General features: G+C 41.6%; 1 long non-coding RNA gene, 1 other non-coding gene and 1 pseudogene across 2 annotated transcripts; 2 read left to right on the top strand and 1 right to left on the bottom strand.

Annotated features, from left to right (window-relative positions):
* Positions 1 to 23,189: 23,189 nt before the first annotated feature.
* Positions 23,190 to 43,473, top strand: LOC128928798 (uncharacterized). Its single transcript, XR_008474381.2, has 3 exons — positions 23,190 to 25,081; positions 37,061 to 37,167; positions 43,239 to 43,473. It is a non-coding gene; the product is annotated as an uncharacterized LOC128928798 (long non-coding RNA).
* On the bottom strand, positions 32,804 to 32,910 carry LOC118145221 (U6 spliceosomal RNA). Its single transcript, XR_004730349.1, has one exon. It is a non-coding gene; the product is annotated as a U6 spliceosomal RNA (small nuclear RNA).
* A 7,371-nt stretch (positions 43,474 to 50,844) lies between the features above and the next one.
* LOC100390179 (large ribosomal subunit protein P1 pseudogene) lies at positions 50,845 to 54,229 on the top strand (annotated as a pseudogene).
* The last annotated feature ends 3,761 nt before the right edge of the window (positions 54,230 to 57,990 follow it).

Here is a 57,990-nt window from a genome sequence, read left to right as displayed (position 1 = left end):
AAGTGTCATTATGGACATATGTTTAAAATCACCACCTCCTCTTCTTCATTTCTGCTTCTGTAATCCTCATTCAGGCCCCCATCATTTCTTACCAGTATTCGTTCTTAACATAAAGACCAAGATCCTTAATGTGGTCTACAAGGTTCATGTCATGTCAGTTTCTGTATTGCCACTGTATTCTATTTATCCATCAGTGTGTTTTTCTCTATTTCTGAGTCTTTTTCTCCCTCTCTGTCTCATGTTCAAACTCCCCGAGAGAGGCATTGATTGGTTCTGGCAATAACTATCTGGTGTCACTTGAGGTCACCTCATGGTGACCTGGCTGAGGTCTAAAGGAGCCTGTCTTTTGGTCAGGTCTTGGTATCTGGCTCAATCAGTGTGGCCAAGGTGGTGGGTAATTTAACTCTGCCTAACACTTTCTTATCTCAAACCACAATCTCCCAGGCCCCTGGTTCCACCCCTACTAGCATTTTTCTAGAAGGTCTAGAATGTCATTTCCCTTCCTGCCATGGAGCCCATGCTCATCCTGTTCTGCCCAGCAAGCTCTTCTCTCCAAGTCCACTCAGCCCACTCCTGCATAGCTTTACATCTCAGCCAGGTGTCATCTCTTCAGCCTGACTTCCTCACCCCTCCAGCTACATTAGGTTTCTTATGAACTCTCAGAACACTCTGCACTTTTCCTTTATAACTCTTATTTGTTCAGTTATTCAACATCTCCTTCCTCCTCTAAACTGAAGCTTCCACGAGGGCTTCCTTTTTGCTCCCGATGTCTGGCACTTGCTGTGAACACAGTGATTACTGAAAACACAGGGAATAATTAGTTTTTCTCCAACATTCATGCTTCTCCCTGGCTCCAACACTCTTGGAGGTCCTCTAGTGCCTGCAGGACAGAGCCACGACTCTTTGGCTTGGTATTCTTGGCCCTCTGGGTAATCTGGGCCCATCTTGCCTTTCCGGTTTTGTTTCTCAGCACTCCTTTTAAAAGACCCAAAAGTCCTAACTGTTGTGGATTAGTTGCTATTCCCAGAGCGCTCTTTATGCTTTACTTTCTAAATCTTTGCTCATATTTGTGCCCTGGATCCTGGAATGAATTCTCCCCACTGGGATTATGTCAAAATCTCTTTCTAGAAAAACTTTTACTATGTATTATATATATTGCTTGTTTTTTTTAAAATACAAAGTATTAATTTTAAGAACTTTTCCTATATTAGTTCACTTAATGATTACGACAACCTACAAGATAAATCCACTTAGTATTCACAGAAAGCTCAACTAACTGGTACAGATAAACACCTAGTATGTGTCGTACCTGGAATCTGAACCCAGGTGGTCTGGTCCAGAGTGCAGCTATGGAATCTGCATACTCTCTCTGTTCCTAAACATTTACTCTTTGAGGGCAGTGGGATGTCTTATCATTCATCCTTTTATCTCCCCTCGGGGCTCACTCCCAGCAGTTTCTAACTAATGTTTAATAAATTAATCACTAGAAACCAGGGCCTTTGGCAGAAAATGATGGAGGCAAGCTCCCTCTGTTCACAAAGAACAACCTCATGTTTTTACTGCTTTGGTTACAAACCCTTAATCCTTCCTCCCTGGCTTGAAGTATCTAGTTTAATAGCTGATGGTATTTTTTTCCTTTTTTATGTTCTAAACTTTTTATTATGAGTATTTCAAAACAATATAAAAAGAAATAGTATAATAAATTTCCATGTACATATCACCTAGCAGAACAATTAGTAACATTTTGCCATGTCTCCTGTACATGCTGCTGAATTAATTTGAATCATAGATACCATGACATTTCACTCCTAAATACTCAGAAAAATGATGAACTTTTCTTAATTACAATACCATTTTAACCTACAAATTAACAATACTTTATTTATTTCATCTTTACTTCATCTGAATCCTATTTCCTCAATGTCCCAAGCATGCCTACCTAAAGTTGGTTTATTTAAATGATTCAAGCCAGGTCCACACACTGTATTCTGTGTTAATGCTCCTCATTGACTGTACATCACTTATGTTTGGAGCAGTGTTTTTATGTTGTTGTTTTTTATTTTTATTTTTTGAAATGAAGTCTCGATCTTGTTGCCCAGTCTGGAGTGCAATGGCACGATCTTTGCTCACTGCAAGTTCCACCTCCTGGGTTCAAGCGACTCTCCTGCCTTTGACTTCCGAGTAGTTGGGATTACAGGTGCCTGCCACCACCCTCAGCTATTTTTTGTATTTTTAGTAGAGATGGGGTTTCGCTATATTGGTCAGGTTGATCTCAAACTCTTGACCTCAGGTGATTCTGCCAACTCGGCCTCCCAAAGTGCAGGGATTACAGGCATGAGCCACCGTGCCCAGCAAAGCAGTGTTGTTTAGCCAGGTCCCAGGGAGGCGGGTCTGGGAGGGTTCAGGACACAGCCAGGTTGAGGCCCCCAAGAGGGCCACAGGTTTAGAATTTTGACTGCTCTGGGGACAAGCTGCGATGACCCAACTCTTCTTAAGCCCTTCCAAGGGTGCGGTTTGGCCTGATCTTCCACTTCCCTACCCCATTTTGCCATGCTCTGGCCACATTGACCTTCTGGTTCTTGGCTGTCCTGAGGACCTTTGAGCAGTGGATTCACTGGGCCAGATGAATACTGTAGGGTCTTTGTAAGTCTGCATAGTCAGGTCTGGAGAATGGTCAGAGATAGAGATTGCTTTTGGATGAGAGAGGTAAAAGGAAGGTTGTAAGGAAATTTGAGGAATCTGTCCCATGGTATCAACTTGGCCAAGGGGAGTCTCCACTTTCTGCACATTCACCACTGAAATGTAAAACATGTCTCAAATCCACTCATCCTTGATGACAAATCACAAGGAAATTTGAAAGTCCCTAAGATTTCTGTTTCCCAAAATGTCTTCTTTTTAGATGCAACTCAGAGACTGGTGTTAAAAAACAAAAACCGCAAAGCCTTAGAGTCCACACTGAAACTTGTAGACTCAACACAACAAAAAGTCTGTTACAAGGCAACATTAATCTTCTGTAGAATCTCACTGAATAATTTCCTACAGAGATCGCAGCAGTTCCTTCCATAATTTTCTGAGCAAATGTGTTGGAGCCACTTAAGCACAGTACTTTCCTCATGGTGGCAGAGCCCACAGACACCATTTATATGCAGCAGTGCCATTTAGACCTTAACTATAAATTACTGCATAGGACTGAGCTGAGCTTTAGGAAAGACCTTATGTTACGAAATTGCCTCATATATTGGTGGTTGATACAGAAGTAAACAGTGGAAAGAACAAGAGGTGTGGCAGGGATAAAAAAGCAAAGTTCTTTGAATGTCAGGGAAATCTCTATCAATGGAATAGGCAGAGATGCTAACTCCTAGGGCTTTCTTTTTGTCAGCAGCAGAAAATTCATTTTAAGGTCATTTGTTTCCTACTGCTCATTTGGCCTTCAGTTGATAACACAGTCCATTTAAAATGCCTGCCAGGCCTGGGTGAGGTGGCTCACACCTGTAACCCCAGCACTTTGGGAGGGTAAGGAAGGCAGATCACTGAGGTCCAGCATTTGAGACCAACCTGGGCAACGTGGTGAAACCCTGTCTGTACTAAAAAATACGAAAACTAGCTGGGCATGGTGGCTTGTGCCTGTAATTCCAGCTACCAGGGAGACTGAGGCATGAGAATCACTTGAACCTGGGAGGTGGAGGCTACCGTGAGCTGAGATCATACCACTGAACTCCCAGCTGGTTGACAGAGCAAAAATCCATCTTAAAAAGATAGGATAAAATAAAATAAGTACTGAACTACCTCCAAGGTTTTCCTTCCTGCAAGAGTGACAGTCAATAATTCTGGTTCAAAGAAGCCCTCCACTTCCCAAATTTTATCAACGTCCAGTGACAAATCTAAGTGAAAGAGCCAGCCCCACCTTATATAATGGTCACGTCATGGTTAAAATGGCTTTATTTTAGCAGTCTATGTGTGTCAGTTTTAATTCCTATCTGCTTCTGAAAAACTCTTGGGAACCTAAAACATTTTTAAGTCCATTGTTCTAAAAGGAAACAAAACAGGTACATAGTTGGCTTTAAAAATGAATTGCAGCTGATTTTGTAGTCACCGTGACCATTTCCATGGGAAAGCAAATGGATGAGATTGGTAGGTTAATTTCTCCTTTTTTTTTTTTTTTCCGAGTCTTGTCAGACTATGGATCATATGGGAACTATATCCAGTTCCCAAACCTTACTGGTTTAAAGACCCAACTGAACTCATAGGCTTTTAGGAGATTATCACATGTCAGCCCAGGAGACTCCAAGGGTGAGTAATGCTGAGCAATTGGCCTCTGGGTATCGTCTCATAACTGTGAAAACAGTTGCAGTAATGCCCCCACCAATGCTTCCTTCCTCAGCGCCCAAGTGTCCCGCTTCGTGGGCTGGCAGGGTCCGTTTTCTCCTGCAACACATCCAAACCAAGCCTATATATTCCATCTGTGCAAAAGTGGGTTGTGCCCAAGATGCAAAAACCAGCCAGGCCTGGCACGTTCCACAGGCGTCACTTCACCTCCTGCTATTTTATAGCATCCTGAAGAGTAGAATGCTGTTCAGTAGCTCAGAGAAAGGCACTCCAGGAGGAAGCAGAAAGTATAGTCTGAGGGGGAAGAATTTCTGTAGAAGAGCAATTACGTGGCCATGGAGCAAGAGAACAACTGTGTGACTAACGCCCCCACAGTTAAGAATCTCTGAGCTGGTCAAGACCTCAGGTTTCAATTTCATCCCTAGAAAAGCACATGAGGACCTTTCTTGTTTGCTTTTTTTTTTTTAGATCAGAAAAACAGGCACATTATAAGTTGGAGGCAGAGGAACACTTAAGCCAACTTTGTTATTTTCCAAGGAATCCTCGAAGCAGAGATAAGAACAAAAATGGCCATGCAGTGTCAGCTCTAAGTCGCTCAAAGCTGGGCCTGTCTCTGACAGGATTTAGTGTCTTAGGCCAGGGGAGAGCAAAGGATTGATTTTTGCCCCAGACATTTTGGTTTCCCAGAACTCATTTTGGATCTGGCATCCCTATGTTTATCTCAAAAGTTTAAAGCTTTTAATATTTTCAACTTCTGTTTAAGGATAAAAGGGTGTTATATTGCATACAGTAATTCCTTCCTTTCTTCCTTCTTTCTCTCTCTCTTTGATTTTCCTCTCCTTGCTTCCTTCCTTCCACTCTCTCACTCCTTTCCTCTGTCCATCCTAAAGCTCCCTCTTTTAAGTTTCAGGGAGGTGCTTCCTGATTCTGATAATCCAGGGTTTAGGAAAAGAAAAATCTCTGCTCCGTTTATGATTTTGTGGATTTAATACATATCCCTTCCCACATTTGTCCTATAAGCAGTGAAAACAACAGTCTCAAACCCCACTCACTCTGTCATTTTCTCTAACTATAGTCAGCATTGCTCTCTTTCTGCTTCCTTATTTTCTCATACTACTCAATTTAGGATTTTATTATATGTTGTATTAGTTTTTTATTGCTGCTTTAACAGAGTATCACGAATGTTGTGGCTTGAAACAACACCAATTTATTATCTTGCAGTTCTGCAGGTCAGAAGTTGAACAGGTCTAAAATCCAGGTGGCAGGCCTTCATTCCCTCTGGAAGCACTAAAGAAGAATCTGTTTCCTTTCTTTCGCCGCCTTTTGGAGGTGACCTGCACTTCTGTGCTGAGGTCCCCTTCCTCCGCCTTCCAAGCCAGCAACAAAAGCTCTCTCCCCCACTTCCATTGCCATATCTCTTTCTCTAACTCTTCCTCTGCCTCCCTCTTCCACCTTTAAGGATTCTTGTGATTAGAGTGGGCTCACTGGATAATCCAGGATAATCTCCTCATGTAAAGGTCAATAAATTAGCAATTTTAACTGCATTTGCAACTTTAATTCCCCTTTGCCATGTAACCTAACATATTCACAGGTCCTGGAATTAGGATGTGGGCACCTTTGGGGGAGGGCATTATTCTGCCTATCACACATATACATACTTCTTTATATAAAGTTTTGCGCATTGTGATGTATGAAAATTTTGATCCAAATAGACTATTGACTTCTTAAAGGCAAATCTGTGATAAAATGTTTTGTTTTTTTGTATTTTTGTTTTTTTTTTTTGAGATGGACTCTCGCTCTGTCTCCCAGGCTGGAGTCCAGTGGCGTGATCTAGGCTCACTGCAACCTCTGCCTCCCAGGTTCAAGCAATTCTCCTGCCTCAGCCTCCTGAGTAGCTGGGATTATCGGCACCCACCACCACGCCTGGCTAATTTTTGTATTTTCAGAAGAGACAAGGTTTCACCATCTTGGCCAGGCTGGTCTTGAACTCCTGTCCGCATGATCCACCTGCCTCAGCCTCCCAAAGTGCTGGGATTACAAGCATGAGCCATCGTGCCCAGCCCTATTTTTTCTTTTCTTTTCTTTTTTTTTTTGAGACGGAGTTTTGCTCTTGTTACCCAGGCTGGAGTGTGATGGTGCGATCTCAGCTGCAACCTCTGCCTCCTGGGTTCAGGCAATTCTTTTGCCTCAGCCTCCCGAGTAGCTGGGATTACAGGTGCACACCACCATGCCCAGCTAATTTTTTGTATTTTTAGTAGAGACGGGTTTCACCATGTTGACCAGGATGGTCTCGATCTCTTGACCTCGTGATCTACCTGCCTCGGCCTCCCAAGTGCTGGGACCCCATGGGATCTTCAAAAATGCCAGGACTTAGTAGTATCCTGGTAAATACCTGTCAGTGGCTCCCGATGGCTTTGATTACTTTAATCATCATTCCTCTATTTTATTTTGTCTTTCCTGGCAGTTTGTAAATATAGAACATTCAGGTGCCGATGCACTGCATTTTATACATGTGATAGCTAACGTTCACTGGAAGGAGCTACTGGCAATGTCATCAGAATAGTTTGCATTTAGCTCCTTCACAACTCAACTTGGATTTTCTGGTGGATAAAAATATCAAATTAGAAGCTGTAGATATATGCAGTGAGAAGAGGACAGGAGAAATCGGGATAAGTACAGAAGCGTCTTTGTGATTCCTCCACCAGCTCCTGGAGACAGTTTCTTTCATCTGACAGTAGAAGCCAGATGACAGACTCAGCTGGATGCTGACAACCCTTCCTCCCTGGAAAGTCCCAGAACCTCTTTTAGTAGAAAACAACCACAATATTTCCAGCAGATTCCAAAGAAAACCCTGCCACTGGTTTGGAATTGACCAAAAATGTCACAGTCTGTCTATAAAACCAAAGGCTTTCTTCCAATGAAGAGTTCAAAGATGAAAGGGAGGCTTTTATTCTTGCTAATCTGCTCTGTCCTCTTGTTTTGGCTTGCACATAAACATAGGCTTAACTGCAGGCACCACAGTTAATTAATTCATTTAACTAAAAACCAACTATTTTCTAGGTACTGTATTGGTCCAACAGTCAAAAAGCATTAACAAACATATTTATAGGAATTACTATTTGCCAAGTATTATTCCAAGCAACTAAACAATGCTAACCGGTGCAGTCCTCATTAACAACACCAAGAAGAAGGTACTGTCACGATGCCTGTTTTACAGATGGGGAAACTGAGGTTCAGAGCAATTAATTCATTTGGCCAAGTGATAAGGGCCAGGATTCTAACGAAGGCTCTGGCTTGGAGCTGTTGCTCAGGAGTACTTCACCGTGCTGCCTCCCCTGCAGCCAGTGCCTGCTTACAAAGAAGTTCTAGATTCATGGGGAAGACAATGAAGAAGCAAGCAACGAATTGGAATTGAATGGTTTTGTACACTGCTGTATCCCTAGCACCTAAAACAGTGCCCAGTGCATACGTAGGGATTGCATAATTATCTGTGGAATGTTGTTGAAAGATCTTGCAATAAATGCTATGAAGTGATCAGATGAGAGGATAGACTCTCACAGGAACCTACATAATTCCTATGCAGTGGTGAGGGGGGAGCTCTCTGACAGATAATATTTAAGCTAAGACCTAAAGGATGAAAACCAGGAGACCATGAAAAGAGCATGGAAGAGCATTCAGGCAGAGGGACTGGCATGGTCAGAGGCCCTGAGATTGGGGAATCCTGGCAGATGTGAGGAATGGAAGGAGCCAGTGTGTGGGAGCAGGGTGTGCACAGGAAGCTGTGGAATGAGATGAAGCGAGTTGTGAGCACCAGCTGGATTATGCAGGGCCTTAGGTTATTAGAATTCACTCTCAGGCTGGGCACAGTGGCTCATGCTTGTAATCCCAGCACTTTGGGAGGCCGAGGTGGGCAGATCACCTGAGGTTGTGAATTTGAGACCAGCCAGACCAACATGGAGAAACCCCATCTCTACTAAAAATAATAAAAAAAAAAATTATGGTGGCACACATCTGTAATCCCAGCTACTCGGGAGGCTGAGGGAGGAGAATCCCTTGAACCCAGGAGGCAGAGGTTGCAGTGAGCCAAGGTCATGCCATTGCATTCCAGACTGGGTAACTAGATCAAAACTCCATTAAAAAAAAAAAAAAAAAGAAAGAAATCACTCTCACAGGGCTGTATAAATGCCATGGAAGACCTCAAAAGGGGGCCCATGGGCCCTGACCATCAGGAGCATTCATTCCTTTTAGAAAGACAAGGCAAGCAGGAAAGAAGAAGAAGAAGAAGAAGAATACATTTGAGCCACTTTGGTGAACTTGTTTTTTTAGTGAACATCTTCCTTTGTCTTTCCTTCTCTCCTTGTATCCTCTTATGATCTTTAGACTTTAACTCAAGTCAGGGACTGGCATTTGATCCATTTGATGGATCTCGTACCTATAGTAATTTTAACTACATTGCAATAGCCCATGAGGTCCTAAAGCTAACATTTCTCATTTGTGGTATTTTTCTTTTAACAAGGCCTAAGTTTGGTTTGCTCTATTGGTCTATCATCTGGGTTTTGTTTTAAAGCCCTGACTTACAGCTGAACATTGCACTGAAAGACCACACACTATTTCTGTAGTGGTATCTTGGTACAACAGGCTTGATGTCAGCCAGAGAAATTTAGGAAGCTGAAATGGACTTGTGAAAGCATTATTTTCTCTCTTGTTTTAAAAAATCTTTATTGAAATATAATTTACATACCACAAAATTAACCCATCTAGGATATACAATGCAACAGGTAAGAGTTGTGTAATTATTACCACAGTTAATTTTAGAACATTTCATTATCCCCAAAAGAAATCTTGTACCTACTAGCAGTCAATCCCATTTCTCCTCCTCTACTTTCCCAGCCCATTAATCTACTTTCTATCTCTATAAATTTGCCCATTATGGGCATTTCATATGGATGAAATCATACAATATGAGTTTTTTGTGAATGACTTTTTTCACTTAGCATAATGTTTTCAAGGTTCATCCATATTACAGCCTGTGTCAATACTTCATTCTTTTTTGTTGCTTAATATTTCTCTGTTTGAATTACATTTTTGTTTATCTGTTTATCAGCTGATGAACATTTGGATTATTTCTACTGTTTGGCTATATGAATAATGCTACTATGAACATTTGTGTACATGCTTTTGTATAGATGTAAGCTTTCATTCTTTGGGGCATGTACCTAGGAATGGAGTTGTCAGGCCATATGATAACCCCATGTTTAACACTTTGAGGAACTGCCAAAGTATTTTCTAGAGTGGTTGCACCATTTTACATTCCCACCAGCAGTGTATGGAGGTTCCAGTTTCTCAACATCTTCACCAACATTTGTTATTGTGACTCTGACCCTTCATCTGTGACCTCTCCATTGGAATCCTCATGCATCTCCATTTCTTCTCTTTTCAGCCACTTCCCTTGATCTGGCAGATCCTCTGTAACACCAGCAATTTGTATCATTTTCACAATACGCTGGATATAAGTCTTGGTGATTAAATGCAAACTGCTTTTCTTATTAAAAAATAAACTCTCCAATGGATAAAAGTGAAGGAAGCTATATGATATAGGAAGTTCCATAACTCAATTATCTTCCTCTCATTCTGCAATGAGGACCTAATAGGAGATTAAATAATGGACTTTTTTGATTTCAGTGTATCTGCTGCTGAATGTGTCAATTCATCCTTTCTCAGATAGTCAGACACAACTAGCTAAGTGGAATCCTAAATAAAAGTGGTAACATGAATAATTCTGCCGGGAAATAAGGTCAACCTTTTCAGCCTTTTCTCATGAGATCTGGACTGTGAGCAAGGAGCAAAGAGCTACATAAACCTTGAACTTCAAACAACTCTGGAGCTCTGTCCTCCTTGTTTCCTCTAATGCCTAAACACCCAAGAAATGAAATATAGGACTAGAGATTTGTTTTAATAACCTGGATTTTGTAGAAAGACCATAATACATTAAGTAAAATATAGTTTCCATATAAAATTATTCATTCAAAAACTAGGAAATATATAAATACATGAAATCAGGATATATGCAAAGGAGTTAGTAGTGATTTTTATTCCTTAACTGGTGGTTGAATAAGTGAGTTGTCAAATTTTTTGCTTTCTTCACCTATGTTTAATTTTTGTACAGTGAATGTATGTAAGAAAAATTCATAAGTTGTATTTCTGATGTTTAAATTGAATTACAAGATACAGTTTTTTCCTACCTTGCAATAAATTATTAGTATGAAGAGTAAATTTGGCTGGGAAACTAGACAATTATTTCAAGGTTTGTTCCAGCTCCCAAGGCTTTATGAGGTTACCATTCAAATTTGGTCAGCAAAATAGATAGCAAACCATGACACAGCATCAATCATTTTCTTTAGGACTCTTAAAATTTTATCAGAAACCATTAAAACTAGCTTAGCAACATTTCTTTTTTCTTTTCTTTTTTTTTTTTTTTGAGACGAAGTCTTGCTCTGTCGCCCAGGCTGGAGTGCAGAACTGCGATCTCGGCTCCTCCCAGGTTCAAGCAATTATCTACCTCAGCCTCCCAAGTAGCTGAGGTTACAGGTGACTGCCACCACACCTGGCTAATTTTTGTATTTTTAGTAGAGACAAGGTTTCACCATCTTGGCCAGGCTGGTCTTGAACTCCTGACCTTGTGATCTACCTGCCTTGGCCTCCCAAAGTGCTGGGATTACAGGCGTGAGCCACTGTGCTCGGCCTGCAACATTTCTTATAAGAATACAGACAGGGCTGATAGTTGGCTGGTTGCACTTGCATGGGGAGACTGGTTATGTTGTAAAATACCTCTGTTCCTATTACTCTGACACCCCTAAATGCCTCCTCTCTACCTCATAAGTTGGGGATTTCTCAGGAGTCTCTGTACTTCACAGAAAAAGAGGGAATGTGTGGAATGGCAGTGGACTTCTAGAACCATGTCCCAGGTGTCTGTCTGGCACTGTCTGTTTTATTTCTTTTCCCCAGTTTCATATTAACTATTTTGAATATCACCTTGAGGATGCATGGGTATTTCATGGAATCCAAGGGCAAAGATTTAGCTGGGACTCAGGAAGGGACTAGACTCAGACTCTCAGAGGCTGTCAGGCTTCTCCCTGTTTCTCATTTCTGCATCTGCTCCATCCTCCCTTACTGCCTTGAAGTTCACATGACAGAAATATAACCTACAGCTCGCAGAATTGTCATTTGACAGGTCCAGCCACTTGGAGAGAGAATCATCTCTCACTCTTCTTCCCTCCCTCCCTTCCTATTTCAAATATCAGGGGAAAAAACTGAATGGCCAGTGATGTGCCCACTCCTGTACCAAACCTCTATGGCCCTATGGGAAGAGGGGATCACACTGCCCAACCATGGCTTTTCCAATTGTAATCACATGGATAGAAGGTATGAATAATTCCAGATAAAATGAGGGAACTTTTTCAGAAGTTATGGAGTGGAGCACAAATATAATTATGTCCCTGCCTAGCACATAGCTGTCTCTCAGTCTTCCCTTAATTGGGGTTTCTTTATCCAACCATCTTAACTCTCCATGAAAGAGTCTCTGAAGAGCCATATACCAAAGCTTATAATTTTGCATATAAAAAAAGTACCTAGCACAAGGCTGGGTCCAGTGGCTCATGCCTATAATCCCAGCACTTTGGGAGGCTGAGGCGGGTGGATTTTCTGAACTCAGAAGTTCGAGGCCAGCCTGAGGAACACGGTAAAACCCTGTCTCTACTAAAAATACAAAAAATTAGCTAGGCATGGCCGCGTGTGCCTGTAATCCCAGCTATTTGGGTGGTTGAGACAGGAGAATAGCTTGAAGCTGGGAGGTGGAGGTTGCAGTGAGCCAAGATCATGCCATTGCACTCCAGCCTGGGTGACAAAGTAAGACTCTGTCTAAAAAAAAAAGAAAAAAGAAAAGAAAAATACCTAGCACAAAAGTTTTAAACTCTTATTTTACACAACTTGCTTGTTAGGCTCTATGTTCTCAGCGAATCAGAAGTAGAATTAAGGAGGAGTGGTAAGAAAGGCAGGCTCGCTGAACCCGGATGACATATGAGTGTGTGTGTGTGTGCGCGCGCGCGTGCACGCGCTCTTGTGTGTACACATCTTCAGTCTTGTGCCCACTCCTGCACCAAATATTTATGGTCCAATGTGGGGAGCAGATCATATTTCCCAATGATGGCTTTTTCCATTATGACCACATGGATGGAGTCGGTGTATAGTTTCATATACACACACCCACACATCACACCACACACACACACGCCCTGATAAATAAATCCAGGAATAATGATTCAGCAATGCAAAAGGCAAAAATCATATCTGAGGCCATTTTTCCATACCAATAATTAGAAATTTAAGTAACCTATGAAGTCATAAATTACATCAGTATATAATTATTGATACTTATTTCAATAACTAGAACCCTCCCTTTTAAAAGCAAAATTATGTTCAATATATCCTGTTTAAGAAGGCAGAGAAAATGTTAATTCATTGATGAAAGAGAGTAATGCTAAATGTAGAAGTACAGGGATACTTGATATCCAAGAACATAAGCTTTAGTTAGCTGGAAAATTATTATTCAGTAATGCTAGATCTTAGACAGGTCTTTGCCAATTTCTCCTCTGTAAAATGGGACTGATAATTATACCCAATTGTCAGGGTAGAAAAGCTCATTATGTGTGAAAATACTTTGAGATCTTTGAAAAGTCAAGATGTTTTAAAGTAGTAGTGATATTAAAATCTGGTTGGTTTTTGCAAGAACCACTGCATTGGAAACAAATTTACTTTTAATGAAAGAAACATGAGGGGAAATGAATTATTCTGTCTTAGGTCTTTTTGAGTCCATTTAAAAGCACCACTTACTTAGGTTGGACCTCTTTATTGGTCGCTTTTCTATAGTTTTTATTAATTATTTCACATTTTAGCAATTTGCAACTTGAGATTGTCCATCTTTTAGGAAGGTGGATTGATGGCTTTATTTCATAAACTACAATTGTTTAAATCGTATTTTCTTCTGCTTCTATCATGATTATCAAATAATGTAATAATGCTGCACAAAATTCAAACTATAGAGAAAATAGTCACTCATAATCCCATTTGCAATGATTATAATTTTCCATATAATATATATTTTTATGAAATTTCAGTCACAGCTATGTTCTCCTTTTTTCCATTTTGCTACTTGTTATTCTTGTTAATCATAATTGTCCCCTCTAGAATGTGCATAAATTCTATTGAGTGAATGTGCTAAAATAATGGAATAACCATGTTACTATTTTCAGATATTTAGATTCCTTTCCTTTTTTTTTTTTTTTTTTTTTACAATAAAAAGTACACCCTTTCCCCTCTTCCCAAATTCTGTAGTTCGGGTAGTCCCTAAATTCTAAGAGCCTGCCATGCCCGTAGCTGCCTGCCTTTGAGGAAAGAAGCCAAGACAAGTCTTTCTTCGTATTCATTCTGCCCCATGCTTGTGACTCCACCATTCCTGTGACTACTACTGAGTCAGGGGATCTGTACCTGGGCCAAAGGGCAGCCGTGTCTATGGGAAAGGCCCACGCAGAGGCTCTGCAGGAGACTGCCCAATAGTAGGGTACCATATTGGATGGTGTCAGACTGATCCAGTTTCCTCCTCTCTCGGTGAGAATAAATGTGAAATACACACAGAAGTCAGGATCCTCTGTGTACCCTTTTGGAGAGAGAGAAAGATGACCAGGACACCAAAGCTGTTGGCTCACCAGAGCTGCTACTACATTCTGAATAACAATGGACCGTGCCTCTAGTTTGGCACAAGCATGATATCCTTGCCAGTGGTAGAGAGCTAGGACTCAGGGTCATAGTCCAGCTTCTGAGACTGCTGTCCATGCCCATCTCACTTCCCCGTGAAAGTAAGCCACCATCCCATAATATAATTATTTTCTTTTCTCCTCTTAGATGACTTCCTTGGAATGAATTACCCAAAACAGGATAAAGGAATATAAATATTTTTATGCTTCAGATATATATTATCAAATTACTTGGTAATTATTCTAAAGATTTTCCTCTGGATCTTCTGCTCCGCTTGTTCTGTGTTCTGTCTTTCAATCATCTCACCCATCTCCACAGCTACAAAAACCATCAAGTTTGAGACACCATTCAGTTGTAAAATGCACCATTACTTTATGAATGACAAAAGAAAATATATTGTTAATTAGGTTGATATAATGCTTTCTTATCACTTAAAATGTTTATTTCATAATTATTGAAAAATTTCTTTTAGACCTTTGTGCATATAAAAAAGGAAATATAAACAAAACACTATATCTATATCTGACATTTTTTAGAATCTAACTTGTCAGAGCTACCTTTTAACTCAAATTATCTTTATCTTTGTTTTTATCACAATATTGTGTCTTCTTCCATCTAAAGTATTGATAAATCAACATTGCTTAAAAGAATTCTTGGCCAGGCGAGGTGACTCACACCTGTAATCTCAGCACTTTGGGAGGCTGAGATGGGCGGATCACACGGTCAGGAAATCGAGACCATCCTGGTAACATGGTGAAACCCTATCTCTATTAAAAAATATATATATATTGGCTGGGTCTGGGGCTCACATCTGTAATCCCAACACTTTAGGAAGCCGAGGTGGGAGGATTGCTTCAGCCCAGGAGCTCAAAACCAGCCTGAGCAACATAGCGAGACCTTCTCTTTACAAGAAACAAAAAAGTAAAAATTAGCCAGGCGTTGTGATGTGCACCTGTAGTCCCAGTTCCTTGGGAGGCTGAGGTGAGAGGATCCCTTGAGCCCAGGAGTCCAGGTCGCAGTGAGCTATGATCTTGCCACTGCACTCTAGGCTGGGCAACAGAGCAAGACCTCTACTAATGTCTCCCAGGTTTTCTTCCAAGTCATTGACACCCACTCTGAAAGTTCTGATATTGGCTCTTGTTTGATCTTTCTAAAACTTACTAATAGAAAGTCTTCAGATGATAGCCAGGACTCATGTGCCTTTCTCAAATAGTGCTTAAGTGTTTTGTTGACTGAAATGTCCAGGGTGTTACATTTGTCCAGTACAGACACTTGGACATAGCACAGCTGTGTGTTTGTTGCCTGCAATGATTATAATCCTTGTCAGTTGCAAGATACATTCCCAGCCCTCTACCACTGGCAAGGACATCATACTTGTGCTCATCTAGAGACATGGTCCATCAGAATGTAGTAGCAGCTCTGGCGAGCCAACAGCTTTGGTGTCCTGTTCATCTTTTTCTGTCTCCAAAAGAGTATCCTGACTTCTCTCTCTCTCTCTCTCTCTCTTTCTCTCTCTGAAATTAGAATGTGTCTTTCAACACACACATATATATAGCATGTGCCAACAACTCCAAAATTCATAATTCTATCCCAGACTGCTATGTAAACTGTCCTCCAGATCTCTATTTGGGCAATGCCCACATACCTCAAATAGCTTCTTGTTGCTGTTAGAAACATTTCCACCAACTTAGTGGCTTAAAACAATGCAAATGTATTGTCTGAAAGTTTTGGAGGTTAGGAGTTCCATATAGGTTTCACGGGGCTAAAATCAAGGGATCAACAGGGCTACATTCCTTCTGGAAGCTCTAGGGTAGAATCCATTTTCTTGTCTTTTCCAGCTTGTCGGGGCTGCCAGCACTTCTTGGCTTGTGGCTTCTTCCATCTTCGAAGCCAGCAATGGCCCCTCTTTGTCACATCACATGACTCTGAATCTTACTCTCCTGCCTCCCCATTTTACTTATGATGTATGTGGTTACAGTGTGCCCACTTGGACAGTCCAGAATAATCTCCTCATCTCAAAATTCTTAATGTGATCATGTCTGCAGAGTCCCTTTTTACTGTAAGGAACATATTTACAAGTTCTGGGAATTAGGGTGTGAATAACTTTGGGAGGGGACATTATTCTGCCTACCACAATGTCCAAAACTAAATTTCTGATATTCCTCCCTGTTCAAATTCGCTCTTTCTCCAGTCTTTCCTGTCTCAAAGATTTAACCACAATCCACCAGTTGCCCACACCAGAAGCCTGGACATCATCCTAGAACCTCCCCCTTACACATTTCCCACATCCAATTAATTATTAAAGTCTGTAAAATCTACTTAGCCTTACTTAATGTGGTCACTGCTCTGGGCTAGACTCTCCTCATGTTCTCTTATCTACTTTACTGCTACCAGTCTACCTGCTGTCGGAAGAGACACAGCTCAAAACATACTGGCGTGAAATTTACGATCAGGAGGTTTATGTTTTTAATAGCAACTCAGTAGCATATGCAACTGGGGATGAGATACACACACAGTAGAATACCGAAGGCTTGCATTTCTGTAGCGTATTACAAAACATCTTTACATTCTTACTATAGTTAATCAGCTCCATAGCCATGTGAACTGGGTACTATTATCCTACTTAGTGAGGTTAGACAACTTAGACTCAGGAGAGTTTTGCTTTTAGAGACAGGTCTACTCTGTTGCGGGCTGGAGTGCAATGCTGTAATCAGAGCTCACTTCGGCCTTGAACTGCAGACTCGTTTTGAAAAAAGGTCTCATTACTCCTTAAATTGGTCTCCTGCGGCATTACCTCCTATAATGCTCATTGTCTTTTCAAATTCCATAGAGACAGATCTTCCTACAACTTCCCTGGTCCTGTCATCAATCTCCTCTCCACCCCCTTCACCCACCTTCAAATTCACTGTTGATTTACTCTATCCTTATCCTCACATCTAACCAGACACCAAGACTGGTTGAATTTTCTTTTGGCCTCCTAGCTCTTGCCGCTGTCCCCACAGTTGCCTCCATAGCCAAAATGTCCTGTTTTACCTCACTGCCAGGTCAGTTCAGCTGCCCTGTCCCGCATCTTGCTTCATCCTGTGTATCACCACCCAAAATGGAGTGTGAAAACCACTTTTGTAACATCACTCCCGAGGTCGAAATCCTTTAGTGGCTCCTTATTTTCCATTATGTTAACCTTGAGCCTCTCTATGGCTTTAAAGGCTCTCCATAATTTGACCCTTCCTATGAAGTTTACCTATTCCCAGTTTTCCAATCTGCTCTGGGTGGGCTGGCTGCCTCATTGACCAGCACTCTGGTTATTCCTTCCAGGGCTTCATCCCTGTAGCTGCCTTGCTGGGAATGCTTGCCATCTCACATCTGCCTTTCCAAACCTCGTTCTCCTTTAACCTAGTTCAGTTCTATCATCCCTGAAGCCTTCAACCAATCCTCAGGGTTCCTATTCCTCTCTGAAATTACAGAGCACGGTTAGGACCTTGTAATAAAATGCTGACGTTGTACGTGTTGTCTCATGCACCTTAGTCTTGTCTACTCCAATTAAACCGCAACCAACTTGAGAGCAAAGCCCAAGTTTTCTGTTTTTTTCTTACAATAAGTAAATGATAGATTCTTCTTGACCGATTTCTTGAACTATTCCCAAATCATGTTTTTTTTTTTTTTTTGAATTGGTATATATTATGGCAAGTTTGCATATACAGATTTAAAAGGCAAATGCAGCCAGGTGCAGTGGCTCACGCCTATAATCCCAGCACCTTGGGAAGCCAAGGCAGGTGGATCACTTGAGGTCACGCGTTCAAGACAAGCCTGGCCAACATGGCAAAACCCCATCTCTACTAAAAATACAAATATTATCTGGTATGGTGGAACATGCCTGTAATCCCAGCTACTCAGGTGGCTGAGGCATGAGGATCACTTGAACCCAGGAGGCGGAGGATTTAACAGAGTGAGACTCGGTCTCAAATTAAATAAATAAATAAGGCAAATGCAAGCGTACTCTCTTAAAGATGAACTACTTTCTTTCAGTGAATGGATGTGTTTGACAGAGAAACACCGTTGGAAGCAAACATTGAGATGTTACTACATCATGTCTCTTTGCACTGTTGCTTATTATGCCAAGTTTACATCAAAAAAAAAAAAAAAAAAACAGTCTGAACTCTGGCCTGGGAGTAATTTACTGGTTCAATTACCTTTAATTATTTCAAACTACTAAAATATTGAGGTCTGCTTGACAAATCAGGGATTTATATTGATTGATGGATAGCTGGTAGCTGAAAACTCCAGTTGAACCATACCCAGTTTTTGAAGAGAGACAGTGTAAATAGCTAATATAAACAAAACACAACCATTATGATAGTCAATTCACACACATTTAGTGAGGACTTCTTTGTGAATCAAGTGCTGGATGAGACTGCCAATTTGGAGAAGATGGAAGAGGGCCTGAACCACAGCCTCAATGTCAGGGAACTTGGTAAGTGTCAGAAGGGTGATGTGCCCTACAGAGTCAAACCATCAAACCAAAACAAGACACAAAAGAAGATTACATGAGGGCAGCGTGAAAGTAAAATCTTTTGATCAAAATAAAAAGGGCTGTGCACGGTGGCTCTGGCCTGTAATACCAGCACTATGGGAGGCCGAGGAGGGCAGATCACGAGGTCAGGAGTTCGAGACCATCCTGGCCAACATGGTGAAACCCCGTCTCAACTAAAAATGCAAAAATTAGCTGGGCATGGTGGTGTGTGCCTGTAGTCCCAGCTACTCGGGAGACTGAGGCAGGAGAATTGCTTGAACCTGGGAGGCAGAGGTTGTAGTGAGCTGAGATTGCACCACTGCACTCCAGCCTGGGTAACAGAGCAAGACTCCATCTCCAAAAAAAAAAAAGGAAGAAAGAAATGGTTAGTTCACAAGCTGGCTAATTGCAGGTCTGAAGACAGTAGTCACAGCACTGTTTTGCAAACATATAACAGCATCACCAGAACCAACATGAAGGTAGGCAGTTCTGCAACCAGAGTTCCTGGGTGCAAGAACAACTAAGACGCCTTTCCTGTAACTGTTCCTCTCTCCAAACACATTCCAACACTTTGTGAATTTGCCAGTTTGGCACCTCAGTGTTACAATCTGATTAGATGAGATTTTCAGATCTTAGAATATGAGGAAGAGACACATTTCTTATCCACACAGTGATTCTTAAGTAATTGCCTTTCCACCCCTTGGAAACATTCTCTCTCTCTCTCTCTCTCTCTCTCTCTCACTCACTCACACACACACAGACACACACACTACGTGTCTAAGTCATTAGTTGTTTGTGCCCTAAATGTGGAACAAGGAATTCCCCAGATGATTTTTAAATTCCAGGGCAATTACTACGTACAGTTTCAAGAGCCAGAAGGAGGAATCAATCTGCCAAGCAACGATTAGGGATGGAATTGCTTCTGCTTCAAAGTATATGCTGGATTAACTTCTAAAGTAGTTAATTACTTTCCAGATCATGCTGTGGTGTCACGTGGCCTAAAGAGAAAACTGCAGCCATCCAGACCTAAGGAGGTGGAAGTAAAGGAAGGTCACGATTTCTATCTTTTAGGCTGTGTCTAATGGGACTGGCTTAAAAGCAAAAGAATCAAAAAGCATTTTTTTTTTTTTAGCGAAAACAATATTAAATAACAGGGTTTTAAACCTTTAAATATATTAAGTTGTTAAGTGAATCCACTGATGGTTGTTTTGAACATTATAGAGTTATAACCTAAATTGAAGCTGCTCGTCAAAGATGCAATAGCTAAATCTTTGCTGAACTACATTCAGATCCAATACCACTTTGACAATGAATTCAATTTTCCTGGTGGACAGTAGCCAGAATACAGAACCCCCCAGATTCCTTTCAGTTCCAAAGTACCTAACAGGAGATAAAGGAAATATTGATCTAAATGGAAGGGTTGGCAACAGGGATGTAGGTACAGGGCACACATACTGTTTTTCCCTCTTTCCAGACCCAAGACAATAACCACGTATTAATCATGGCACTCTTAACTCCCATCAAGCTTGGTCCTGGCTTCAGAAACCTCAGCCTCCCTTTGGGAGGCCACTACCTGAAAATGAAACTTACTTGCAACCTCTGATCTAGAAGGAATATAAACTCAGAAAAAGATAGTCTAGAAATACACACTCATCTTCAGAGTTTGTCACTGTCTGCCACAACTAGAGGAAATAACTCATGAGATACTTGGTTCATTGACACTACTAATGGTTTCAGTCTTGAGACACTTTATTAGGATATTAAAGTTAAAGGGACCAAAGTCATCTTGTTCTATGCCCTCATTTTATAGATGAGGGAACTACATCAGACTTACACATCGTCAAGCTTAGAACTAGGTTTTCTGCTCTTCCTGCGCTGATGCTCGTCCATGCTGACCCTCTTCTGCTCTACTTACCATATGCTAGGCTTAACAAATCTTTATCATCTTGATTATATCATCTGTATGTCTACATATAGACATGGATTACTGCTTGAAATATTACTACATGAAAATGTTTCACTAGTAAACTAGGACCTTTATCAATCTGTAAAATTCAAATCACAACCTCAGAGGTTAACTTAATATTCAAGAAATACAAGATATAGTTGTCTAGAGATTTTTTAGCACAGTAAAATGTAGCATCTGCCTCTAAGAATAAACGCAAGTTTAATAGAGAGGGAAAGAAATTGAACTAGATTTCATAACAAATAATACCAGTTTATATAGATGCAAAATATAGCAGAGATGACTAAATTGTCTATTACAGTTTTCTAGAACTTCCATTTCCTATGCTCGCTAAACTTCCTAACTAAAAAGGAAGAATCACTAGTGCTTTTTAAGGGCTCAAAAAAATAATATTTAAAGTTCTTTTCAGGACTCAAAGATGCGGCAGAGTACAGACCTCTTCTTTGCAGCCTTACCTTTCCCTAAGGAAATTATCCCAGCCTTGCCATTCATTTTATTTCTTCCCCTTTCACCAGGCCAGGTAGATTTTTTCTCCTTATGCTTAAAGCAAAAATAATAACACCAACCATCTGTCACATATATGAGATGTGTTACTTTAAACCAATAGTTCTCCACCTCGACTGCACATTAAAATCATCTGCTTTCAACACTCTCAAACCCAGATCAATGGAATCAGAATTGCTGATGCTAAAACTCAGGCATTGCTAGTTTTCAAAACTCCACAGGTTTTTCCAATATGCAGGTGATTTTTCAACCATTGCCTTTAACCAAAAGGATGAAATGTTATTACAGGAGCATCATAGATCAGATGTCAGTAAGGCCACAGGGGTAGTTCAAAGATCATCAGGGCCATCCCAAACATTGTCTTTACTGTTCCTGCTGCACATCACTGAAATTAAAAATCCTCCTCTGGAGTATAACCAAGAAAAGAAATCAGAAGCAGTCCCAGGCTGAGGCAGGTGGCTAGATCTCAGTGATGTTTGGGAGCTGAATAATACCAGCTTGCAAGAGGTGACTGTGTCCATTTCTTTCCAACTTTATGTTCAGTGACATGATACTGCTAGCTGGAAATTGGTCAATGGCAGGAGTATTTACACTGTAGAAAATGGTAACCACTGCAAATCAGGGCTGGGTTTCCCCTAGAGAGCCAGTTGTTAAACATTCATTTGCTCATTATGGGTTGGATCCCTAGACCCTGACCCTGGTTGAACCTGAGAGAGGAAAACACAGAATCGCTCTTGGCACATTAGCAAGTCTGAACTCAAGACACTATTGCTCCTCTAATTATTGGCAAATAAAGAGGGGGGAATAAAGCCAAATAGCAAACAACAAAACAAAAACAAAAAACAATAGATGTTTGCTGCTGACATTATGATGCTGCTGGCATCACAGGTAAGCAGGAGAAGACAGTAAGAATTTAATATGGACCTATACTTCCCTCTTAATTGTCACTTTGCCTAGGCAACTGCCCATTATTTTGGGGGAGGAGGGTGTAGAGAACCAAGAAAAAGGAAAGGTGGACATGTTTTTATAGTAGTACAGTTATAGAGTCTGTTCTAATATACAGATTCCAAGATTCAGTGGTTTATGCAATAAAGAAGTTTATAACTGTCATGGAAGTTTGCAGAGATAAATGGTACAAGGCTGTTATGGGAGCTTCCATCTCTGACTAAAGGTTGCTACTCCCAACTCCAGTCTTCACATCTGCATACCAACCAGTGAGAAGAGGAGAAGGAGCAAGGGGAGCACATACCTTTCCTTTTAAGGAAACAACTAGGTGTGACTCACATCATTTCCATTCATACCCCATTGTCCAGAATTTAGTCTTGTGGCTGACCCAACTGTAAAGGATGTTGGGAAATGTAGTCTTCATGGGCCTTGTGCCCAGCTAAGCTTTAGAAAATGTATTATGAGGCCAGGGGCAGTGGCTCACGCCTATAATCCTAGCACTTTGGGAAGCCAAGGCAGGCGGATCACCTGAGGTCAGGAGTTCGAGATCAGACTGACCCATATCGAGAAACCCCTCTACTAAAAATACAAAATTAGCCAGCTGTGGTGGTGCAGGCATGTAATCCCAACAATTCAGGAGGCCGAGGCAGGAGAATCACTTGAACCCAGAAGACAGAGGTTGCGATGAGCTGTGATCGTGCCGTTGCCAACAAGAGAGAAACTCTGTGGAAGGAAGGAGGAAAAGAAGGAAGGAAGGGAGAAAGGGAAGGAGGGAGGGAGGGAGGAAGGAAGGAAGGAAAAGAAATGTATTATGAAAACGAGAAGGAAAGGGTGAGTACTGATGGAACTAGAAGACTGCCACATCATCTTACTGAAATGCAACCTTGTGTGTTGATATCGATAGGGGTGAAGACTTCACAGGCTGATACTTTAAAACATTTTTCAGTCTACAGTAGTTTCTCAGGGTTTATGGGTCCTGAGTTTCCAGGAGCTTCCTATGTTAGTAGAAAACATCCTTTTCTGGAAATCCCTATATATTCATGGGAAATAGTTTTTAGAGTTTAATTCAACATACACTTGAAAACATCATGTGTTATAGCATAGAATTTGGTTACAGACCTTGTAATATATAATATTTAATATAGCTTTGGTCCAAGTAATGCTTTCATAGACTATTTTATTAGAACTTAAAAACATATTAGATATTTTTACAACAACAGAATACAAAACTCTAGGCCATTAATACATGCTAATTATAAATAAATGGGAGTTAATATAATTTCTAGTCTTTCCAATTCATGTTACTCATAGTCATCACATTAATCTTTCTTAAAAATCACTGTCGTCATAGCATTGTCCTCCTGGGAAACTTTTGCACCTGTTATTTGAAGTTAAAATGTTTTTGCTTGGCATTGTGGGGCTCCTTGTGCCTCTGCTGGAGGTTTAACCAAGCATCACATGCAGCAGAAAACAGGGCTGACCAGGAACCCAGGAGACTTGGATTCTAGTTCTCATTCTGCCACTGTCTGGTTTGGGGGACATTGGACTCCCTGACACTCTGACTGGGTAGATCTGGCCCTGAAGCTAAGGTTCCAGATAAAAGAGCTAGGAAGGGAGCTTAAGGAGGGCTCCTTAGAATAGCTGTGGAAAGCAGCTTCTCCAATGACTCTCGATGGTCCCTGTCTCGTGGTGTTCGCCCTCTGGTCTTGTGTAATCCCCTCACTTTGAGTATGAGCTGCACATAGTGACTGGCTCCTAACAAATAAAATGCAGCAAAAGTGATGGGATGTCATCTGTGAGATTAGGTTACAAAAGACTGGGCTTTTTGGTTACATTCTTTCTTTCTGGCCCTTCTTGCTTTCTCTCTAATGAGGCGAGATGCCATGTTGTGAGCTGCTTCGCGGAGAGGCACCAGTGGCAAGGAAATGAGGGCAGCCAGCAGGCAATAGCCAGCTGCCATGTTAAGAGTAGCCCTATGGAGGGGCCTACATGACAAGGAACTGACATCTCTGGTCAACAGTCCGTGAGGACCTAAGGCCACCAACAGCCACAGGAGGGAGCTTGGAAGCAGATCCCCTCCCCCAGTGGAGCCTTGGGATGACTGCAGCCTGGCTGACACTTTGATTGTAGCCTACTGGGAGACCCTGAGGTGGGGGTCCCAGCTAAGCTGCCCAGCTTCCTGACCCGCAGAAACTATGAGACAATAACTGTTGGTGTTTTAAACCACTACATTTGGAGATAATTTGTTACACAACAATAGATAACTAGTACAGAAGTTCTAAAGATCAAACATCACCTGAAAAAGGAGGGACCTTACGGAAAATATTACTTAGAAGTTAAAGCTATTAAAGCTGAGAAGGTGACTTCTGAGCTGAATTTAATTTTGAAAATCACATGCACAATAAAAGAAAATTAAAAGTTTAAATAAATAAATAATACCCAGACATGGAATCAACCCAAATGCCCATCAATGATAGACCAGATAGATAAAATGTGGCACATATACACCAGGAAATAGTACACAGCCATAAAAAGAAATGAGATCATGTCCTTTGCAGGGACATGGATGGAGCTGGAAGCCATTATCCTTAGCAAAGTAACACAGGACCAGAAAACCAAATGCTACATGTTCTCACTTGTAAGTGGGAGTGGAAAGATGAGAACATATGGACACAGGCTGGGGCACAACACTCACTGGGGCCTGTCAGGGGTGCAGGGGGAGGGAGAGCATCAGGAAGAATAGCTAATGCATTAATTCACTATTAATAGCTAATCATTATTACCTTAATACCTAGGTGATGGGTTGATCTGTGCAGCAAACCACCAAGACACATATTTCCCTATGTAACAGACCTTCACATCCTGCACATGTACACTGGAACTTAAAAGTTGAAGAAAAAACAAATGCCCAGAAGACTAAGATTGAGTCTCAAACTTCGCCTGTAAAGGAACACATTTGGTTTTCCAGAGAATGATTGTATTGGCACAGTATAAAAGCCTGTCTCCTCAGGAATTGGAAGGTAAAAGATCTGAAGAAAACATTGGTATGTAGCCAGAAAATGATCAGTTTGAACCAATTTCCTAATAATTGTGATGAAAAAGAAGAGAAACTTCATTTTTGTGACTATTATACTGCACTATTCAGTGCAGTAGCTATTAGCCACATGCGGTGATTTAAATTTAAGGTTAAATTAATGGAAATTAAACAAAATTTAAAATTCAGTTCCTCAATCACACCTAATTTCTTTTGTATTTTTAGTAGACACAGGGTTTCACCATGTTGGTCAGGCTGGTCTTGAACTCCTGACCTCATGATCCTCCTGCCTCAGCCTCCCAAAGTGCTGGGATTACAGGTGTGAGCCACTGCACCCAGACTTCTTTTTGTTTTTGTTCTTTTAAGACAGAGCCTTGCTCTGTTGCCCAGGCTGGAGTTCAGTGGCACCATCTCAGTTCACTGCAACCTCTGCCTCCCAGGTTCTAGCAATTCTCATGCCTCAGCCTCCTGAGTAGCTAGGACTACAGGTGTGTGTCACTACGCACAGCTGATTTTCGTATTTTTCGTAGAGATGGGGCTTCACTATGTTGGCCAGGCTGGTCTTGAACTCCTGGCCTCAAGCAATCCACCTGCGTTTGCCTCCCAAAGTGCTGGGATTAAGCCACTGTGTAAGCCACAGGTATAAGCCACTGTGCCCAGCAGGATTTATTTCTTGATTGTGGAGAGGCAGGCCTGGTGGTCCAGTGCCTTCTCTACCTGACAATATTTTGCCACAGTTTCCACTGCCCTTTGGTTAGCCCATGTTATAGTGGCTTGAAATTTTCCAGAGCTCCCAGAGGGCAAGAAACAAGTGCCTGTGCTCTGGATTCTCTGAAGTGTATCTGTTCCTTCCTAATAATCCCTCCTTCCTACTGGCTCTTTGACCCTTAACTTTTCCCCTGAGCGGGAGTTCCCACATTCACAGTTGACCTGTTGCCCTCCACTTCTCCCCTTCCTGCTTCACCTTCATGTCTAGCCCTAAATGCCTCTCCATCCTAGCCTGCTTCTCTACACTGATTTTTAGCACTTTTTCTTTTCTTCCCCTCTTAAGGAATTCTGAAAAACTTGCACTTTTTTAAGGTTGACATCTAAAAATGTTTTATCATTAAGTTTAGTAAGACCTCATTTCTGCTGTATTTTATGTTGTATAAAATATGTCCTGTAAATGTAACCAAATCCAGTTGCAGCTGCTTGCTGCTTGAAAGCCAGACACAAGAGACGAGGGTTGGTGGGAAGAAAAGCAGGTTTGTTTGGAAAGTCAGAAAAATCAAGAAGGTGGTGAACTAGCATTCCAAGGTAGAAATTGATTTAAGTCAGTACAAATTGCAGGCTCCTTTTACATTTAGGGCAGGGGGAAGAGGGAGTGGTTGAAACCAAGAGGTAACTGATGGCCACAGACGTCTGGGCACCAATGAGGGTTCCAGGAGATCGGGAACTTCTTTGTTCTTGGTCAGGTCACAACCTCCTATAAATCTTTAACAAAACATAGTTATTGTTTACGTACTTCTCCTTTAATTCCAGAGTTAGTTTCAAAAACTACATGATTGCTGTTTCTGTGTATTAGCTCAGTGCTCTAAAAATTACCCTAGGCTGGGCACGGTGGCTCGGGCCTATAATCCCAGCGCTTTAGGAGGCCAAGGCGGAGAATTGTTCAAGCCTAGGAGTTTGAGACAAGCGGGCAAGACAGGGAGACCCCATCTCTACACATAGTTTTTAGAAACTTAGCTGAGTATGTTGGCATGTGCCTGTAGTCTCAGCTAATGGAGGCTGAGGTGAGAGCATTGCTTGAGCCTAGGAAGTCAAGGCTGCAGTGAGCTGTGATTGCACCACTACACTCCAACCTGGGTGACAGAGTGAGACCCTGTCTCAAAACAAAGCCAAACAAAACTAAACTAAATAAATAGATACAATAAAATTATCCTAGCCTATGTGCATGAATGGGTAAAGTCCCTTTAAGCAAAAATGGAGTTAGTTACGTTAGTTCTTTTGCTGTTTCACTGTTACATAAATATATTTTTTGTTAGAACACTAGATTTTGCTCATTCAATATATGGAAAATGTCTGCACAGAATCTAACTGGCAAAGTCAGTTTTTGTTGTCTAGCCAAATCAGCTGTACTTTCTGTCTGGACAAGTCTTGATTTAATTTTTCAATTTAAGCTAATGTTTCCATATGCGTCCTCATGGCAACCATATCACTTCTGAATTCTAATACATAGAACCAAAGATAAGCAGATGAGGCACAGGGCTGCATATGGCTCTGCAGCCGGGATGAAGTGAGGCCCCTCGGCCCTCGGGATTTTCCTGTGAGGTCACCTGGCCCTGTTAGAAAACAGCCTCCTTCGGAGGCGTGCATTCTCCAACTGTCCTGTCATTTGGTGTGCTGGAGGTTTTGTACCCTGAAAACATGCACTATTTTCGGATTCTGGATGGTGAGAGGCATATTTTTCTTTTGTAAGCTAGAAGAGCAAACAATTTGAAAAGACCAGTTGGGTGAGGAGGACCAGCCAATCACAGTCAATTCTAAAGGCAAATTAATTTTAGGAAAGAATACACATGGAAATTGACAATGTCAAAATGTCAAAAACTTTAAAAAAAAATGATCAGTGCCCAAGGAGTCCTGAGGAAGTCTTCGTGTACTTCCAGGGATACACACACCACAGGAATACCACAGCCTTCTAGTGAAGCTCTGTGCTCAGACCCCGGAACTTTGCTCTTAAAACATTGCAAAAGAAAATTTTTTTAATTTTAGCAAAACCCTTTTTTCTCTGAAAAAAGCTTGGAATGATCTTGCTGTGAACTTAAGAAATTAAGTTTGACATTGTAAGCTGAGTAATGACTTTGTTCTAGTTAGGTATTCAGCCTTCCCCTGAAGTAGTGAAACCCATTGATTCAACGAGTGAGGGGTCATAGGACACCACCACTTAAGGGGAATGAAAATTAGTTTGGTTTAATATTTCGAGAGTTTCATCCTTCTTTTATCTTTCATTTGGAAAAGGGATTAAACTGACTCTGTGCTGTAGGACCAAAAAAATGGAGATGTACAGAAGCCGATTTTGAGTTGATGGGAGGAAGAAGCAGAGCTGTGAAACAATGAGGGGGTCTGCCTTCTATGACCCACATGTCACCCGGGGCCTCTGGCCATTGACGCTTGAGTAAGATTGGCTCACCCTTATCCCTCAGTTTCCCCCCTTCCCTCCCTCCCCTTTTTTCCTCTCCCCTCTCCTCCTCTCCCCTCTTTTCCTCTCCCCTCTCCTCTTCTTCCCTCCCCTCCCCTCTCCTCTCCTATGGAATCTTGCTCTGTGGTCCAGGCTAGTGTGCAGTGGCATGATCTTGGCTCACTGCAACCTCCACCTCCCCAGTTGAAGTGATTCTCCTGCCTCAGCCTCCCGTGTAGCTGGGATTACAAGTGCCCAGCTAATTTTTGTATTTTTAGTAGAGATGGGATTTCACCATGTTGGTCAGGATGGTCTTGAACTCCTGATCTCAAGGATCCGCCCCCCTCCTCCCCCGGCCTCCCAAAGTGTTGGGATTACAGGCGTGAGCCTCCCCACCCAGCCTACCCCTCAGTTTTCACAAGATGAAAGTCCTTCAGAGCTGTCCCCAAGAGTTTGGCAAGTTATTTTCTTATGTTTAATGCTGATTCCAGGTACCTGATTTCAATTGTGCCATGTCCATTTTGCAGCACATCAATCCAGATGTAAAACATTTCCAATTCTGATTTTCACAAAAAGCATTAGAGTGGGAGAGAACAAAGGAAACAAAGAGCTGTTAACATTGAAGGAAAAAAACAAAACGAAACGAAGCACAGTCTTGGGGAGCACTAGGTGGAAGGACTTCCATCAGCCTCACTCAGAGATGGTGGCAGTGGAGCCTCTCTCCACCTTCCTAATTGCGCACTTCACTCATCTTCTTCTGCACACCTTGTTCCCACTTTAGGCTGGTACAAAAGTAATTGCAGTTTTTGTCATCACTTTCAATGGCAAAAAACACAATTGCTTTTGCACCAACATAAATAGTGGTTGGTGAAAAAATATTTTCAAAAGAACACATATTATTCTCCTAGTCCCATACATAGCACTTTAGCATGGGTGTAATCCATGCTCTTGGGGTCTTGCCATATCAAGAGTGCTACAAAGTATACCATATTCTTTTCCTAAATGCAATTCTGCTGCCATCAGAATTATATTGTTACACTTCAAAAGCCGTATGTTCCCTATTAATTAAGTCTGGGTGTTCCCTAGTAAATAAGTCTGCAAAAAACCCTCAGAATGGATTCTAGCACTGGCTGTAGCGGGGGATTGGAGGGGCCGGGGACCTGGATTAGGGAATCTTCTACTTTTCCTTCTACTTCAAAACTCTTTGACTGTACCCTTTATACGTAGAGATTTTTCAAAATGAAAATACTACTACTGTTGGTTCTAACTAGCAAAGTAGTATGTGTGCATTATTTAAAAATCAGATAATAAAAGTATCCAGAAGTAAAAATAGCTTCTATAGCTGGGCATGGTGGCTCACGCCTGTAATTCCAGCACTTTGGGAGGCTGAGGCGGGTGGAGCACCTGAGGTCAGGAGTTTGAGACCAGCCTGACCAACATGGAGAAACCTGTCTCTACTAAAAATACAAAATTAGCCGGGCGTGGTGGTGCATGCCTGTAATCCCAGCTACTAGGGAGGCTGAGGCAGGAGAATTGCTTGAACCCAGGAAGCAGCAGTTGCAGTGAGCCAAGATTGCACCATTGCACTCCAGCCTGGGCAACAAGAGTGAAACTCTGTCTCAAAAAAAATAAAAATAACGATGGCGCACACCTGTAATCCCAGCACTTTGTGAGGCTGAGGAGGGTGGATCATGAGGTCAGGAGTTTGACACCAGCCTGGCCAAGATGGTGAAACCTTGTCTCTACTAAAAATACAAAAATTATCTAGGTGTGTGTGGGGTGCCTGTAATCTCAGCTACTCGAGAGGCTCAGGAAGGAGAATCACTTGAACTCAGGAGGTGGAGGCTGCAGTGAGCCGAGATCTTGCCACTGCACTCCAGCCTGGTGACAAAGCAAGACTCCCTCTCAAAAAAAAAAAATAAAATAAAAATAAAAAACAAAAATAAAAATCATCTATATTATACAAGATAATAATAGAAATTCAAATAGTTCACCCAAAAAAAGTACCAGTATTTACACTTGGCATATATCATTTGAAATTTCAGATTTATGTAATATTTATTTTACTTATTTTACAAAAATAGGATTGAGACGTGCTGCTTTCCACATGTGCAGGTTTGTTTCAAGGGTGTATTTAGTGAAGTTGAGGTTTGGGCTTCTATTTGATTCCTGTCACCAACAGTGAACACAGTCCCCAATGGGAAGTTTGCCAGCTCTTGCCCCATTGGAGTCCCTAGTGTCTGTTGTTCCCATTTTTATGTCTGTGTGTACCAAAGATTATCTCCCACTTGTAAGTGAGAACATACATCATCATTTTTAATATAAGCTTCATAGAATCTTGTAAGTTACTTAAAATCATTCTATGCTTGGACATTTACATTGTTTCTACTTTTTAGGTAACACTGCAGTAAGTACACTAGCATGTATATCTTGTCATTAGATTATAGGGGTTGATTATTAATGTGGAAGTAGATGAGATCATGTAGTCAATTGCTTCAGTCTTTAACTGAAGTTACATGTAGTTAATTTTCAATTGTGCCAAGTAGGAGGGAAGGACATGGACAGAATCCTAAAGAATATGCTATAAAGATGGAGCAAAGGTGGAGGAGACATTTATCCCAAAATGAACCAGACTTGTTAGTCAAGAGAATTCCAAAAATGTTTGAAGAATTGCCAGAGCCATTTGCTTTTCATCTCTGGAATTTATCAAGTCTGCTTCTTGTTTCTTCCAGGAGATTTTCTGCATCTTTTGTCCACTCCCCTTCCCACGTGGTGTGGACTCGATCCGTTTTCCACCTTGACTGATGACTTCGTTTGAACTTCCTATTTTGAAATTCTGGGCAGGCACGGTGGCTCACGCCTGTAATCCCAGTACTTTGGGAGGCCAAGGCAGGCAGATTACAAGGTCAGGAGTTCAAGTGGCAGGTGCATGTAATCCCAGTTACTCAGGAGGCTGAGGCAGGAGAATCACTTGAACCTGGGAGGCAAAGGTTGCAGTGAGCCGAGATCACCCCTGGTGACAGCGAGATTCCATCTCCAAAAGAAAAAAAAGAAAAAAAAAAGAGAAATCCCTTCTAGATGGAGATAAACCAGGGTTTGGATGGGACCTTGAGTTGCATAATGGTGGGGACTCAGTTTAAGAAAAAGAATACAGGCCCGGTGCAGTAGTTTATGACTGTAATCTCAGCACTTCGGGAGGCCGAGGCGGGTGGATCATCTGAGGTCAGGAGTTCAAGACCAGCCTGGCCAACATAGTGAAAACCGCACCCCCCATCTCTACTAAAAGTACAAAAAAAAAAAAAAAAAATTTAGCTGGGCATGGTCGTGGGTGCCTGTAATCCCAGCTCTTCAGGAGAATTGCTTGAATGCAGGACGTGGAGGATGCAGTGAGCCAAGATCACACCATTGCACTCCAGCCTGAGCAACAACAGCAAAACTCCGTCTCAAAAAAAAAAAAAAGAAAAGAATACAAAATTAGGCACAAAGTATTCAGAATGAGAAAATAATTGATAATAATTATGAACTCTTTAAAATTAACAAATACCACAAACATCACAAAATCTAGAAAATCACATAATTTGTAAAAAACTGCTTTAAACATCTCTAAAATGCTTTTCCCCTAAATTTTTGACTTCATAGTTGTTAATCACTTCTTCATATGACAATATCGTTCATCATAGAATAAACAGAGGAATAATTTAGTCTTTCCTCCCGTATAGTTATTTAAATTTAAAAATGGATAATTAAGAAGTTTCTTTCAGCATCACAATAATTGGTAATGCCCTGAAATTTGTTTAAAATTGTTGTCAAATCTGGGAAAGCAATTGTTGTCAGACCCAGGAAAGTGATCAGGTTTCTTTCTTATATGAGTTGTAAAATTCGGAAGAGTTTTCCATAAACTAGCTTTTGGCTCCATACATTTCAAGTCTCTTTCTCTTTCACTTAATACACGTATTCAATGCCAAGCTCTGTAGGGTGTATTCATACTGCAATACAGCCTGTGGCTCTGGACTTTTGTGTCAGGACATCGAATGCAGGATATGGGCAGGGAGTGAGTGGTCCTGAACAGGCCAGTAACTAGAGTAGGAGAGAAACAGATGAGGATATGCCTCAGGTAGGTACATTTGTAGAGGAGATGGCAGGAAGATGAGGAAGTTCCTGCTAATGAATTCAAATTTTACTACGAGGTAAAGTTAGTTAAGAGAGGAAGAGAGGTTAGAGGTAGAGTTGCCAGATTTAGCAAAAATAAATACAGGACTTGGTCAATATTGCATAGGACGTACTTACACTAAAACTTGTTTATTGCTTATCTGAAATTCACATTTAACTGGGTGTCCCCTATTTTGTCCCCTATTTTACAATTATAGATGGGAACTTGAAGAGAAAATAGTAGCTCTGGCATAGTCATTGAGAGAATGAAAGAACTAATCAAAGATTAGTATCATGAAGGCCTGCTCAAGAGTAGAAATCAGAAAACCTCATAGGGGGTGGGAGTGTTTTTCCAATGGTGCTTAGATGATCGGGTGGCTTGACTTTTTTTTTCTTTTTTCAAAAAATATGGAATGCTTCACGAATTTGCGTGTCATCCTTGCGCAGGGGTCATGCTAATCTTCTCTGTATCGTTCCAATTTTAGTATATGTGCTGCCGAAGCGAGCACGGTGGCTTGACATTGACACAGACTGTGATTACAGAAACAAGGTTTAAAATGTATGATCAGGCTGGGCGTGGTGGCTTACACCTGTAATTTCCAGCATTTTGGAAGGCCAAGGCAGGAGGATTACTTGAGTCCAGGACTTTGAGATCAGCCTGGACAAGATAGTGAGACCCTGTCTCTACAAAAAATTTAAAAATTCTCCAAGCACACTAGTGTGTGCCTGTAATCCCAGCTACTTGGGTGGCTGAGGTGGGAGGATCGCTTGAGCCTGGGAGGTGGAGGTTGTAGTGAGCGGAGATCAAGCCACTGCATTCCAGCCTGGCCCTGTCTTAACAACAATTAATAAATAAGAAAACAAAATATATGATCAAAGATATGATTCAAGTAGGTTTCTCTTCTTTTTATTCTTATCATTTGACTTTCAAGAAAACCAAGGCAGAAATTTTAAAAAGAAAGATGTACTGATTATGGATTGAAATCCAAATCACAGAATATGTTAACATAAGAATATTCTACACTACTCGAATATGCCATAATATATTCACCCAAAGCAATAAATCCCATGCTGCACGAGCAAATTATAAACAAATGATAGAAGCTGAAGTTTTCCTCTCAAAAGAGGGTAAAGAACAGATCATTTAGAAAGAACAGATTTTATTGGAACGTCAATAGTTTTCATGACACAGATACTTAAAGTACTCATTTCAACATACCCATATGAAGAAAATTATGAAAAGGTTTTTTTTTTTGTTTTAAGAAAAGATAATTTGACAGATGGAGTCTTTTTATGGGATTAGTAGAAGTGATAAAATTGAATAAATCACCAAGATTTTCTCTCCGTCTCCGTAATTCTCCCTAAGATTTGGAGATGGCAGATTGAGTCAACTGGAAAATAAATTTGCAAGTTTCTAACTCTTCTAGAACAGGAATTAAAAACAATCTTTTCACTTCTTTCATGAGCAGTTTGTCTTGAGGAAACCTGCTCTTATGGGATTACACATTTCCTAACTATCAAGGTTCATCAAATGGACACACACCACAGAAGTTATACGAATGTAGGTTCTGTGAATGGTTTACTGTTTATTATTGCCATTAGTGTCAACAAAAATAATTGTCAACTAAAAAAAATTCAGAGCAACTCAAAATCTAGTTGTTCCAAATGATTGGATTACAGGCTAGATTAGACTGTAAATAAAATCAAGCCATGGCCTTTTGCTTCACAACATAAATGACTTTTATGCTCCTCGAGTTGTGTGATCTTATCACAGAGACAGCAGTTGTTCCTACTTCTAGGAGGAGGTGCAGAAAGACCCTGTTTGGGTGCTGGTGGGATGTTTTATGGGCAGAATGTATGTATATTACTTTAAGCACCAGCAGATCAGATTAACTCCTTCTGCAGAACCCTAGCATTGCTTAAAAATTCAGCAGCTTTTTCTTAGACCATAAAATGAATGGAAAAAAGGCAGTGGAAAGTAAAGTTTTCGTAGAACCATAGGAGACAGTGTCTGGGAGAAGCTGTCAAATCCTGTGTCCCTCAAAAGGAGAGGATCCCGAGACCCAGAGAGGGGAAGTGACTTGCTCCAAGCCTCACACACTCACCAAGAGCCAGAACTGGAGTCATGCTGGGTAACAGTGAAAGAAAAAAAGGCTGAAATTCAAAGCCTTAGAAAGTACAAACTTCTGGCCAGGCTCGGTGGCTCACACCTGTAATCCCAGCACTTTGTGAGGACAAGGCAGACAGATCACGAGGTCAAGAGATGGAGACCATCCTGGCCAATATGGTGAAACCCCATCTCTACTAAAAATACAAAAATTAGCTGGGTGTAGTGGCATGCACCTGTAGTTCCAGCTACTCAGGAGGCTGAGGCAGGAGAATCGCTTGAACCTGGGAGGCGGAGGGTTGCAGCGAGCCGAGATCATACCACTGCACTCCAAGTTGGCAACAGAGCAAGACTTGTCTCAAAAAAAAAGTAGAAACTTCTTCAAGGGCCTAGCATAAGTCAGGTCTCTCCTGGGGTTTGGTAGTCTAAATTCAGGATTTACATAGGGAATATTCACTATGTTCTGTATTTTTTTCTTTTTGTTTGACCTTGTTCTGTAATAACAATTTTGTGGTTCTTTATGTACCCATTGATAAGAAGAATATATGGTAAGCAAGGAGCAAAATGAATTAGCTGTCATGTGGGATGGATGTTTGGATTTTTTTGAAAAGCAGAAAATCAACTCCTGTTCGTTGATATTTTGGGCTGCTTATCCCTCCTCCCCATTTGCCAATGTTTTCCTTTGTTTGTGTATGCAAAAAGTTGTAAAACATAAACAGTGAGCAAATCACAAAACACAGGATTCTTTATGCTTGTATATCTAATTGTACTGCAATGTGTTTGAGGCAGGACAACTCCCAGCTCCCACAAAAGCCAGGGTGGATTTTAGAAAAGCATTTTAGGACTTGTTTTCCTATTGGGCATCTCCCAGTTTCTAAGGTGTTTCTATGCTAGAGATCTCACGGATGTTTTCTTTATTTTCATGTCTCCCTGCACCCTGTCTGCTGAATCCTGCTTTGCTGATTCCATCTATTATTGTGGCTTTAATCTGTAGGGAAGGCTTCCAAATCAGTTTCCTATCCTGATTCCTCAGGGCAGTCTTTTACCCGTACTGTTCCTCGCTCTCAGCTGTTAAGAGGAAACCATACTCTCTGCAATAAGCAATTTTGCAATAATAGCCTGTGAATGCATATTAGCATCACCTGATTACTGAGTGCCTAGTGGATCCATATCTCTGTACCCAGATACAACACAGGAGGGAAAAGATGTGGTTCCTCTCCTCAGAAACTCCTGGTCAAAGAAGGTTCCAGTGTCAGGTATGTGTAAGCTGTGAAAGCCATAGATAGAAACAGGTGTCACTGAAAAGAGAAACATATTTCCATGTAGACTGTATATAAACTTGGCCTTTAGTGGTATCCGTGGAGCTAAGAATAAACCATTGGCAATACTACCACGTGTGGGAGGATAATGGAAAGAAAGCATATTTAAGAAGAGAAAATGAGGGAAACCACAAGGAAAGACAAATGCAGGGACATATACATATACCACAGAGAATCTCAGAATCTTGGTAAGCTTAGACTGGAGATAAATGTCAACCAGTCAAACCCCCACCTAACGTTTGAGTTCCTCTACCATGTGCCACCCAGCTCTGTTGTACACTTCTGCCTGAGAAGTTTCAGGGACAGGAAATAAGCTGACAGATAACCCTGGAGCCCATTCCACACTGGACTACAGTAATTATTGGAATGTTCATCTAATAGTTATGTAGAACCTAAGATTGCCTTCACATCATTCTTTTCCCACTTATTTTGGTTTCTCTCTGGGGCCCAAAAGCTAGCCCATGTCTGTCCCTGGCTTTCAAAGCTCCCTACTTGGGCCTGGTGCAACCCACTCCTTCCTCGTGTGTCACTGTGTATTGTGCTCTCCAGGGCTTCTTTCGGTTCCTCTAATACACCGAGCACATTCTTGCCCTAGGACCTCCCGACTAGAGCACTTGTCTCTTGCTTGTGGCATGAAATGTAGGTTTTCACTCAAATGCTATCTCTTCAGAGGAGCCTTTGCTGACCACCAAAGCTAAAATAGCCACTCCTGGAATGCTAAATTTAATGACATTAAAAAAATATATTTATGGCAAAGGCCCTTTTATAAGCCAACTCAAAAGACCAAAGAAAGACTGAGGAAAATATCTGAAACTCACATAATAGGCAAAGGACGAAATTCCCTAAAATATAAAGGAGTAATACAAATCAGTAAGAAAAAACCCAATAACCCAATAGAAAAAAAAACTGGCAAAGAATATGAATGGATCATCAAAACAACAATAATGAGAAGCCTACATATGCTGCTCGGATATGGGAAAAAGTGCTCAAAGTCACTGATGGCGAAAAAAAGGAGACAGTTTTTTTTTTTAACTTGTCAAACTGACAAAGATAAAACAAGATTAATATTAACATTGTATCAGCCAGGGTATGGGAAACAGATTCCCTCATATTCTGCTGGTGGGACTATAAACTAGAACAATGTCTATAGAGTGATTTAGTAACATTTACTAAAATTAGAAATGCACAAACCCTTTAACCCAGTGATTTCTCTTCTAAAAATTTGCCTTTCAGATATGTTCCTGAGTATGGGAATTGATACATGTACAAAGGTACTCATGGCAGCCTTGGATATACAGTAATAGCAAGAGATTGGAAACTATACATATCTCTCAATGTGGGTAAGCAAGTAGATTACAGTGCATTTACACAATGAAACATCACGCCATTACTAAAATGGGTGGTGCCAATCTACATGTGACCCTGGGGTGCTTGGAATGAGTTTTATGTTGATTATAGGCATTTATATTCTCTATTTTGTATTTATCTTCTTTTTAAATTTAAATTTTTAAGGTTTTTATTTTTAACTTTCATGGGTAAATAGTACACAATGGAGTACTATTCAGCCATAAAGAAGAATGAGATCCTGTCATTTGCAACAACATGGATGGAACTGGAAGTCATTAAGTATGTAGGTATATATATTTACAAGGTACATAAGATATTTTGATATAGTCATACAATGCATAATAATAACATCAGGGTAAATGGGATATCCAACACCCCAAGCATTTATACTTTCTTTGTGTTACAAACAATTATGGTCTTTTAGTTATTTTAAAATACACAGTAAGTTATTGTTGACTGCAGTCACCCTGTTGGGCTATTAAATACTAGCTCTTATTCTTTCTATTTAACTATATTTTTGTGCCCACTAACCATTCTGACTCTCCCTACCCCACTCTACTCTCTATCTCCATGAGTTCAATTGTTTTAATTTTTTTTTTTTTTAGCTCCTATGAATAAGTGAGACCATGCAAAATTTGTCTTTCTGGGCCTGGCTTATTTCACTTAACATAAGGACTTCCAGTTCCATACATGTTGTTGCAAATGACAGGCTCTCGTTCTTTATGGTTGAATATACTCCATTGTACATATATACCACATTTGCTTTATCTAGTCATCTGCTGGCCGATCCTTAGATTGCTTCCAAATCTGGCTATTGTGAATAGTGCTTCAATAAAATTGGGGGTGTAGATATCCCTTCTATACTGATTTCCTTTCTTTTGAGTATATACCTAGCAATGGCATTGCTGAATCATATGGTAGTTCTATTTTTAGTTTTCTGAGGAAAACGAAACTGTTTAACTAAAAAAACTAAACTGCTCCAGACTGTTCTCCATAGTGGTTACATTTGCACCAACAGTGTCCAAGCTTTTCTTTTTCTCCACATCTTCACCAGCATTCATCATTGTGTACTTTTGGCATGAAAGTCCTTCTAACTGGGTGAGATGATATCTCACTGCAGTTTTGATTTGCATTTCCCTGATGATCAGTGATGTTGAGCACCTTTTCATACACCTGTTTGGCATTTGTATATCTTCTTTTGAGAAATGTCTATTCCAATGTTTTTCCCATTTTTAAATCTGATTATTTGATTTTTCCCTATAGAGTTGAGTTTCTTACATATTCTGGTTATTAATCCCTTGTCAGATGGATAGTTTGCAAATATTTTCTCCCATTCTGTGGGTTGTCTCTTCACTTTGTTGATTGTTATCTTTGCTGTGCAGAAGTTTTTAAACTTGATATAATCCCATCTGTCCAGTTTTGCTTTGTTTGTCTGTGCTGTGGGGTATTACTCAAGAAATCTTGACTCAGTCCAATGTCTCAGAGAGTTTGCCCAATGTTTCTTTGAATAGTTTCATAGCTTAAGGTCTTAGATTTAATTATTTAATCCATTTTGATTTGATTTTGCATATGGTGACAGGTAGGGGGCTAGCTTCATTTTTCAGCATACAGATACCCAGTTTTCTCAGCACCACTGATTGAAGAGACTGTCCTTTCCCTAATGTACGTTCTTGGAACCTTGTTGAAATGAATTCACTGTAGATGTGTAAATTTGTTTCTATGTTCTCTATTCTGTTCCATTGGTGTATGTGTCTGTTTTGATGCTAGTACCATGCTATTTTGGTTACTATAGTTCTGTAGTATAATTTGAAGTCAGACCATGTGATTCTTCCAGTTTTGTTCTTTTTGTTCAAGATAGCTTTGGCCATTCTGGATCTTTTGTGGTTCCATATCAAGTTCAGGATTATTTTTTTCTCTTTCTGTGAAGAATGTCATTTGTATTTGGATAAGGATTGTAATGTCTAGATTGCTTTGGGTAGTATGAACATTTTAATAACATTGATTCTTCTGATCCATTAACCTGAAATATCTTCATTTCTGTGTGTCCTCTTTAATTTCTCACATCAATGTTTTATAATTTTTTTAATAGAGATTGTATTTATTTTCTTAAAGAAGGTCCCAAAAATTCTATCAGTTTCAGGACCCACAAAGCTTGGATACACTCCTAACCTTAACCCACCTGGGAGACAGATACTCTCCTGTGAGTAACAGAGGTTCCATTGCACAGTGGTAGGAGGCGGATATGGTAGTTCTATTTTTAGTTTTCTGAGGAAAACAAAACTGTTTAACTAAAACTAAAAAAGAGAACATGGGCAGTGGGGTGTTCTCTTTTTCATCAATAGAGAACAGAGATGAAAGAAAACTGACAGATTGAAAAACATACCGTAGGTGATTACGATATGCTCCACCACTTTGAAATCCACTACTTCTCTGTTCCATGCATGAGTCCCCAGTCACGTGTAGCCCTTCACCCCTTCTCCTTAAGGCTCTAAAACCACTCTCACTTTCAAATGAAGACTAAACGTTGCAGGTAAAGTTCAAGCGTCCGTCATCCATTTAATCACAACTCCTTGCCTTTATCATCCTAGTTCTTCCAGCCCTTGAAGAACCTCTAAGGATCTCAGACTAGTGGATCCTAACTCCAGAATCGTTTCCTCTCCCTGGCTTTTCTGATCTTTACTTCGAAATGCAGCAACTCTTCTTCATCTCATGTTTATCAAGACAGCAATATACTGAAGACATTTCGAGATCATTCTCTCAGCTCCTCAGTCTTCTTGGAGGCAAACGGCCTCTAAACAGTTCTTATTGTTTGAAAATTGCCTGAGTATTCACTTTTTATGTGTTTCCTTTTTGCCAGTTGTCAGACAAAACTGGTGCTGCTGCTGGAAAGGTTTGGAGAAATTTTGAGGCCAAATGGGGAGGACGCCAGGTTAGCAGGAAGCATTACAATCTTATAAATCAAGAAGCGAAGTTACGTATGTTTCTTTTTAACAAGCAAAGGAGGCATTGAACATTTAAAAAATGGAGAGGCTTAAGAGTGGTACCACTGTGTTTAGTAAGACATGATTCTATTTGCTTTTCTAATTTTCTTTCCTTCCTTCTTTCCTTCCTTCTGATGAAGGAAAAACTTCAGTCGAATTCAGCCCAGTGCAGTGGCTCACACCTGTGATTCCAGCACTTTGGGAGGCTGAGGCAAGTGGATCACCTGAGGTCAGGAGTTTGAGACCAGCCTGGCCAACATGGTGAAACCCCATCTCTACTAAAAATACACAAATTACCCGGATGTGGTGACATATGCCTGTAATCCCAGCTACTCAGGAGGCTGAGGCAGGAGAATCGCTTGAACCTGGGAGGTAGAGGTTGCGGTGAGCCGAGCTCATGCCACTGCACTCCAGCCTGGACAACAAAGCAAGACTCCATAACAAAAAACAAAAAAAACAAAAAAAAACTTCAACAAAATTAAATTTAAAGGAATTTAACTGAGCAATGAACAATTTGCAAATCAGGAAGCCTTCTGAGCCAAAATAGGCTCATAGACACAGTCACATGGTAGAAGATTTGTGAACAAGAAAAAGGAAGGTGACATAAAGAAAATGGAAGTGAGGTGCAGAACAGCTGAATTGGTTACAGCTCAGTGTTTGCCTTCTTTGAACACAGTTGAAACAGTTTGCTACATTTGATTAGCCAAAACTTGGTGATTGGCACAAGTGTAGGCTACAGTCTGTTTACATCTCTTCTTGTTATAGTTAATGATATACAGAAAAACCTTTAGGCCAAACTTAAATAGTAAGGAGACAGCTTTAGGCTAAACTTGTTTTAGCTTTTTCTTCCTTCTTCTTCCTCCCTTCTCTCTCTCCCTCCCTTTTTTTTCCCTCCCTCCCTCCCTCCCTCACTCTCTCCTTCCCTCCCTCCTTCCCTCCTTCCCTCCTTCCTTTCTTCTCTTTTTTTAAATATGGAAAAGGCTGTGATTTATTGCAAAGTATAATATATAGCAAATTCTAAGGAAGGGCAAACATGTTTTAACAAACAATTTTTTAATTTAATGGCTTAAGCCAAAATCTCAGTTACTTTCTGGAAAATTCAGAATTATTGGGGTAGAAGAATGCTTTTCCTATTTTCTCTTCTTTTTTTCCTTTTTGTGATGTTTCCCTTTTTTTGATTTACTCTTTTTTCATTTCTTCTAATATTTTTGTTTCTTTTGTTTTGAAGTGTGCTCTGTGGAACTGGATGAGTAAGACCTTTTTCTTTTTTTTAACTTGATTTTTTTCTTTTCATCTTCTTCATTTATCCTTTTTTCTGTAATGCCTGCAATTTATTCAGTTCTTCATTCTCTTCATCACTATCTTCACTGCTTGTACTGCTGACATCCAAAACTATGTCCTTGAATATAGTTATATTAAACATAAACAAAAGAAATATGGCAGAAAGCCACTCCTGATCAATTAAGAAACTTTGTCAGACACTTCAACCTCTGTCACCCTCTGCAGTCCCCTCCACTTTTCTTCCTAATCGTCTTCCCTCTGTATCTGTGGGGGATTTGTTCCAGGACCCCTCAGATACCAATCAAGTCCCTGTCATATGGTTTGGCTGTGTCCCTGCCCAGATTTCATCTTGAATTATAATCCCCATAATCTTTATATATTGTGGGAGGGACCCAGTAAGAGGAAGAATCATGGGAGCGGTTTCTCCCATGCTGTTCTTGTGATCGTGAGTTCTCATGAGATCTGATGGTTTTATAAAGGTCTGGCATTTCCCCTGCTGGCATTCATTTTGTCTCCTACTGCCCTGTGAAGGGGTGCCTTCTGCCATGTTTGTAAGTTTCCTGATCCCTCCTCAGCCATGTGGAACTGTGAGTCAATTAAAATCTTTTCTTTTTCTTTTTTTGAGATGGAGTCTCACTCTGTTGCCCAGGCTGGAATGCAGTGGCATGATCTCAGCTAACTACAACCTCCACCCCCTCAGGTTCAAGTGATTCTCCTGTCTCAGCCTCCCAAGTAGCTGGGATTACAGGCATATGCCAGCATGCCCAGCTAATTTTTGTATTTTTAGTAGAGACGAAGTTTCGCTATGTTGGCCAGGCTGGTCTTGAACTCCTGACCTCAGGTGACCTGCTGTCCTCCGCTTCCCAAAGTGCTGGGATTATAGGTATGAGCTATCAACCCCACAGCATGAGAATGGACTAATACACCCTGATATAAAATGATGTAGGATTTGCATATAATTGTGAAAGGAAAGTAAATCTCAGGACTCCAAAATCAGCCAAATGAAAAGTGAAGTCAGGCAAACCTGCCTCTCATTTTATTCCTAAGATAGCTACAAAGATAAAAACGCTACACAGCTCCCTCACAATTTCTTCATAAGGAAATTCCCTGTGGGAATTTCTTTTCCCTAAAATGGGTCTGTTGAATTTTACCCTGGCAATGTAAATTGATAACTTATCTTCACAGGTACAGACAAAGCACAGAACTAAAAAGTCATTTCTCTGCTCACCTGGTATCTGCATATCTGGTTGCTTCCTCCTCCCGATTGTTTATGTAAAAATGCAGATTCACTGAGCCATACTAAGGCATAAGTGACTACTCCGCCACTGCCTCTCACATGTAAATTGTGTATTCAGTGAAAGGCTGAACAAAGACTGAAAAGAGTGCAGCCTTTTGTCCCTTATCTACCTATGACCTGGAAGTCCTCACTTTGAGATGTCCCATCTTTTTGGATTGGACCAATGTACAGCTTGCACATACTGACTGATGGCTCATGTCTTCCTAAAGTGTATACAAGCAAGCTGTGCCCCAACCACCTTGGGCACGTGTCCTCAGGATCTTCTGTGGCTGTCAAGGGCATGTCTTAAGCCTTGGCAAAATAAATTTTCTAAATCGATTGAGACCTGTCTCAGATACTTTTGGGTCACATAACCTATGTACACCCTCCTGTACACTTTAAGTCACCTCTAGATTACTTGCAACACCTGATACAAAGTTAATGCTATGTGTATAGTTGTATTGTTTTGGGAATGACGACAAGAAAAAAGCTGGCGTATGTTCAGGACATATTATAACCATTGCAGGTGTAACTACATTTGTGATCTGGGATTGGTCTCATCTGAGGATGTGGAACCCGCAGGTATGGACAGCCAACTGTACTGGCAGAAAAAAGTCGAGTCAGAATGAGGTACCAGCTACCAGAAAGGTGGCCAACTCAAGTTAGAGACAATAGGCTGCGTTGCTGGGATCACCCTAACGGGGCACAGGCCTGACTCATATGAGGACTCAGCGCTCCAGCAGGGAAGCCCACACGGGTAGGTGCATCTGACAAGCCCAGAAGGCTGTATGCCTTGCATGAGGACCTTGGAGCAGGGGTGCAGTCTGGGTTGGAGTGGGGTTGGGGTGGCAAGGAGTAGTCTCAGCACCAGCCCCCTACTCTTAGCTTCCCAGAGTTTTCACCAGCTTGTCATCAGGAGAAGCTGAAGAACGTGCACCAGCAGCCACAGTGTGTTCCTTGTGACTCTGAGGGCTTACAGAGGCTCTAGGGGGCTTTTTAAGACATCTGGTACCAGAATGGGATACCAAAGTTTCAGAGGCTTTTCCTAAGGCCTAACAGTTGACAGAAACACTGTGGAAGGCCTCTAAAGTAAGAGGGATAATCAATGGGAAGACTCAAAAGGTATCTGTGGCATAACAAGAAATAAATTCTTAGGCCAGGCGTGGCAGCTCACGCCTATAATTCCAGCACTTTGGGAGGCTGAGGCAGCAGGTCACCTGAGGTCAGGAGTTCCAGATCAACCTGGCCAACATGGAGAAAGCCCGTCTCTACTCAAAATACAGAATCAGCTGGGGGTGGTGGTGCATGCCTGTAATCCCAGCTACTTGGGAGGCTGAGGCAGGAGAATTGCTTGAACCCAGGAGGTGGAGGTTGCAGTGAGCCGAGATCATCACACTATTGCACTCCAGCCTGGGCAACAAGAGCAAAACTCTGTCTCCAAAAAAAAAAAAAAAAAAAAGGAATAACTTCTTATAGAACACCAAATAAAAGTTGCTTAGTTATACCAAGTAAAAAGAAAAAATTTATGTATTTGATCCTTGTCCTCAGCATCTGTCAAAGAGCTCCTAAAACTCTTGGAATTTCCTGAATGATAACAACATCTTTTGTTATTTATAAGGAGCCCCTTTTGATCATACCAGACTTTATGCTAATGAGGTGAGTCAGGTGGGATCAATCACCAGAAAGACCAAGCATGAAAAGGATTAGAGAGTGGGATATTTCAGCCCCACCCTCCAGTTTCCAGGAAACAGGGAGGGGCGATGGAGATTAAGCTCTGTAAAAATGTTTGAACAATCCTCAATGAGCTTCCAGGTCACTGAACACACAGAGGTGCTGGGAGGGTGGTGTTCCTGGAGAGCGCTTGGGAGCTCGGTACCACCTCCCACATACCTTGCCCCATCTACCTCTTCATCTGCCTGTTCACAAAATGTGTTCCTTGAGTTCTGTGAGACTTCCTAGCAAATTAGTCAAACTGGAGGAGAGGGTGGTGGGAACCCCGATTTATAGCCAGTTGATCAGAAGTATAGGTGACAACCAACTGCTTGCAAAGTGGAGGCAGTCCTGTGGGACTAAGCCCTCTACTGAGAAGAGCTGGACACTATGTGAAGGACACTTAAACCCCTTTCAGGAGAAAAATGAGTCCGTGTTGTAACTACAGGAGGGCTGATCCCTTCAGGAGATTTGATGCTGACAGCTCCCACCGAAATCCAAGCCCAGCAGCTACCACCAAAGCTTCAACCCGTTCTCTCTGCCCCTGTGGTGCCTACCCCACATCCATTCCCTACACCACCGCCAATGCCACCTTTTCAACAATAAAAATGAAGTCATGCATCTTCCACAGCTGAAAATTCTCCAACAGCTCCTAATCTCACTTCATAAATAAATAAATAAGCAAGCCCAGGGGTCAGCAAACTTTTTCTGTAATGGACCACATATTTCAGGTTTTGCCTGACACCGTGTCTAGTGCACTGTTGTGCTGCTGTGATGGGCTACACTAGGAAACAAAGTTTGAGACAATAATCACTCTCAGGGGCATGCAATTGTGAAAGTAGTCATAGACAACATATAAAAGAACAGGCATGGCTAGTCCAGGGAAACGTTATTTGGCCCATGGCTGTACGCACCAGGCTCTCACGTCAGTCTTTGCATTCGCTCTTCCCTCTTCCTGAAATGCTCTTCTACAGATTTTTGCATGGATGGCTCCAAGCGCTAGATAACTCAGTTAACAGATTAGACATATATTTGGAGAAGCAGCAGGGTCCTAAAACAAGAAAATAATTTGAAAAGAGTTTTTAGGTATTTCCATAATAGTGTTCAAGTAGCTGTGACTGGGAAGGAAGCAGAATTTTGTTGACTTTGTTTGCACTTTTTTTTTGCAACAGGATCTCACTCTGTCACCCAGACTGGAGTGCAGTGGCGTGATCTGGGCTCACTGCAACGTCTGCCTCCCAGGCTCAAGTCATCTCCAGCATCAGCCTCCTGAGTAGTCGGGATTACAGGCACACACCACTACCTCTGGCTAATTTTTGTGTTTTTAGTAGAGATGGAGTTTCACCATGTTGGCCAGGCTGGCCTTGAACTCCTGACCTCAAATGATCCACCAGCCTCAGCCTCCCAAAGTGCTGGGATTACAGGTGTGAGCCACCGCACATGGGCATTTGCATTTATTTTAAGCCTTAGTTGATTATTTTTATTTTGAATTACCTGGGGTAGAAGAGAGAGAAGACACTATAGTATCACCATGTTTAAGACCTCTGAAGTGTCTCTTTAAAAATTATCTTTTAAACTTTTATTTTAGGTGTGGGTACATGCGAAGGTTTTTTTACATTGGTAAACACATGTCACAGGGGTTTGTTGTACATATTATGTCTTCACCCAGGTATTAAGCCCAGTACACAGTAGTATCTTTTCTGTTCCTCTCCCTTCTCTCCCGCTCCTACCTCAAGTAGACCTCAGTGTCTTTTGTTTCCTTCTTGTGTGTTCATAAGTTCTTACAATTCAGCTCCCACTGAAGTGACAAAAGGTGGTATTTGGTTTTGTGTTGCTGTGTTAGTTTGCTAAGTATAATGGCCTTCAGTTCCAACCATGTTCCCACAAAAGACGTAATCTGGTTCCTTTTTATGGCTGCATAGGACTCCATGGTGTATATGTCCCACATTTTCTTTATCCAGTCTGTCATTGATGGGCAGTTAGGTTGATTCCATGTTCTTACTATTGTGAATAGTATTGCAATGAACATTCGTGTGCATGTAAGACCTCTAACGTCTCAATGTGGCCCTGCTGGCCTCACGGCAAGTGTTGCCTTTTCAGGGGAAGTTTCTCCCACTACAGTCTTGGTGGTACCCTTCCACACCTATTGCATTTAGCTGTTTCACTTTCTCACAGCATTCAATCACAACCTGAAATTGTTGTGCTCATTCATGTATGTCTTTGTTTATTGTCTTTCTTTGCCTGTTGTCCTCAGAAGCACAGGGATCTTGTTTGTCTTTTTCTATGCATCTGGCACTGAGTACAGCGCCTGGCACACAGAAAATGTGAGAAAACATTTGTTGACTGAATGAATGGGACGGATGTCTAACTAAAGAAGGCAACAGCCAAAGCGTTCTAGAACGAGATCTGATTATATGGGAAAATCTCTGGTTGTCCTTCATAGAGCCTTAAAAGTGACTTAGAAACCAGTTTAGAGAACTGCATCAACTTTAGCTAATAGAGTTAAATTAATTTAGGTCAAAGCAAATTTGTTAACAGAAGAATTTGGATTTGGGCCAAATTAGACTTGGGAGAAAATTTTGCTATAACATCTTTAGAAAATGTTTTCAGCTCTTTCTTTATTTTTTATCCACTTGGTCTGTTTTCCAAAAGTGTTTACTTTTGTCTTCCACTTTTTTTTTGTTGAGACAGAGTCTCACTTTGTCACCCAGGCTGGAGTGCAGTGGTGCAATCTCCGCTTACTGCCACCTCTGCCTCCCAGGTTCAAGTGATTCTCCTGCCTTGGCCTCCCAAGAAGCTGGGATTATACCGGTGCCCGCCACCACACCCAGCTAATTTTTGTATTTTTAGTAGAGACGGAGTTTCACCACGTTGGCCAGGCTGGTCTCAAACTCCTGACCTCATGATCCACCTGCCTCAGCTTCCCAAAGTGTTGGGATTACAGGTGTGAGCCACCACGCCTGGCCTTCTTTTTAAGATTTTAATTAACTTGTGGCTTATTCTCTAGAGAAACATAGCAATTGAAACAACTAACAATACAGAATTTATTGAAATTAAATCAAATTTCCTTCATCTCTGTATGAATATGGAAACAATTCAATATGCAGAACATTCATTCAGCATATAGTGAACAGCTGATTTGTGTCAGGGTCTGTGCTGGGCACTGGAAACACTGTGGTAAACAGGTCCCTGCCCTCATACTCCTGTGGGAGAGAGACATAAAACAGACCTATTTAAACAAACAGACAAAAATGTCAAGTTTTAGTAGGGACTAAGTAGGAAATAAACAAGGAGCTGAGATGGACACTGCCAGATATCTTATTAGGTTGGTGCAAAAGTAGTTGCTGTTTTTGCCATTTCCGTTGCAGAAGTAGGGATATCTGAGAGAAGGCTGTGGCAGTGAGAAATGATGGTGGTCTGAACTGGTGATGGCTGTGGACAGAAGAGGAAGAGGAGAGGTTGGAGTTACAATTTGGCAGTAGAACTGACAGGTTTGCTGGTGAATTTGATGTAGAAATTGAGGATATGAGAACATATCAGTTAGTGTACAGTTGAAAAAACAGACATCATTCTAGTATTGTTTTGAGATGGAGTTTTGCTCTTGTTGCCTAGGGCTGGAGTGTGATGGCAGGATCTCGGCTCACTGCAACCTCTGCCTCCCGGGTTCAAGAGATTCTCCTATCTCAGCCTCCCAAGTAGCTGGGATTACAGGCATGCACCACCACGCCCAGCTAATTTTTAGTAGAGACAGGGTTTCACCATGTTGGCCAGGCTGGTTTTGAACTCTTGGCCTCAGGTGATCCGCCTGCCTCGGCCTCCCAAAGTGCTGGGTTTACAGGCATGAGCCACAGTGCCTGGCCTCACTCTAGTATTTTTAAATAGAGGGGATTTAACATAAGGAATCGGTCTTACAAGTGTTGGGAAGTTTGGAGGAACCAAAAGGGGAACATGTGCTAACCTAGAGATAAGTATCTGCAGGAAGTTGCTGCCACTTGAAAGGCAGAGGAATAGGAGGGAGGTGGTGATGTTATCAGAGCCCAGGAGTGTCTGGTATCTGACAGTGCAGGAAGCTACTGATGCTGCTGGAGCTGGCCACTGCCCGACACTGATGTGGTTGCTGGAACTGCTGAAGGGAGCCCCCGCAGCTGCCAGTCACTGCAGCACCCCTGGCCAGAGCTTAAACAAAACAAAGCAAAACAAAACAACAAGAAAAACTGGTCTCTCTCTCATTTCATGCAGCTTCCCACCAGTGCTTCCCACTGGAAGCATCTAAGTAGGCCAGCTGGCAAGGGAATCTGGGAAACGTAGTTCGCAGGATTTCAGCCACCTCCATCCAAGCAGTACACAGGATGTTGGGAATGGTACTTAGCTCAAACAAGCCGATGGCCAGCCCATGGAGGAATTAAAGATTTGTTTTTAAGTAGCAAAACAATCCCATAGCCTTAAAAAAGTCCTTTTTCTTTCTTTCTTCAAAAGCAATATGTGGCCGGGTGCAGTGGTTCACTCCTGTAATCCCAGCACTTTGGGAGGCCGAGGCAGGTGGATCACAAGGTCAGGAATTCAAGACCAGTCTGGCCAACACAGTGAAACCCTGCCTCTGCTAAAGATACAAAGAATTAGCTGGGCATGGTGGTGCACACCTGTAATTCCAGCTACTCAGGAGGCTGAGGCAGGAGAATCGTTCGAACCTGGGAGGCAGAGGTTGCAGTAAGCTGAGGTTGTGCCATTGCACTCCAGCCTGGGTGACAGGGTGAAACTCCATTTCAAAAAGAAAAAAGCAATATATGCCCATTAGAAAAAAATTAGAAAACACAAACAACAGAACGTAAGAAGGTCCATATTCCCACTTACTCAAAACCAATCATTAATAACATCTTGGCACTTCTCTCTCTGTGTCTCACACACACAGACTCTTACCTTATATTCCATTTTCTAACCCATTATACTAAATTTATACAGTAAAACATTGGCTGGACATTTACTTTGTTCCAACTAGCTTCCAGTGTTATTTATGTTCTAACCAACATTTTCCTGTTATAAATATTAAGAAAGGAATTGTCTGAAAACAAATTTGCAATTTAAGGAAACCATTTGTGAATAATACAATTGTAACCTCCAATTTGACTATTATGTGATTGTTCACTTAGATTCAAAAAAGAAAACTATTTATTTTAACTATAAGGTAAAATGCCAAGTCTTATCCTGTTCATTTCCTTTCTGAGGAAGAAAAAAACGCCATTAGTAGAATTTCTGAGCTGGAAATGAGCAGGCTAGAAGTGGAGAGGAGCCACAGATACAGACTGCATGAGAGCCACCCCGTTGCCCGTCTGGTTTCCATGGAGTCAGACTTCTGATGGGCAAGCTGGTCCTCTGGAATGCACAGAACGCAAGATACGCAGGCAAAGTGTCTTTAAGGGTAGGACTGTTTATTATGGCTATGGGGTGACCACAGATTTCTTTGGTGTTATCTGTTAGAATGCTTTTGGCTGCTAGTAACTGAAAACCATGACTTAATTTGGCTTTACAAATAAGGGTATGTATTATCTCACATAACTAGAAGTGCAGAGGTAGGATAGGCTCCAGGGACAGTAAGATAGGCAGCTCAGTGATGTCACCAAGGTCCCAAGTTCTTTCAGTACTCTGCTCTGCCTTCTTCTTCCTGAGACTGGCTCCCTTCACAGGGATGTGACAGCTGCCAGAGACCACTGGGCTGCCTGTGTCGTTTTTCATGTGCAGCAGCAAAGAGGATGAAAGAGACCTCTCCTTTTAATATAATTTCTCTTCAGTTCAAGCAGGCCAGTGGTTCCCAGTACTGTTGCACATTGAAGTCACCAAAGTGCTGTAGCTGTATTCATTACAGTCAGCCTCTGCATAATGACATTTTGGTCAACGACAAACCACATATAGGATGGTGTTCCCATGTGATTTTAATACAGTATTGTTACTGCACCTTTTCTCTGTTTAGATATGCAAATACCATTGTGTCACAGCTGCCTACAGTATTAAGTAGAGGAGCATGCTGTACAGGTTTGTAGTCCAGGAGCAATAGGGCACACCGTAGAGCCTGGGGAATAGTAGGCTTTGCCATCTAGGTTTGTGTAAGTGCACTCTATCATGTTCTGAACAAGGAAATTCCTTAATGATGCATTTCTCCAAATGTATGCCCTTTGGTAGGTAATGCATGACTGTATTTGTTTATTGCTTTTTTTTTTTTTTTGAGACGCAGTCTCACTCTATTGCCAGGCTGGAGTGCAGTGGCATGATCTTGGCTCATTGCAACCTTGGCCTCCCAGGTTCAAGCAATTCTCCTGCCTCAGCCTCCTGAGTAGCTGGGACTAAGGTGCCTACCACCACACCCGGGTAATTTTTTTGTATTTTTAGTAGAGACAGGGTTTCACCATATTGGCCAGGCTTGTTTTGAACTCCTGACCTTGTGATCCACCCATCTCAGCCTCCCAAAGTGCCACAGGCATGAGCCACTGCACCCAGCCTTATTGCTATTATTTTATTTTTATTTTGTAGTACGTAGCATTATTTCTTTTTTCTTTTTTTTTTTGAGACCGAGTTTTGCTCTTGTTACCCAGGTTGGAGTGCAATGGCACGATCTCGGCTCACCGCAACCTCCGCCTCCTGGGTTCAAGCAATTCTCCTGCCTCAGCCTCCTGAGTAGCTGGGTTTACAGGCACGTGCCACCATGCCCAGCTAATTTTTTGTATTTTTAGTAGAGACGGGGTTTCACCATGTTGACCAGGATGGTCTCGATCTCTTGACCATGTGATCCACCCGCCTCGGCGTTCCAAAGTGCTGGGATTACAGGCATGAGCCACCATGCCCGGCCTTATTTTTTCTTTTTAAACTGCAGATACCTAAGGCTTTATCTTCTAAAATATTGATTTATTAAACTAAGGTGGGGCCCAGCTGTGAGTCATTTTTCAGAAGCTCCCAAGTGATTCTAGGGTACAACCAGAGTTTTTAACCACAGATTTAGCCAGTGCAGGTCACCCACCCACCCTTAGACCACTAACAGTTACCAGGGTAATGCCATAAACTGACTGGCTTGGAATGGTGGTTCTCAAAATGTGGTCTCAGACCGGTAGAAGCAGCTCCTGGGAACTATTGGAAATGCAAATTATCAGGCCCCATCCCAGACCTACTGAATCAGAAACTCTAGGGGTAAGGTTTAGCAATTTGTGTTTTAACAAGCTGGCCAGGTGATTCTAATAGCTACTAGAGTTTGAGACCCACTGCCTTAGAGCAATCAGGCTCTTTCTCTGGAGGGAGGGAGAAGGTAAATATATGAAGAAAAGCAGAGCGGTCTGTCAGAACTGGGAAGTCCAGGGCCAGTGGAGCCTAGCACTGCCTACCTCTTCCAGGCCAGGAGCAGAAAGGGTGGGATCGCTACCTGAACCCCAGAGACCCCTGGCTATAGACAGAGGGCCTCATAGCAATGGTGCCACTGACCCTCAACCACTGATATGAACTGTTAGGAAGGGAAGAAAGCATATTCTGGAAGCAACCATTCATTTCCACACTGGGGATCTGGGGATAGTTTCTGCAGGGCTAAAGGCTAAGAAGACTGACTTGGTATATACTTCCCTAAAAACCTACAAACGTATTTCTACCTCTGCAAACTTCAACAGGATCCAGGAAAAGAAAAAGGCCATTAGGTAAAAACAAAGAAATCTGAACAAAATCATGACTTTAGTTAATAATGTATCAGTATTAATTCATAAATTATGACACATGTACTATGCTTAAGCCAGACGGTAACAAAGGGGAAACTGGGTGTGGGGCTTACAGGCACTCTGCGTGTAGACCTTCCCAACCTGCCTGTAAGTCTAAAAGTATTCTAAAATAAGAAGTTTACTCTAAAAAAGATACAATGAATGCTGTACAAAGACACAATTTGATGCTAGTTGTATGAGACATGCAAAGGCTTTTTAGATATTTTCAGCTTAAATGAGAGCTGAGTTGGAAGGTATTAATGAACATTCCTAATAATGTCACACTTTCCAGAATCTGCACACGGCCAGATGATCAAAGAGCAGATGAGAGAGGCGGAAATCGTCTCCGTGCTGAGAAACAAGGACTGACAGAGAAAGGAACTTTCTTTGCCAGCCTCTTTGACCTGGAAGGGGTAGGATGTTCCTCAGAGAGGAACATCATCAGATCCTTCCTTCTCTAAACCCACTTTATACCAGTGAGCTCCAGACCAGAAATGTATTTCAGGCACTTTCTTCTTATTTCATCGGCTCCACTAAAATAAATTCACTCCTGCATCCTGAGGGGTAGACCACACACTCCAGCACACAGAGGGACAGCTCATTATCAACTGTTCTCAGCATACCTGTGCATCACTGAATTTCTGTTGATTCCTGGAAATCCTGGGCCATAAGTGGAATGCAACAAGGGGCAAAACCTAATTTGTAGTTTGGAAAATGACTCTTAGTGTAGTATACTAAATAATTTATGGGACATTTTGCTTATCTCCCTTCTGCACCAAATATCAGTAAAGAAACCAATAATTAAAATAGTCATTACAGGTGGTGTTACAACTAGAGTTATAACAAGAAAAAGAGTACTTCAGGGCAGAAACATTTCATTTCTATGCCAGACATGTGGCTCAGAATCATTCTCCCTCCACACCCCATGTTACTGCATTGGAATCTCTCAAATTTTGTCCTACATGGTTTGCTTTTTGTTTGTTTGTTTGTTTGTTGTTTGTTTTTGAGATGGAGTCTTGCTCTGTTGCCCAGGATGTAGTGCAGTGGTGTGAACTTGGCTCACTGCAACCTTTGCCTCCTGGCTTCAAGCAATTCCCTGCTTCGGCCTCCTGAGTAGCTGGGATTACAGGCGCCCACCACCATGCCCAGCGAGTATTTATATTTTCAGTAGAGATGGGGTTTTACCATGTTGGCTAGTCTGGTCTTGAACTCCTGATATACCTGCCTTGGCCTCCCAGAATGCTGGGATTACAGGCGTGAGCCATCGTGCTGGCCCTACATTGGTATACTCTTTCAGAGTGACCTTGGGCAAGTTCCTTAGCCTCTTTGTCATCTTCACAATGGAGAAGAATAATAGTACCTATTCTTGGTGGTGTTATAAGAATTAATTGAAGTAATGTTCGTAAACTTTTAGCACAATACCAAGTGTTGCAAAAATGTTTGATTCATCAATAGATAAGATTCCCTTTGCTCACATTGAAGTCATGCAAAATAATGACACAGCTTCTGATAATATAGTATGGCAAAAACACACAAACAAATATGTAGGTACAGCTAGGAGGAAGGGAACCTCTGGCAGTACTCTGATGGATAAAAAGATATGCAGACCCCTTTCCTCAGCTGCCACTAACACGCTTGGTCCTCCCGAGGAAGCAAAGGCTACATTGGGGTGAGGCCCTCACTTTATCCTGTGACTGGCACCATATCTGGCAGCATCAGCCCCACACTTGCCCGCACCATGGCCTCCATCTCAGTGCTCGCCTGCTTCGACTTAGCCCTCATTCTGCACAGTGATGAGGTGACCATCACAGAGGATAAGATCAAAGCCCTCATTAAAGCAGCCAGTGTAAATGTTGAACCTTTCTGGCCTGGCTTGTTTGCAAAGGCCCTGGCACACATCAACATTGGGAGCCTCATCTGCAATGTGGGGGCTGGTGGACCTGCTCCAGCAGCTGGTGCTGCATCCACAGGAGGTCCTGCCCCCTCCACTGCTGCTGCTCCAGCTGCGGAGAAGAAAGGGGAAGCAAAGAAAGAAGAATCCGAGGAGTCTGATGATAACATGGGCTTTAGTCTTTTTGACTAAACCTTTTTTATGATGTGTTCAATAAAAAGCTGAACTCTATTTTTTTTCTTTTTTTAAAAATTATTATTTTTTAAACATGGGGTTTCACCATGTTGGCCGGGCTGGTCTTGAACTCCTGACTTCGAGTGATCAGCCCACCTCAGCCTCCCAAAGTGCTGGGATTACAGGTGTGAGCCACCACGCCTGGCCAAAAAGCTGAACTTTTTTTTTTAAAAAAAGAAGATATGTAGACAGTTTTCATCAGAAATTAAAAAAGACATGATGGAACCCTCTCATATTTCTGTTGGGAATGTAAAATGGTACAGCTATTGTGGAAAACAGTTTAGTGGTTCCTAAAAAGTTAAACATAGGCTGGGTGCGGTAGCTCACACCTATAATCCCAGCACTTTGAAAGGCCACGGTGGGCTGATCACTTGAGGTCAGGAGTTTGAGACCAGCCTAGCCAATATGATGAAACCCTGTCTTTACTAAAAATACAAAAATCAGCTGGGCATGGTTGCAGGCACCTGTAATGCCAGCTACTTGAGAGGCTGAGGCAGGAGAAGTGCTTGAATCCGGGAGGCAGAGGTTGCAGTGAGATTGCGCCATTGCACTTCAGCCTGGGCGACAAGAGCAAAACTCCATCTCAAAAGTAAAATGTTATAGATTTACCATATGTCCCCAAAATTGTACTCTTAGGTATATTCCCCCAAAGAATGGAGAACAGGTACTCAAATTACTTATGCATGCCTGTTTATAACAGCACTATTATAATAGCCAAAAAGTGGGAAATAACCCAAATATCCATCAGTGGATGAGTGGATAAACAAATTGTGGTATATCTACACAATGGAATTATCGTTCAGCCATAAAAAGAAATGCAGTACTGGTAAATGGTACAAAACATCATGGTAAGTGAAAGAAGTCAGTCATGAAAAGTCAGAGTATATGATTCCATTATTAGGAAATATCTAGAATGAGTGAATCCACAGAGAAAGCAGATTGGTGGTTGCTAGGGGCTTGGGAGAGGGGGCAATGGGGAATAACTGCTTAATAGGTACAATTTGCTTTTGGGGTGGTGAAAACATTTTGGAACCAGAGAGGTGGTGGTTGTATAACACTGTGACTGTACTAAATGCCACTGAATTGTTCATTATAAAATGGTTAATTTTACACTTTGTGAATTTTACCTCATTAAAAGAAAACTATATACATAAATAGGACAGTGTTACAGGTGAGAAGGCAGAAGCTTCTTTTCCACTCAACTGAGACTTTTTGGTTTCCTCATCTGTAGGAGAATGAAGGTGAACTGGGTGACCAGTAAGATTCCTTCCAGTTCAAATTCAAAGGTAGGGAAACAACGTTTTTCTTTCTCTGCTCTTCCTCCACATGCTTGGAAATGACTGCATCTGTACTGCAGATGCACACCGGAAGACAATGTTGCTGTAATTAAATTACAGGGAAATTAATTTGTTTTAGTTATTATGGAACGGTATTTTAATATTCATTATTGTGACACAAATTAGTGGACAAATAACTAAAGCAAATGCACTTTAACAATTAGCCTGGGTTTTCCCGCTCTGATGCTCAGACCCAGAGCCTGTGCCTGGCTCCAGTCTGTCTGTGTCCCTCCGTGCAATCACACACTCTGATTTTTCCAGTCATAGTATCTCTGATTCCTCTGCCAAATACCGTGCTGGCAGCCCTGAGCTGATTGAGAGATCCTTGATTGATTAATGAGTGCCCTTGCCAAGCGGGGATGGCACCAAGGGATTGAATTCCTCTCTAAACTGCCCATGCTTTACAACCAGTGTAATCTAGAACGTTGTCACTAGAACTCAGACTATTGCTCTAGTTATATCTAGTTACAATTTTACTCTGAAAGTATTTAAATATTATTTGAATAGAAAACTAAATTTACCCAGTCCTGGGATTTGAAGTCTTAGGTCAACATGTCCATTCTGGAAGGTGAGTATACCATTTTCTGTATTTTACTGACCTCCACACCCCACCAGCGATTACAGGTTTCCATTCCTTTGTAAATTCCCTCCTCATCATTCCTAGGAATATAAGGTGTATTTACAAAAAACCTTCAGCTAGAAAAATTTCAGCCAGTTACTAAGGATTATCTGTCACCTTCCTCCTTTTTGATTCTGTCCCTTTTCAGGGATATCTACTGAAGTTTACACAATCCTCAAAGCTGTGAAATGCACAACACAATGCCACCCAGGGTCCACACTCAGGCTGCTGACTAGGTTTCTCCTGGTCACCCCATTATCCATAGCGCCCTCGGAGGAGGTCACTGCAGGAGCCAAAGCAGTTCCTTCTGTGCAGGGTTCAGGCAGAAGTGGAGAGGAGGGCTTTCGTCCTTTTTGGTATTGCACTCCGTTTCATTCCTTGCTGCAACTGAACAGTCCTCCAGGTTCCACTTTACGTCTCTATTTCCCAGCAAACATTCACTGCTCAGATAGAGACGAAGCCCAGAGATAAACACCCTGCAGAACTCCTGACTGCTCCCTCCACTGTCCTCTAAGGTTTTGTGCTGGGTCAGGCTAACGTGCCTGACTCTTTTCCAGTGACTTCTCTTTGCCGAGGCTCCGCAGCCCATCTTGCTAATAGATCCTTCCAGATAAACCCAGACATACTGAATCTGAGTGGAGGTTGCCGTGGCTCAGGGTCAGACATTGAGTTCCCAGTAACTATTTATTAGGCATCAACTATATGTTAAGCACTGGGGTTCCAAGGATGATGGTCTCCTCTTATCATGGAGCTGCTTTGGGAATTGGACAACAGCTCCTTGAGCACTGAAGGCCCATTCAAGCCTTTACCCCAAGGAGGGGTACCTCCTGCTCAAAGGTAATACCAGAGGTGCCAACTAATCACTGACTTCGCAGAGAATCTCTCTCAATATAACTAGAAGTTTCATCAAAATTTTTTTCCCCGCCCCCTCCACCTTCACCAAAGTTTCTTAAACACTCCACCACTGACTGCTCCCCCTCAACATCCCCCAGGTTCATACTCAACCACGTGCCTCTGTCTACTTCTTTCCGACCTGTAGCAGCACCTCTCTACTCCTAGTTCTTGTCCTGGATGTCACTCCTTTTCTCACCTCAGAGGCAGAGAGGAGAGGGCTGTTAGAGGAAGAAGAAAAGTGAAAAAGCTGTACGAGATTGTGCCCTAAATAAACAATACCTGAAAAATCTCTACATTCTTTTTTTCAACTCAAATGAGGAACCCAAGTGTACACTAATATGAAGTTAAAAAGGTGCAAATAGCTTTGTATGCAATGTATGAATCTTTTTTTCCCCGATTCTGATTGCTAGTTTTCAGTAGGAAAGGGAATCAAAACTCCATAGAGTAAATCACCTTATCTGTGGATAACCAAAAAGCCTTCTCTGTGGTGTCTGTCCCTCTTGTGAAAGTACAGCTGCTTGTGGGAAAAGTGAGAGACCCAGAATACAGTGTATCTTTTGGGGACATACCTCTGACTGTTACAGAAGTATGTGATTAATATTGGAGGTAAAATTTCAGAACATCGTATTTTAATAGGAAGCTTGATAGATAAGTGGATGAAAACATCAAGCAAAGCAAAATACACCATTTGCAGAGTTCAATCAGAGATGACTCAGCATTTCTTCATTGTGCTCATCCGCCTCTCCTCAAGCACATAGTGCTTTGCACACAGTGGGGCTGAGGGAAAATTTGTTAATGCGTTAATTTTAGTTAAAACTAGATACCTCCTGATCTCTCAGTGGCTTGAACTGGGTCAAACAGCAGAGGAA

The sequence above is a fragment of the Callithrix jacchus genome, chromosome 8, assembly GCF_049354715.1.
Source record: "Callithrix jacchus isolate 240 chromosome 8, calJac240_pri, whole genome shotgun sequence".
NCBI lineage: Eukaryota > Metazoa > Chordata > Mammalia > Primates > Cebidae > Callithrix > Callithrix jacchus.
This window is presented reverse-complemented; position numbering and strand designations above follow the sequence as displayed.